Source organism: Acipenser ruthenus, chromosome 27 (assembly GCF_902713425.1).
Source record: "Acipenser ruthenus chromosome 27, fAciRut3.2 maternal haplotype, whole genome shotgun sequence".
NCBI lineage: Eukaryota > Metazoa > Chordata > Actinopteri > Acipenseriformes > Acipenseridae > Acipenser > Acipenser ruthenus.
The window spans coordinates 17,245,020-17,309,067 of NC_081215.1; the positions used below are offsets into that span (position 1 = coordinate 17,245,020).

Below are 64,048 nucleotides of genomic sequence, written 5' to 3' on the forward strand. Positions count from 1 at the left end.
AATGTGCAAAAAATGCTTTGAGTATAGATGCCTGGCTAAGAAGGTGGCGTCAGGCAGAGGCAGGAAGGTAAACACACTGACACCAGGCAAGTACTGCAGTTAAAGACGGCGCCGTTTATTTAAATAATACAAAAAATAAAACAAAAGGTTTGAACACAAAACACTTGCTCACAGAGCGAAATAAAAAAGTAAACAAAACAAATCTCAAACACAAAAATAACACAGGTCAGGCTGGGCAATAGCCTTCACTGTTCCTGTATGTTTTTCTTTTAGTTTCGTTTTCTTTTAGTTTCGTTTTCTTTTAGTTTCGTTTTCTTTTAGTTTCGTTTTCTTTTAGTTTCGTTTTCTCTCCTCACTCTCTCAGCTCCTCTCATACACCCACCCACAGTGCAGCGAGCTGCAGGCTTTTATGCAGGTGACCATCTCCCGATTAGCAACAAATTAATTCGGGAGATGGCCACCTTCTGCACGAGGTTTTTAAATTGCTGTGGATGGGGCTTCCCATCCACGCTACTAAATAAAATAATAATAAAAACACCCAATGCGTCTACGCGGCTATATTTACAAAACAATAAATAAATACAAAAATACCCACGGCGCTTCACCGTCACCTATACATAAATACATAACGATAATAATAATAATAATAATAATAATAATAATAATAATAATAATAATAATAATAATCAACAACAAATACAAAATAACACAGGAGCGGAGGTGGAAACCCGTTCTAAAAATAAACAAATACATTTAATCAGCAGGGCTTACTACCGCCCTGCTACAATGCCATTGTCACTAGTTCTTCAATATACCTCACTGTACCAATATACATCAGTGTTTTCTAAATTTCACATTAGCTACAGATCATTATTATTAGTTATTTCTTAGCAGATGCCCTTATCCAGGGCGACTTACAATTGTTACAAGATATCACATTATTTTTACATACAATAAAAACTTTTTTTTTTTTTTACACATTATTTTCATCAAATTTCAATGTAGATTATTAATTGTAGGTTATTAATCATGTTGTAATTTGCTCTTTGTATTTCAGTTACATATAACAGCAGTGAAAGGAGGAGTGTTGCCTGAGGTGAAACGGTGTACCCAATGCTGCAGATTGTACGACTGTCCATTTTGCCAGCCAAGCAAATATAAACCCAATAAACGCCACCATTTAAAAAAGCACTTGGATGTCCATCTAAAGGGTGCCGTGCAGTGTGATGGTTTGTTATTTAATGGTTTTTATATGTAACATTGTTGAAGGTTGTTTAATATATTTAGTGAACGATATGCATTTCAAGTAAAATATTGTGCAGAAAGTCATTAATACTTATTGTTTGCATATGTTTATTCAAATGTTTATAGAGAATACTCAGGAATACTCACTTGCAAATACAGTAGGCTCCATAATTATTCATACCCTTTATTCAGTGTAAATGAAATGGGGGAAGTAAATTAAAACCTGACCCACGAGCTAATCGCAAAGTCAGAATTTAATGGTGGTTGTATTTATTAGTAGAAGAAAGTGCCCACTTATGATAAATCAAACTGCTATTAAGTACATATTTCTAATTTGGTTTTAGTGGATGGGTCTAAATGTTGATTTAATCCCCTCAAAGTTGGTTTTAAAATATCAACCGGAGTACCCGGAGAAAACCCACGCGAACACAGGGAGAACATGCAAACTCCACACAGACTGCAAATTAACAGTTACAGAATATATATATATATATATATATATATATATATATATATATATATATATATATATATATAAATACATGGCACAGGGATATTTAGCTATGACATACAAAATCCATTGGCATATGTGCCACACAAATCCATGTTGGGCCAGGTTACATGCACTTGTATAAGGGATGATCCTTGTTGGATACTGACGGACAAAAAGCTGGTCTAAAAGATATGACCAAAGGGACTTAAACAAAGGGATAATCATACAACTTTGATAAATCAATTGGCATATGAGCTTAAAGGACAGAACAAAAACTGGGATGCAAATAATATGAGTGACAACCTGAACTTCAGCTTCCTAGATTTTATTGCGTATACCTAGGCTAACCTATACAGACATGTAAGCATGTCAATTTTACATTGTAAATAAGATGAGAATGACACACATAATTCTTACTTTAATACGATTAAGTAAATGTAGATTGTGTGAAGCTATACCCCTATAAAAATGTACCACGGTTCTATAGTGTAGCTATACTATTATTATTATGGTTGTACTGCAATATTGTAACACAGGGAATAGTACATTGATGGTGTAGGATACATATATTATACAATACAATTGTACTTTCACAGATACCATCGTACCTTGTTCCAAAATCCAGTGGTACATTTTTATAGTGTTCCGTTCTAACAGTATTGTTGCAATAGAAACAAACGGATAATTGAACAGTTTCTAAAGAAGCGGAGGGCATTAATCAAGCAATATTTTAAAAATACGCTGACATCAAGACCATTCCCAACAATGCTTGCAGATTGTCTTTTTTTACATACATTGCATAACGCAAATAGTTAACGATTACTGCTTTTGTATATATTATATGGAAACGTAAGCGCATTAATTAATACTGCCTTTATAAATGTAATGATAATTAAATTGTTTATTTAGAACGCAATGTTGATGTATTCATTATTTGAAAAACATAAATAAAATGGGCATATTACAAAATGGGCATATACGACATTGACAATACAGAGAAAAGTAGATTCCGTAAACAAAAACACAAAAAAAAACCGACTTCACATGGGTGGGATCAGTGCATCAATGTGAGGACTTGGAAATTGCGTCCCTGTAGAGGTGGAGTTAGAGGCAGAGTTATAAGGGTATAAATCCGCCTATGGCAACTGTTGCTCGCTTCACACAGCACTGAATTTGTCGTAGCAACAGGAGTAGACCACGAAGCTTCCAGGTACGTTGTTGCATCAGATTGAAGATTTTGGAATGGCAGGATCTGCGGAACAGGGTGAGTTTTCCTAACAATAAAATCTATTCATGGGATATATTCTACAAGTAAGCAAGCTATTATCTGACTGTGGTTACACTTATTTCTGTATTGTAGCCGAGTTATGAGGATCATGAAGATGTATCGCAGATTCAAGTCCTTTCAGATTCAAACAGCAGTATAGTAGCAACGCATTCTTAGTTCTAAATGCATGCAGACAGCTGATTTACGAGTTCTGCAATATCAACAATACCCAAACAGAATTCCTTTCTACGCGTAAAACAGCATACTTCGGGATTCTATTGAAAAACAATTGCAGTTAATGTCCCTTTATTCGTATTTTGTGACTGGGTAACGCAGCAACTGAAGCAGACTGCCACTCAGATGCGATGCACATTCAGGTTTGACTATTAAATAGGTCACTTCATTTGTATAAATGAGTCTTCTGTTTGTGTTTCATATTAATGCCCTGCTGGTGTACTATACATCTCCCTGTAGTGGTTCTTTTGCCATGATGGCGTCAACCCGAGAACTGTTTAGATTGAAAACAAAGTGAAACAGAAAGAGAGAGATGTTTGTTTTTCTCGTTATCTGTCATCACCTAGCCCTGAGCTTGCCTGGGGATCGTAATTACGAGCACTGAACCCACTTCCTCATTCCATTCAAGTCATGTAACATTTTTTTTTTACCACAAGTCTATAATTGTGTAAGTATATTCGGGGATCAGATAAAGGCTCTTATTGCATAGCAGTTTCATCCAGATTTTAATACGAGCTTGATTACCCCATTGTACAGGTGAGCTCAGGTGTGTCTTATTAAACCCACAGTAAAACCAGGAATGGATCAAACTGCTATGCAGTGGGAGTCGTATTTCCTACTCTGATAACATTATGGTACAAAAGAAGGTAGTTAAACTGAAAAATTAGACAGAGACAGTGACAGGAGATTAAAGGCAAAATAAATTAAAAAGTATACTGTACTGTTATCACAAGGACTGCTGCAGGGGCTAGCAAGCATTGTACACGAAAATACTACTGGAAATAATACCATTCTGTGGCTAGACCTCAGTTCACCCATTAAATAGTAAGTAGCTTCACATTTCATTGTTGGGTGTTTTTTCCACCCCCTTGCTGTCATGTTAGTAATCATTGTGGTTGATTCTCAGCTGCTGCCTTCAGGTCCAGAGCTGCACTTCCGTTCTAGTTGCCTGATGTCTACAGATCTGACACAGATTTATCAAAATGAAATCTTTCTTGTCAGGGGCATAAAAGGTAGGCTTCACAGTAATAAAAATACAATAAGCAATATAAACAAATTAGAAATACAATAAGCAATATAAACAAAAATAAATATAAATATAATAAGGCATTTTTAGCAGATTATTTGAGACTTTTATTTTGAAATACGCTTTTGATCCTCTCCGACTGATTTATCAGAAGTTTCATAATGTTGTCAGGAACTGTTGCTCGCTTCACACAGCACTGAATTCGTCGTAACAATGGGAGTAGACCAGGAAGCTTCCAGGTACGTTGTTGCATCAGATTGATTTTGGAATGGCAGGATCTGCGGAACAGGTTGAGTTTTCCTAACAATAAAATCTATTCATGGGATACATTCTACAAGCAAGCAAGCTATTATCTGACTGTGGTTACACTTATTTCCGTATTGTAGTCGAGTTATGAGGATCATGAAGATGTATCGCAGATTCAAGTCCTTTCAGATTCAAACAGCAGTATAGTAGCAACGCATTCTTAGTTCTAAATGCATGCAGACAGCTGATTTACGAGTTCTGCAATATCAACAATACCCAAACAGAATTCCTTTCTACCCGTAAAACAGCATACTTCGGGATTCTATTGAAAAACAACTGCAGTTAATGCCCCTTTATTCGTATTTTGTGACTGGGTAACGCAGCAACTGAAGCAGACTGCCACTCAGATGCGATGCACATTCAGGTTTGACTATTACATAGGTCACTTCATTTGTATAAATGAGTCTTCTGTTTGTGTTTCATATTAAGGCCCTGCTGGTGTACTATACATCTCCCTGTAGTGCATCTTTTGCCATGATGGCGCAGCCCGAGAACTGTTTAGATTGAAAACAAAGTGAAACAGAAAGAGAGAGATGTTTGTTTTTCTCGTTATCTGTCATCACCTAGCCCTGAGCTTGCCTGGGGATCGTAATTACGAGCACTGAACCCACTTCCTCATTCCATTCAAGTCATGTAACATTTTTTTTTTTTTTTTTTACCACAAGTCTATAATTGTGTAAGTATATTCGGGGATCAGATAAAGGCTCTTATTGCATAGCAGTTTCATCCAGATTTTAATACGAGCTTGATTACCCCATTGTACAGGTGAGCTCAGGTGTGTCTTATTAAACCCACAGTAAAACCAGGAGTGGATCAAACTGCTATGCAGTGGGAGTCGTATTTCCTACTCTGATAACATTATGGTACAAAAGAAGGTAGTTAAGCTGAAAAATTAGACAGAGACAGTGACAGGAGATTAAAAGCAAAATAAATCAAAAAGTATACTGTACTGTTATCACAAGGACTGCTGCAGGGGCTAGCAAGCATTGTACACGAAAACACTACTGGAAATAATACCATTCTGTGGCTAGACCTCAGTTCACCCATTAAATAGTAAGTAGCTTCACACTTCATTGTTGGGTGTTTTTTCCAGCCCCCTTTGCTGTCATGTTAGTAATCATTGTGATTGATTCTCAGTTACTGCCTTTAGGTCCAGTGCTGCACAGTACAGAATGAAACAGAAAGAGAGATGTTTGTTTTTCTCGTTATCTGTCATCACCTAGCCCTGAGCTTGCCTGGGGATCGTAATTACGAGCACTGAACCCGCTTCCTCATTCCATTCAAGTCATGTAACATTTTTTTTTTTTTTTTAACCAGAAGTCTAATTGTGTAAGTATATTCGGGGGTCAGAAAAAGGCTCTTATTGCATAGCAGTTTTTTCCAGCCCCCTTGTTGTCATGTTAGTAATCATAGTAATTGATTCTCAGTTACTGCCTTCAGGTCTAGTGCTGCACTCGTACAGATTTATCAAAATGTGGAAGGTAATTTAGTTATCTTGCTTGTATGGGAAATGACTGAGAGTGTCAATAAAATAATGTTAACTATGTTAAGATAGCAAAACAAATCTACTAATTTATGGAATTTCTGTTTTATTAATAATTAATTCCTCAAGATAAACTTACATTTGAACTTGCTTCAGACTCTGACCCTTTGACTTTTAACCACAGGAAGTGATTTGTTACCTGTAAGCAGTAGGTAATGATTTTGATCAGGAGCTTTTTAAGGGGAGCAGTGTAAAAATGTTGGCGCGAAAAAGAAATGTGACAATATATTTAAAGCCTTCTGTTGTTGCTCCATTCATTCACAACATGCCATTCACATATTTGTGTGGGCAGACACAGTGAGTTTCTTCATCTGCCCCTTTGCAGCATTCGACTATGGCTTGCTTCTCAGTATAAGAGAGGAGTCTGCCAGGCTCGCAGCCCTGAACGAGTAACTGAGCACTCGCAGTTACATTGGAGGGTTCACCTTCTCGCAGGCGGACGCGGAAGCATTCACATGTTTCCCTGAGCCACCCCGAGAGCAGTACTTCCACGTGCTGAGGTGGTACAGGCACATAGCAGCCATCAGAGACGCCAGCTCTGCTAATTCATGTGACAGTGAGTAGAACAGGACAGGGCGTTTGAGTGCATGAATCCAGCGCTTACATTCCCCAGTGATGCACAACCCCTAGAGGGTAACTAAGATGATGCCGAAGACTTTGTGACTGCCTGGTAATATTACAGTCCTGGTCTCATGGGCCAACTCATTAATAGAAGGTATATTTATTCAGAACTTAATCACAAAATGCAACTTAATGTGGCTATTCCAATTAAACACTTGAACTTTGGCTTTTTTAAGACAAGAATTATCCACTAATTCAAACTCTTCCATCCTAAAATCCGAGGTTTATCTATTACGGTGCATTCCCACATTGTCTTTTGGGCAGTCTGTTTTCATTTTATTTATTTATTTATTTATTTATTTATTAAGTTCTATAAAATACTCAAGGGACTTTAGTCCATTCAGTCATAAATGTTTCCCTGTCTTTCTTGTCAGGGGCATAAAAGGTAGGCTTCACAGTAATATTATTTGTAAAGTACCTGCCATATACTCCCTGCTGTGTATATTTGTAATAGAAGGTAACATATCTCCAGGTTTTCCTAATAAGAATAATATTTTCTTTTGAACCTGGATCTCTGCATCAGGTTGCATGTCGGTGAATGTGTCAGTCATGGGAAGGACAATCCATTTACACACAAGTGTTTGCTGAATAGTGCAAGTGTTTACATTTTTTTTTTTGTCCCAACTTTCTAGTATGTCAGATCACAATGTTCATGGAGTACTGTACTGTGTTTTTTCTGTTTACTTTTGATTAACTTTCTTCAGTAGCTGACTGAGTTGACAATATAAAAAAACGTCTGTCTCTACCTCTGTATTGTGTAAAGGTAGCTGAGACGCCTTCTCAGTCGTTGTCTTACAAACTAATGAGAGTGTGTCTTGTTTATAGCAAAGGGGAAGAGGGTTCAGCCCGCTTGGTCCCCTCCAGAAGGAACGGAGCAGCCGAGACTCCACCTGTACAACAGCCTGACTCGCAGCAAGGTGAGGGGGTGTTGTTCACGCCACTGCGTATCCCTGGCAACGGGAATAGGGTGGAGGCCCCTGTATGTCTGTGTGTATGGCCGTCCTTCTGTATGTCACACATTTCAGTTTCAGTCGACTGTAAGTCGCCCTGGATAAGGGCGTCTGCTAATAAATAAATAATAATAATAATCATGAGAAACGCTTGTCCATTTGGTAAGGGCTTTCTTTATTGAGAGTATTAGAATGTGGGTATATTTGCAGGGCCTGCCCATATTGTTCATGTGTATGTCTGTCACACCCGTATGTATTCATAGTATATTGGTGATTAACACTTTCACTGTACTAATAGCTTTGATTTTATATTGACGTGGAGGGTATGTATGTTACTTCTGCATTAATCAATTCACATACCTTCATTGACACTGTATTAAAAAATATATATATATATATATATATATATATGTGTGTGTGTGTGTGTGTTATGGTAAAAGTCTGAATATTGCCAAAATCTTAAGATTTACTGGTAAGTGTCAGAAAAAGACTTACTTTGGACATTTACCGGTATTATTATTATTATTATTATTATTATTATTATTATTATTATTATTTGTTTATTTAGCAGACGCCTTTATCCAAAGCGACTTACAGAGACTAGGGTGTGTGAACTATGCATCAGCTGCAGAGTCATTTACAACTACGTCTCACCCGAAAGACGGAGCACAAGGAGGTTAAGTGACTTGCTCAAGGTCACACAATGAGTCAGTAGCTGAGGTGGGATTTGAACCAGGGACCTCCTGGTTACAAGCCCTTTTCTTTTAACCACTGGACCACACAGCCTCCTCAGTAAATCTCAGTAAATCCCAAGAATACCCAAGTGCCTTTACCAATAAGCTTTGGTAAATATCCGAAAAAGTCATGTATTTCTTCATAATTCTGGACATTTACCTCCTTACTTGGTAAATGTTGACAGTAACCGGTAAAACTTAAGATTGACCAGATTCTGACTTTTACCATATCTATAGATTTATATATATATATATATATATATATATATATATATATATATATATATATATATATATATATACACACACATACACACACACACACACACACACACACACACAACTGTTGTTTACCACGCCTGCTCTCTCTAGTCTAGTATGACATTTTCTTTGGCCCTCGTCACAAAAGCCTATTTTGAATAAATAAATCAAGTTTGGTGTCCTTTTAACCCCCCTTTCAGCTGCTGTAGAGAGGGTTTATTCTCATTTTTCAAAGCACAGTTTAACATAAGAAATGTTTTTAAACACACTTTTAAAAAAAACAGTTCTTAAAGTTTTCAGAATAGGGCCCCTTATCTGGAATGAAGAAGGACACACCATGGCCAGACAAGCCAGCTCAGAGCCAGGCAGAGCCAGTATTAACTGCTGCTTCATGTTCCCATGTACAGGACGAGTTTGTGCCTCAGAATGGGAAGCAGGTGTTGTGGTACTGCTGCGGGCCCACTGTCTACGATGCCTCTCACATGGGCCACGCAAGGTACAGCAATTCACAGCCCCTCCTCAACTGTGTGCTAATAGGGTCTACAGCTGAACTGACACTACCAATGTCTTCAATAGCTCGAATGCAATAAATATAGTGCTCTTCTGTAGCTTTTAGTGGTGGAAAGTTAAAAACATTTAGCATAAAAACTCACTGTAAAGCATTACGTACTGAGGGCAAGCGACACAAAGTCCAGTCCAGTGGGGTCAAGATTGACATGTTGAACAGCCAGTGCATTCTGCCCGTAGTTTTACAAATTAATTAAATCAAGTGCTGCCAACTTATGTATCAAACTTTTTTTTCCCAAGAAACAAAGTATTAAAAAAACATGCACTATGAATCTATAGTCTGTATAGTTAGAGGGTTTCGTTGTTGGTTATATATGTGTAATAAGACAAAATGTTTAAAATGGATTTGTGTTACTTTGTTTGCATGCAGTATCTCCATTCCCAGGTGCTGCACAATATTAGTTAACTTGATTTTGACAAATGAAAAGAAAGACGGTTCCTGCAATTTCTACCATGTCCCTTTAATCTTAAATATGTAATTTAATAAATAAAAAATGCCATCACATTATTTAAATCACACACAGTACCAAGATCATCACAACCGCAAGGCTTCCAACTCTTATCAGGCGTACATGTGCAGATGCTGTATTTGACTCCCACCTTTCTCCCTTTTTCCAGATCTTATATATCGTTTGACATCCTGCGAAGAGTCTTAATGAATTACTTCAAATACGATGTATTCTACTGCATGAACATCACAGACATCGACGATAAGGTAGGACAGATTTAGAAAAGCCAGATGCCTTAATAAAGACAAATCCAGCTAGGGTTATTTCATTTCTTAATTGTGTTTATTTTTTTTTAATTGTTTAAATTGAGTTTTGTTTTTACTCAGTCCAGGTGTGGAATTTAAATTGAATAATATGTCCTTGTTATAAAAAAACTTGTAGTGTGGGCTTCCCAAATATCTCACCTGGTAAAGACACAACCACGTGGTGTGCAGGGTGATTCAGGGGAGCGCAGGTTTGTGTCCTCGCTGTGTGAAGTTGCTGATCTTCCACAGGGAGCATTCTCTCCAAGTTATTTAAGCAAAATTGTCAGGGGCTGTTTCTCATCTACGCACTACCAGCACACAAGCTCAGGCGGACACAGGCAGGGCTGGCCTTTGCCCTCCAAGGGCCGGTAACTCGTCTGCATCTACTGTACAGCTCTTGAGTGTAAACAGACAATTGGCTTGTTTGTGGGTCTGGAGGATGCCCACTCTTGGGCGAATTTCAGCTGGATTATTATAGAATCAAAGACTTCTAGAATAGACCCCAGTGTGTGAGACTTTATCTTCTAACCATGTCGATTTGTATTTACTCATCAGATCATAAAGAGAGCCCGGCAGAACCACCTGTTTGAGCAGTACAGAGAGAAGAAGCCAGCTCCTGCACAGATTCTTGGAGATGTCCAGACTGCATTAAAGGTAGTCTGTTACACTTTAATGCCCACCTATACAGATGCTGCAGCAAAAACAGTAACCAACAACAGTTCATTTCAAACTGTATTTATTCCTAAAAACAGACTCAACATTCTTTTACTAGCTCGCAGGTGAAAGCTTTGTGAATAGGGCCATGGTCTGTATCTTGTTTAACTGTATCTTGTGAACATCAGTTTGTGATGGCACTTGGTATGGACATTCCCTAGGCTTTATTTTTTACCAGGATAAGAATTTTCTGGAATTATCCAAGGTGTGCTCAGAGAGAGAGTCATTATACTACATTGTAGTTGCTTTATTAATGTCAGCGAGTCAAAATACAAAAGCATGGCACTGTATGTATACTATACTATAAATGATTGCAAAGCATTGTAATACAGTGCATTCCGAAACCAGTTCTTACTGTGTCTTTCTCAGTCTGTGCCAAAGTAATATGTTTTTATTTTAACCTGAGACAGAAACAACAAGCGTGCACATATAGTGGTTATAGCGGTGTCAGACTCAGTAACAGGGCATTTCATCTGTGTCTCCCTTATCGTAGCCCTTCCTGGTAAAGCTGGCAGAAACGACAGACCCTGACAAGAAGCAGATGCTGGAGCGCCTTCACGCAGCAGTGACCTCGGTGCTGGGTCCCCTGCAGGAGGCAGTGCAGAGGGGAGCAGCCGCCATCGAAGTAGCACCCAAGGCAGAGGTAGGAGATGAACCCACCACTGTAATCCTGCTGGGGTTTCACACAGGCAGGATTTATTGACCTTATTAAAATACAGTGGAACGAGGTCTGATGGAACAGCTGACAAGCTTATTGGCTTCACTATTTAGATTCTCAAATGAAACCACCACAGGGGTTTTGTGTTGACACGGCAGCCTTTCTCTGAATCAACCTTATAACTGCTAGCTTTAGTTCAGTCCATTTTACTGCTGATAATAGTTAATACTGTAAACTAATATACATAGTACATAGTACTACAGATATAATTATTTTTTTGTTTACCTAACTATTAAGAAAAACGACCTTGTTTAATCTAGAGGCTATTTATTGTTTTAATTAGAGACTGTATTTTAGTAATTCTGGGCTCTAATTAAGAATTAGAAGTTTAAATTTTTTTTTAGAGCACTGTTAACCAAAGAGAATCCTTTAAAACTACTTGAAACGTCCTTTAAAGTTTTGCAAATAAGCCTTCTATGTCCTGTATGTTAGTATTTATGAAAGCACGTGTTTTTAAATAGTCTTAATATATGTCCTCTGTGTTTTGTTTCCAAGCTGTTACTCGAAGAAGCCAAGGACCTGCTTTCTGATTGGTTGGATTCCCAGTTAGGCAGTCAGGTTACTGAAAACTCCATCTTTTCCATCCTTCCAAAGTACTGGGAAGGTGAATACCACCAGGATATGGAAGCACTTAATGTAAGCTTTTTCTATAAATCACATCCAGTATTTCTGTAGTGCCTTTCATGAAAAACCCAACACAACAGGCTATTTACAAGCTGTAGATTTAAAGTTGGGCAAAATTGTCCCCACCTTTAAACCCCTTATTTCCTGTCATTTGCCATCCAGCTGCTTCCCCTAATGACTGACATGCTTTGCAGCCATTGACATGCTTTGACCCCTAAGACACAGCTGAAATGAAACCATAACTATCTGAAAGCAAGATATGTCTACAGTGAGCTTTCTTATTATGGTACCAGATATATTTTATTTCAAAACAGAACTATATCGGGTTGTTTTTCACATATTAATTAATGGAAGTGCACAATAAGATGTATTTGTATGAGCTAGTACCACTATAGTGATTAAGAAGGGGGGGGGGGGGACATTATTTATTATTATTTTTTATGCTGTCACAAAGGATCCATATTCAGTAAGTGAAGGCATCGTACAATCTAGAAGCGAACAGACTGTGAATGGTTTATGAATGATACAAGGAGTTGGTTGAGGAAAGCAATGTGACAGTTCTGCAGTCCGGTTTGTGAAACAACTTCCTCTCTTTTTAGATCCTGCCCCCGGATGTGCTGACCAGAGTCAGTGAGTATGTACCAGAGATTGTGGCGTTTGTGAAAAAGGTGGTGGAGAATGGTTATGGGTGAGTACAGTAACACCGAACACTTCTATGTAAGACATTGTTTTTGCTAGTCACGGTACATCAGTGTGAATCTGGATTTTAGACTGATAGTCTGGATTAAAAGGATGTGATGCTTCAGTAACTTGGTGAGTATTTCATGTTGTTTGTACTCTGATGTCACAGCAGGTCCGCTATGCGATTTGCATTGTAACGGCTCTTTTTCTCCCTGCATTGCAGGTATGTCTCAAACGGTTCTGTGTATTTTGACACCGCGCAGTTTGGCGGCAGTGAAAAGCACTCTTACGGCAAGTTGGTTCCAGAGGCTGTAGGGGACCAGAAAGCACTGCAGGAAGGGGAAGGTAGGAGATACACCTGCACTGCTGAGTAGATCTAAAGAATCTAGGTGCCAATTCAGATTAAAACTGCCAGATTCTTTAGCAAAGGTTATTAAGAGTATCAGACAATCATATAAGCAGATGGCTATCATCTGTCTTTTACATACATTACATTTTACTTGTATCTTGAGATATCATCGAATTGATCAGATGTAAGGTTATTTAGATAATGTGGGGGAAATCTGTCTGTCTGCCACACATCCATTTTTACATGCATATACAGTGGATGTAGAGCAGGGTAATCTCCCTTCACATGAGACTGCTAGCTTTAATGTCATATTTACAGCCTAGGTGGGAATAATTAATATTGACAGAGAACTTTGACATGAAGTAAACCATTCAATAACATGGGGAAAGCAGTGTGGTAATTAAAAGACCAGTGTAATTTGTTGCAGGTGACCTGAGTATCTCAGCTGACAGGCTCAGTGAGAAGAGGTCTCAGAATGACTTTGCCCTGTGGAAGGCTTCAAAACCTGGGGAGCCATCATGGGACTCCCCCTGGGGAAAGGTTAGTATCTCATAAGCTTGTTCAGTTTAGCACTGAAGTATCATTCATTGGTTTCTTTTTACTGCATTCTGCCATAGTTAGATCTTCCGTACATTATCTAACTGACAGAGTTTGTGTAGTCTCCAAAGGCAGTTAGTTAACCTGTAGGGAAACGAAAGCCATCATAAAATAAGACAACTGCTAGTCTTGCTTGAGAGAGGCCAGAGACTGAATGGCTGGTAGGAGGTGTTCAGGATAGGATTGAGGTATGCTTGCTTGAGGAGCTGCGAGGGCAACTAAACCCACATTTCATGACTAATTGAATTCAGTTTTCAGTGTTTCAGCCCAGACTTTTCCTTTTTCTTTGATAGGGACGGCCAGGCTGGCACATCGAATGCTCTGCGATGGCCGGCTCCATCTTGGGAGAATCCATGGACATCCATGGAGGAGGGTTCGACCTCCGCTTCCCTCATCATGACAACGAGTTGGCACAGTCCGAGGTGAGGCTTTCAATGCATATCTGGCCACATTCGTTTGTTTCCTCTCTTTAGTATTGTTTGTCTCCCTCCTAACTCCTAATTTCTAAAAAAAAAAAAAAAAGAGCCCAGGACAGTATAAGACAAGGAGCAGCCCTTAAAAAAACTGTTTATATAAATTCATATTTTTAAAGCTATGCTTTATTGCATCAACAATAATTAATTTCAATGAAAATCTGTTTTTTAATAATTATTTTTTAAAAAGACTTAACCTATACCTGTTTGACCCCTGCAGGCATATTTTGAGAACGACCACTGGGTGCGCTATTTCCTGCACACAGGTCACCTGACCATTGCTGGCTGCAAGATGTCCAAGTCTCTGAAAAACTTCATTACCATCAAGGATGCTCTGGCAAAACACACAGGTACTGTGAACTCATACATAACTAGCAAACACAACAGTGTCAATTTAGTACTGAAAGAAACTTCATTCAGTGTCTTCAGTTGAAATAAATAAATAAATAATATTAAATAGAGCTATGTAATTCCGTAACTATATGGTGTTAATGCCTTCAAACCCAGATTTCTCCATAGAAGTAAGGACGTAGGTTCAGTATCCTTCCAGGTACAAAGAATAGCTTTTTTTTTTAGCAAGAATTAAAAGAATAAGAAGCAGTCTATGTTCTGGATAAGAAAGATATAGATCAGGGGCCAGTTGCAATTAACACGTAAGCCAGACTTGTCATTTCAAATCGCTTACAATTCTAAACTGAACAACGATGTCTTACATTTAAACTACATATGCACAGAGCCCTCTGAAGAAAACGAATATTTAGAGACCGAACCCATTTTTTTAGATATTTATAATGATCTTGAATTATATTCCCGTTTCCGTTTTCCCTGAGAAGATATTTTTTTATCACCAATTTAATTAAAGACGATCTCCATAGTACCTCCTGAAACCAGGCATTACCACCTGCCATACAAGTTTGTCTGGCTCTGCGTTTTTATGCTTGCGGCAGCTTTCAAGCACTAGTCGGGAATTTGACAGGAGTACATAAATCTGTAGCTTCAAGATCCATCCATTCAGTGTCATCAGCCCTAGCAAGGAAGATACCTCGTTTCGTCACCTTCCCAAGAAGACCAGCCGAACAGCAAGCTGCATATAGAGGCTGGTTTGAAATCGCCCGTTTCCCCAACGTACTGGGAGCAGTGGATGGGACACAAATCCCAACCCAAGCTCCTACTGTTCACGAGTACACCTTTGTGAACAGAAAGGGATTTCATTCATTAAACGTGCAGAATGTTTCGCAGGTATAGCAATTCTTACTTCAGTCCTGTAGGTGGCAGTAATAAACCAAATCGGTTTACAAAGAGCCATGAATATAAATAAGAAGTTCCACCTACTACATGGCGGTGTTTATGCTGAGAGACAGCAGGAACTGGCAGTTGAGAGAGTGAAGCAACAGTTCGACAGAGGAAGATGTTAGTATGCGGTAATCATCTATACAGTAATACTATTCGACAGGGTTGACAGAAATAAAAGTAGCCTAATAAATGTCCACTGCTGAAGTGTTTAATTTCTCTCACCTGATAGATTCCATAAACGATGAACTGTCCCATCCTTGGGGAATTCCTCCACATATTATTGACCTGTTTGGTGAAAACGAGTCAATAAGCCGAGATAAATAGCCACGTTTTTGGTCTCTTCGTTTTGGAGGACAAACATCACAACACATCTCCTAGCATCACAAACCATGTTTTTCCACTTCTTCTTTTTTTATTTCATCAACCGTCCTGTTTACCTCTGGATTAACAGAGTTCACAGCTTTGGTGATCTTTACCCAGGCTTGATTTTTCTCCTTAACAGTAACTAAATTGTTAAAATTATTGTTAAGTAATGTTATGTTTTTTGACACTTTGTCTATTATAGTAAGCTTCTCGGTTTCAGAGAAATTATTATTATTATTATTATTATTATTATTTATTTCTTAGCAAACGCCCTTATCCAGGGCGACTTACAGTCGTAAACAAATACATTTCAAGAATCACAGTACAAGTAATAATGCAATTAAGAGCAAGATAAATGCAATGACTTTGGTTCAAGCAAATACAAGTGTGACAAAATACGATTCAATAATACAGCAGATAATAGTGCTAATGATAGTTACATCAGAATGTGATTAAATACAAAGTACTACAGGTTAAACACTTGGCAGATTACAGTATTCTGAAGTACAGGATTAAATGCAGTAAAATAGGGGGCAGATAAGAGCAAAATAAAGCACATTTACATGAAGGGTGATAGTGTCCCAGGATACAAACAGGGGAGTTCTACAGGTGCTGTTTGAAGAGGTGAGTCTTAAGGAGGCGCCGGAATGTGGTCAGGGACTGGGCAGTCCTGACATCTGTAGGAAGGTCATTCCACCACTGCGGAGCAAGGGTGGAGAAGGAGCGGGCTCTGGAGGCAGGGGAGCGTAGCGGAGGTAGAGCTAGTCTTCTAGTGCGAGCGGAGAGGTCGAGTGGGGGTGTAGGGAGAGATGAGGGTCTGGAGGTAGCTGGGTGCAGTCTGGTCAAGGCATCTGTAGGCTAATCTTGAACTGGATGCGAGCTTTTAAAGAAAATTTAAATCATACTGGGAAAATGCATTTAAAATTAAATTAGAACATGATATTGGAAATTGATCAATAAAAATGTCTGTTTATCCTCACAAAATGCAAAACTGTGTTCGATCCAATATAAAATACTACATAATGTTTACATTACCCCTTATAAATGATATAAATGTGAATTAATAAATAATTCTTTATGCTGGAGACGTAGCAAAGAAAATTATGACTTACCACATTTAATTTGTTATTGCACTAAAGTAAAAGAAAATCTGCTTAGATGTTTTCTTTCATATACATCAAATATTTAATACTTATAAATATCTCTCCCAATCTGGCTATACTGGGAGATACTTCTGAGCTGGTTGCAATAAAGTCGTTCATGAAGTCTGACTTTTGTGTCAAGTCGGGATAGGGCAAGTCTGGCTTGAGAAACAGTCCTAGCCGGACTTAAAGCTGGACTTGTACAGGAAATCTAAAGTGATAATAAATGGCTACAAACACAATTAAACGTTTCTGTATTTTTTTTCCCAGTAGAAACAGCAATAAGTAATATAACCATAACACGTGCATTTGTTTGTCATTTTCTTTCTGATTTCAAAATAGGCTACTATTTGATACTGTTTACTATTCGATTGACTTTAATTTTAAACATAATTAATATTACTTTTAGATTGATTTTTAACATCATGGCTAACGGGGGAGTCCTGCGGGCGGAACACGGAACTGCACGTAAACATTATATTTCATAACTGATTTGTAATATTATTACAAAAGCAAAAGAGAAAAAAAAGCTGACTCAATATCAAAATCATTGTTTTCCTACCGTCAAACATCGAAGGAATTTTTCGAATCCGTCATTTCACCGCTGAGATATCCCATTCGCAATGTGTCTATTACCCCCATGCTACCAAAACAACTGCAATCGACTAGCTTGCGTTTTGCTGCTCTTGTCTTACAACCTTGATGACGGTGAAGTCTCCCTGATCACGTTGTAGGGGAGGACACAAGCTGTCCAATGATACCTTGACTTTGTTTGTAGCCCAATCCATTACAGAGTAATCGATGTGCAAAAAAACCGCACACCTCTTGAATGAGATAAGGGAAAAAAAAAAGTCTTTAGTCAGACAAAAACTGCTCTAATTTGGTATTATGTGGACGATAAGGTGGTCCATTATATAATTTTGAAAGAGTGCATTTAATATGATTATATACAGAGGAGTCACTTAAGTTATATTTTAGTTTGAGTGTCCTTAAAGGGGGGGAAAAGATTTATCAGTAAAAATATCTTTAATTGTATTTATACCAGCATTGATCCAGGAGTTACAGATTACAGTTTTCATGTTACGTTCCCATTATTTTAAACCTTTCAGGCATCGTAGTCTGCAAAATCCCATCTTTCAGTTTTGCTAATTTACATTATTTTTGGAAGATGAGAAGTTTCGAATTACATCCTGCAATGCTACCTTATATGTAAAATAAACACTGGCTGCCACCTCTGAGTTTGTTTTGTGCAGCACAGATTTGATCCCCACTTTGCATTTACTCCTCCTTAAATGCAAAAGTAGACCATTGAAACCCCTCCAAACAATCTGCATTTTGAATTTGTTTTTTAGAAAACCCCAGTAGTCCGTTGCTATACTTCAACCCTTTTCATAATGCCCATGCATGCACTCCATGTTTAATTGAGGCTGTTTTAAATTACGGATGCGTACGTTAATTACGATGGCTCATCTGAGGATTATTTTCCTATATATGATAACATATTTAGGATGTTGTGTATGTGTGTCTATAACAGTGCTATGCGCATGTTGTTGAATTCAGTTTTTGATTTCAGCTCGACAGCTCCGACTGGCATTCCTAATGCACTCATGGAAGGACACTCTAGACTATTCCAACAACACTATGGAGTCTGCCATCCAGTACGAGAAGTTCATTAATGTAAGCAGCACACACTTCCTCAGACCTCATGGTTTGCGCTGGAGCTGGCTGGATACGCACTGCTGCTGGAGAGAAGACTGTTGTACCCTATTATTACCACCAGGGGTCAGAGTTCTCACTCTCCAGAACACAATAACAGGGTTTTCTAACAACTCCAGACTTGCATATAGAAATGCCTTTAATGGCTGATACTTTGATGGAGAAGGGACCTGTTTTACTAGTTTAATTATGGTGATTATTTCTGTTAAGTCGTTGTAAGTGTGACTGGTCACTATTGTCAATGAGCACAACTTCAGTTACTTCCATCAGACACATTATAAAATAAAAAAAACGCAATTGCTTTTTCATCTTCCAACCAAGCGGTTGAGGTTACAATTAGACACTTCACTGTTTGCAAATTTGAAGCAATGTAGGTAGACAAAAAAACTATTACTTTCACCAGTAGGACAGTGATTTACTACATTCGCATGCCCAAGGAATCAATCCTTTTTAATAGATTTTTTAAATGTATTTTTTACTCTGAAAACAAATGTGTACATGCATAACTCAGTGGGGTTTGGAGGAATCTGTGCACTTCAATGCAATTTAACCTTCAACATGATTCCAGATTGAAATATGCTGAAAATATGGAGCATAAACTGTGACTGTAAGCAAGGTAAGGATGAGTGACTTTGCTTACACAACTGTACTGTGCTTTTCTGATCTAGGAGTTCTTTTTAAATGTGAAGGATGTCCTGAGAGCTCCAACTGACATCACCGGCCAGTATGAGAAGTGGGATTCTCAGGAAATTGAGCTCAACAAGAGGTATGGGTCTCTAGAATCGGAGGGAGGGGAGTTGTGTAAAACCAAAGCATTCATAATGTATGTACCCTAGCATGACAACATACTTACAAGTGCTTACAATCGGGATGTATTAAAACCCTACCTTGCACTGTTCATAACCTGTGATCAGCCCTTTTTCTGATTGTGGGTTCCATTCCAGTGCTGCATTAACTCAACTAGAACAAGTGGCTGGCTGCTGTTGCAGGCTGTCTCTTCTCTACTTTGATAAATACAATAAGAGTCCATGTGGAATCAGAACTTGCCTATAAGTATTAAACCATTTGTACAACTTTTATGGTGTTAGATATCTGCAATAGCGCAATCTTTTTCTTTAATTATTCCGTCTGCTTCAAAGCTAACAGCGTTGTGATCTTTCTACAATGTTTAAAAATAAAACAAGGTCATAAATACTGTGTTCTACAGTGTCAGGGGCTGGGACAGCGTGTCCTGTAATAACCTTGTTTGTGAACTCTGGGCATTGAGCGAATAAATACATTCCAGTAGACATGTGAGACCTAGTAAATGACAGAAATACAAATGAGGTGTGATTCATTGGAATCACAAAGTCATTAGAAATGAAAAGGAGTTTACCCATTCTAGCTCAATTTCTACCCATCCTAATAATTTAACCCAATTTGACCAGAAAAAGTAATGTATTGATCCAATTTATTCGAAAGCACTTTTGAGACAAGACCATGGCAACAACACCGTCGTTCTCCTAAAGCACGGATCTCCCGTTTTTGTTTTGAATGAGCAGCTTTTATGAGAAGAAGGCAGCTGTACACAGGGCTCTGTGTGACAACGTGGACACTCGCACTGCCATGGAGGAGATGAGGGCCCTGGTGAGCCTGGGAAACACCTACATCGCTGCCAAGAAGAGCAACAGACAGGCCCCCAACAGGATGCTGCTGCAGAGCGTGGCAGCCTACCTCACCGATATGCTGAGGGTGAGAGAGGGCCCGCCTGCATTCACCATGCACATTAACACAAACAGCCCTAAGGAGCAGTTCTTCACATCTCAACCCATAGAATGTTAACACCAGGGTGCCTTTGTCATGATCAGAAAGCTAACCTGCCTTATATCACCCAGTACTTCATTTGTAGGGTTAAAAAAACAATCTGAATTCCTACTCTTACTGCTGCTACATTGTATATTGTTAAGGTGCAGTTATTAAATAAGTTACATTAAGCATTTTTGCATCATACCTTGCACTGTTCGTAACCTATGATCAGCCCCTCCAGTGCTACATTAACTCATCTAGAACAAGAGGCTGGCTGCTGGTGCAGTCTGTCTGTTCTGTACTTTGATACATAAGGGTCCCTGTGGAATCAGCACAGTACTTGCCTTATTACCTCACAGTTGAATATCTACAGGACTGCTTATCAGTTATAGTGGAAGTTGGTAAGGGCATTCCTTGGCACAAGTTAATAATGTGTCCTAGTCTGCACTCTATTATTATTATTATTATTATTATTTATTTCTTAGCAGACGCCCTTATCCAGGGCGACTTACAATTATTACAAGATATCACATTATTTCACATTATTTTTACATACAATTACCCATTTATACAGTTGGGTTTTTACTGGAGCAATCTAGGTAAAGTACCTTGCTCAAGGGTACAACAGCAATGTCCCCCACTAGGGATTGAACCCACAACCCTCTGGTCAAGAGTCCAGAGCCCTAACCACTACTCCACACTGCTGCCACTCTACCATCCATTGGTAACAAGGATGGTTTTCTGTCCGCTTTCTGTTTGAATGGGTGTTTAATGATATTCGCACAGCTGAAGGACAGCTCTATAGGAATGCATTTGAAGCTTGTTTGTCGCAAATGGTGTCACAAATCTTGTACTGGTTCCAGCATTCATTTGTAAATTATCAGTAAAACTTATAGCAATCGATGTCTGTAAGTTTTACCTTTAATTTTTGAATGACTGTTTTTATTGATGCATTCTGAGGTCAAATATACATTTTCTTATGTACCTCCTTACCTTTTTTAAAACATTTGTATTATTCATTTCCACAGTTATTCAACCACACGTTTTATTACAATTCAGATACCTGAATTGCCCAAGTAATTTTCTCTTGTATTTTGTCTTATTTCCCATAGTTTTACTTCTCAGTCTTTTTCATTCATAACCCCTCTTCAGCTCATGTATCATCTTTTCCTGTCTTTCACACGTTGTTATGCACTGACCTTCAGAATGTTTCCCCTTTGTGCCAGGTCTTTGGGGCTATAGATGGAGTGCAGCCTATTGGATTTCCTGTGGTAGGAAGTGGCCAAAATATGGATGTAAGTAAGAAACTGAAACAACTTTTATTCCCATCAGTGTTGACACACCCACCATTTATTCCCCTGAGTAGCGTGCAATAAATGTTGATTTGTAATTAAATAAACTCTAAGGATTCCCCCTGGTAAAGGCACGGGCGTGTGCGTGGTGTGCAGGAAAGTCATACAGTGAGGGGAGTGCAGGTTTGTGTCCTGGCTACACAATGTAGTCAGTCTTCATTGGGGATTCTAGAGAGAGCTTTGCATTGGCTGTGGAGCTCCTGCTGGTTAGCCAGGCAAAATCAGAAGGGATTGTTTCTCATGCAATAGCAGCCTCTAATGGCCAGGCACCCACTGAGTCCAAAGCAGACACTTCCGGGGCTGGCCAGATAAAATAAGTTCAAATTTGCTGTAGGTATCTCCGTTTTTTTATTTCCGTATTAATTATGGACTTAAAAATCAGAGGTGTATAGTTGTCTACAGTGTTGTGACACCTTGACACATGCTCTCTTCCTATGCACTTGACAAGCGATGGCGACATTTTTATAATCTTGTTCCCAGCTTTTGTTAGCATGGTAGAGAGTTCCCCTTCTCATGTGTATTGAGAGCTCTGGCCTTGCCCTTCATTCAGCACTGTGTTTTACACACAGCTCGAAGCCATTGTGATGCCCTACCTGAGCGTCCTGTCAGACTTCAGGGAAACGGTGCGAAAGATCGCTCGGGAAAACAAAGGTAAATGCACAATGTATTCAGTCACAGTAATTGCAGGATTTATCAGGTATGGTATACTAAGGGCTTCTGTTCTTCAGTGTTTATTTTTAATTCTACCAGTGAAAAAGTGAATTGATCAGTTCTTACTGGTTTTCCCCAAACGTGCTCCTCTGGAGTTTGAATGTATTGAGACAACATTGTATTTAAAATGTTCACACGCCAGGAAATAAAGCTCATCTAGAATCCAAATATTTGTATGATACATGATGTACAACTGGAGTACTCGCCCTAAGCAACCACAATCTGCAGCCGTGCACTGGGTATGGTCAGACCTGCCCTTTTGTGTTAGTGTTCAGATTTGTGAACACCATTAAATAAGTAAAACTGCGTGACTGAGTGATTAAACGTGTGTCCCTGTGTCCTGTCAGTCACGGAGGTCCTGCAGCTGTGCGATGCTCTGCGCGATGACACCCTCCCGGAACTCGGCGTGCGCCTGGAGGACCACGAAGGTAAGGAGGCCCACGTAGGCATTCTTTGCGCATTTTTTTTTACGATAAGGATTTATACAATGCATTTGCAGTGAGCGCATGAGCAGTCTATCTCCCTCTTGTATTGCAGGCCTCCCGACGGTGGTAAAGCTAGTTGATCGTGAGACGTTGCTGAAGGAGAGGGAGGAGAAGAAACAGGTAAAGCCGCTCGTTTATCAAGAGAGATTAAGCACCTGCTAATTGTGTAGCAGTGTCTATTGTATTCCTAGTCACTGAGCTGGACTCTTTCCCTCTGAGCAGTAAGGTGATCTGCAGCTCCCTCATTGAAAACAAAGTGCAGCGAAAAACATGAGCTGGAGACAAAGCCATTCAAAATGAATGCATACCTCTTCATGGCTATAATAAACTACAATCGCCTGTGTACTTTGAGAAATGCACGGAAGGCATCCTGTTTCACGCATTGATTGTCCTGGGCTGTTTTGGGTTTAACATCAAAATTAGTTGGAGCCACTCTGGGCTGTAATATTGTTTTTGTAGATAGTTGCAGGTTTAGAGTGTACCTGCAGCACTTCAGTATGATATGAGAAATAAAATCATAGTGTGATGTTATTATTTATTTAAAGCAGGAAATTATTTTTTTAATAACTAACCCTTAATGTCTTTCGCAACTGCCTTTTTTAAAGGCAGAATATTTGACCATGATGACAGTTAGGTGTCAAAACAAACACAAACAAAGCGCTTTAGTCTACCTATCCAGACTCCAAATAGGGCAAAGGGTGATTTAATTGACCAATGAATGTTTAATTGAGGCACACAAAATAAAAGCCCTTGGCTTCAATTCAAGTCATTGAGGTAAAAGGACAAGTAATCCCCATTGGCCAGTTGGAGTGTGTTTGTTATTCTGATACGTGTTTACTGGAATCACCTGAAGAGCTAGTATCTTCAGTAGTTTATATTATTATTATTATTATTATTATTATTATTATTATTTCTTAGCGGCGCCCTTAGCCAGGATGACTTGCAATTGTATACAAAAAATACATATCAAGAATTACAGTACAATTAAGAGCAAGATACAAAATACAATGACTTCAGTCCTAATTTTTATTTATTTATTTATTTCTTAGCAGACGCCCTTATCCAGAGCGACTTACAATTGTTACAAGATATCACATTATTTTTACATACAATTACATTATTTTTTACACATTATTTTTACGTACAATTACCCATTTATACAGTTGGGTTTTTACTGGAGCAATCGAGGTAAAGTACCTTGCTTAAGGGTACAGCAGCAGTGTCCCCCACCAGGGATTGAACCCACGACCCTCCGGTCAAGAGTCCAGAGCCCTAACCACTACGCCACACTGCTTCCCCGATAAGACCAAAACGTAATGTAACAACCATTTCAATACGGAAAAGTCTTTTGACTTCTTTTGACTGCATGGAACACAACCAGTTTCCACAGGGTTGCCGTGGTTGTTGTTGTTGTTGTTGTTATCCAGTCCTGTCGTACTGCCCTTGGACAGCCCTGTGCTAAAACTCTTTGTGAGTCTGTATTTCTGAGACTCCTGCTTCTCTATCACAGGTGGAGGAAGAGAAGAAGAGGAAGAAAGAAGAGGCGGCCCAGGAGAAACAGGAACAGGAAGTAAGTAACCGGCTTTTGATAAGGATAGCTGTAGGAGTGACGTTAAAACAGGAAGTAATTGCACACACAAGGCAACTGCGGGGTAAATATGAGACGCTACGTCGCTCACTATTTATTAAACAATAATACACTTTAAATAAACACAACAAAAGGACACATTGGCCAAAGTAAACAAACAGTATAACAGAACACAAAACTAACGAAAACGAGTACCCTTCAGCAAGGTGAGTAAGCAGGTAGGGTTTGTAGGATAGCAATCGTATTTCCAGTCTATCTCTCCCCAGACAGACACATCTCTGTTCTCCAACCCCCTTGCAAAAGCCGTGGGTCTCCATTTATATCCGACCATCTCCAGACTACAACAATCAATCAAGCCGGAGATGGCCGCATTCCACACAGGTTTAAATTCGTCTGCGTGACAGTCAGCTAATTCAATAATTACTTAGCCGACAGTCACACATAAATAATAAATCATAACACCGGCTTTTCTGCCGTCATATTTACACAAAACAAATAATAATAATAAAACCTATATACACAAAGGGGCAGGGCACCCCACCACACAGCTACATTCTGTGCCATCAGAAATGAGAAGTCTGACCTCTGAACAGGGGAATAGGACTGCCTTGCTACTACGCTGTAGTAAACTATAAATGCAAATAATCCCAGTGCTTCCCTGGAAAGAGACGGGGAGGAATGGTATTAACTCTTCCCCACTTAGTCTTTGCAAAAGACAACACAATTATAACGAGTTCATTTATGGGAAAAAGTCATACAATAAAATTCTACAGGGGACTACGATATTCTACGTAATTCTCTAAATTCAGCTGTTTGATTTAGGTTTACAGAATACTCAATAAACAAAGGTTTTTGCAATAGAACTCGACCATCCTTCATTTCTGGAATAACCACAGTACTCCATGAATGTTCATACTTCTTATATTTATATGTATTTAATTGTGGTGAATGTTGCTGTGTCTATCTGTCTGTATCCAATTATGATGAAAATTGTAGCACATGTTAAAGTATCATAATCTGGTTTAATCAAAGGTAAAATAATGATGCTATAGTTTTGTAGTTTTACATGTATCATATTTTCCTTTTACTCTTCATTTATTTATTTATTGTCCCTTGTACTATTGAACCTAAATGAGGAGGCAACTTAATAAAGGACAGCGGAAAATCCAGCCCCGTGTGTTTCGGTCCTGTTTTTTTTCAACACGAGCACAATACTTTAAACAAACCCCTTAATCTTGGTTCTGTTTGTCGGTGCTTTGACCTGGCTCGGGTTTGTACAGTACATGTTGATGCATGTTCAGCACCTGTGTTTTTGCACATGTACTTGTGTTATAATAATGTTGTTTTTTTTCTATTAACAGGCGGCAAAACTAGCAAAGATGAAGATCCCACCAAGTGAAATGTTCCGCTCAGAAATGGACAAGTACTCGAAATTTGATGACAGTGTAAGCGTACCCTCCATGTCATTCCTGTGAGATGTGTAGTGTGAGTTAATCTGGTTTTGTGGAGACATTTGAATTAATAGACTAGATTGTATGCGGTAGCTCAGTGGACCTTAAGTACGACCAAGGGTGCTGGGTCTGTGTCCATCAGGTCTCATTTGTTCTTTATTTTTATTGCAGTCTGGTGACAAACATAGACTGTAGAGCAATCAATATAGTTAAAAGCAGATTTGAAAAAGATTTACTGCTAGATCCACTACAGTCGATCACATTGTAATGAGTACAGTACACCCTCGCTATAACAAACCTGTTGGGGTCCAAGCCTTTTGTTCGTTATATCGAGGGGTTTGTTATAGCGAAAGGACAACCATAATAAAGATAAACTGTTGGAGTAAGAGATGAGATTGTGAATAAAATAGAATTACATGTACCTGTTCATCTCATGTATGCAGTATTCTGCCTTTGCTTTATCCAATTAGTTAAAACGCAGTACAAAACGCAAGAATCCTATGTTTTTTTCTTCAACATAAAATGATTTTTGTTTTGGAGTCATAGTTACACAGTGCGTTTATTAAGACAAAGAATTGACTTCACTGCGGAGGTGGCATACAGACCAGGATGTTGACATTATGTGTTTATATTATCTTTTTATTTTTGTAATTTTTTGGGGGGGTCCAAGTTCCAGGTTCGTTATAGCCGAAGGTTCATTATAATGAAGGCCGTTATAGCGAGAGCTTACTGTATTATTTAATGACAGTTTAAATTGTTTCCAAATGTTTATACAGGTTAACTTATAAGAAGATTAATTTAGTCAAGCAGACAAATGTTTTGCTTGTGTCTTGATCCATTTACTTTTTTCCCAGCTGACAAAAAATGGGGTAAAATGGTCTCGTGCAGCCAACATGCAACATTTTTTTAAAATAAAAATGGCACCATGCTTTTTGACCCTCCATAGTTTTTATCCCACATGGATGTACATAAATGAAGGCATGTCTGATGGAGATAGGAGGCTGTTTGTCTTTCCATCCGTGTAATTTTATTTTTGCATATGTCTGTAAAAACCCTTTTCCAATTGTGATGAAACTGCCTAATATTCTATTGCACTAAATATTCTATTGCACTGAAATATCTCTTGAATGCACCTTCCATATGCATAATCTACAGGGATGAATGTAATTGGCAATGCTGGTCTTAACATTGATGTTTCTACATTGTAGGGTTTTCCCACACATGACGCGGAGGGCAAGGAGATCAGCAAAGGACAGACAAAGAAGCTGAAGAAACTGTATGACGCTCAGGAGAAGCTTCACAAGGACTACCTGGAGATGGTTCAGAGTGGAGGGAGCAGCTGAAAGTGTCCCCACCAGCAAAGCTAACGATCCCTGAGATCCAGCCAGGAGCACTGTCACCCCTGATTCCCCTGACTGCTCCAGCTGGGCTAGCAGGGACTCACATCAGCGTCTGATCAAAGCGAGAGCAACGCCAATCTCTACTGTGTAAAACAAATCGGTAAACAAATGGTTATGAAGTAAACGTCTGGTGCATATACAGTATGTGTCTATCTTTGAAAATAATTTTATGGAATTAAAATATGGTGTTAATCATTGTGGTTTTTCATTTGTTTTGTATTATTTTATATGTTTAAACTAAATCCTAAATAAAATATGCTTTAGTATTTGTGCAGTGTTGTTTTTCCCATTTTCATAAAAAGTGATCGCAAATTACATCTATGCAAGCCAAGTGATCAAACCACTTCACTTAAGCAAGAGATTTTAGTTATTTAAATTTCACGCCAGGATAAACTCTTGAATTCTAGCAACCTGCTTAAAGTGTCCCAGAGACATCTGGGACACTTTAAAGAAAAAAGATTTTCGGTTTAGTAAAATAGTAGGCCGTTTTGGGGATCTTCATTTTGGGTAAACGTTGGTTAAACTTTTCAGCATTCTTGTCGATATCCTGTCATTGTCTAAATGTAGATCCTTCAATCTATTTTTGTAACACAATCCTTTAAACCCTAAGATTGGTCTGGTTGCTCTTTGCTGGACTCTCTCCAGGGACAGTGTCCTTTTGGTATAATATTGGAGTGTTTTATTATTATTTTTTTTAACCCTAAAATGATCAGGGCCAGCAATCTCAGCCACCAGGCTCCTGTTAAACCTGCTGTCCAGCAATGACACTTATTACTGGGGAGCTATCAAACCAGCAACAAGCCGGACCTGTCTTTGCCCTCCCTATGAATTAGAGAGGAAAATCAGCCTCTTCACTCTCCCAAGTCCCCTACTTGTAAGGCACCCCACACACGAGGGTTCAGTAGTTTGCTGATATTAATTGCTTATGCTCTTAACTTGACAGTGGTAACATTCGCCCATCGGTCTTCATGCAGTGGCAGGATGCAATGATGCAGAGGTGACATTTAAATTAGGCACTGGAAATCAAAAGCATAGTCTGGGAAAAAAATAAATAGGGACTTTTGACAATGTTGCTAGCAAGCCTTGAATGGGATTTATAATACTTTTTTTGTTCTGAAAAACATCCCCAGGCACCGTGTGAAAATGAACCTACTGAATAGAAACAGAGCCAAACAAATAGCATGCCAGGCTTTCACTGAGAAAATTAAACAAGCCACAAATTGCTGAGGGGTTAGAACTCCATAATCGGGGGACAGACAGTGAAGCGCATTGATTTGAGCTCCTCTGATGCCTGCTTTATTATGAGACGCTGGGAGCCTCCCATACAGCTTGAAGTGGCATGTTGGCACTTTGTTTACCTCAAAGACCCCACATTAACTTTTTAGTTTGACTCAGATCAAGCCACTTTTTCTGCCACCTCACTACTATGGCTTCCTGAAACCCCCTCCTGAGCCTCAAGCATTAAAATACCTACATTGACCACTTACTTTCAGCTTTTCATATTTGTACTGTACTATTAATCACATGTTGTCAATGTGTTGGCCAATCATACATTGTTTAAAACAAACACGGATTATGAACTTTAATTCAGAAAACACATTTATGTGTATTCATATAAAATATATTCATAAAGTAGTAGTGTATTAGAAGTTGTCCCAAACCAGTTAGGTTAATATGATGTTCAAGAAGCCAGCAAATAAAATCGTATTGTCAGTAATTCTTAGTACCAGAAGTCTTAGGCAAATACATACTGTAAGTTTTTATTGAAGTTACAGTAACATTTAAATTAAATGTGAATCACAGAACAATGACAAGTATTATAAATGTAAATGTACTGTGCATTTTATTGAAAATAGAGTTGTAAGTGATCTTTTAAAAAGTATAGCCTACATTGGAAATGAACTGCACTTGAAGTCCCATTCTGACCACAAAAACAAAGTGTCCTTAACCTCAAGTAATGAGCAAATCGGAAACGCTGGTGACTTGCATCCACAGCTTGCTATATAGGCCTGGATTATTGTACCCCAGTTTTTTAGAATGGTTGACAAAGTGTTTGTGGAAATGTTGAAATCTGCAGCAACCGTTTCTTTTTCTTGTAAGGTTGGTGCATTATTCATCTCTTTCAACACTTCCACTTTTGTCTGCAAGGATAGTGCACATTTTTGTGCTGCTTCATGGAAATGGCATTGATGCGTGAGCTATTTGAACAAAGGTGATTGGTTTTATTCACATTTTTCTTCCCTGGGAGAGCCCCAAAATAAATTGAACCAACAGCAAATGTGTGTTAAGACGTAATTTACAAACAGCTACATTTGCACAGGACCATGTAGAAAATTCATAGTACTGTATTAAATATTAAATATGATCAAGATAATTTTAGAAAATAGTTATTTTACATTTGGAAATAGAAGTTACAAACAGAATGATGGCACATCAATAAACTCAAAATGAGCTATGCATTTTGCAAGCATGTAGTATAAGGCCAAATGATAGGAAATATAACTGAGTAAACTAGACAAGAAACCATTACAATACATAAGATATGTGGATGACATATTTGGCATATGGACACATGGAAAAAATCTCAAATTTCATAAATTAGCAAATTATAGCCACCCTAAAATTTAGGTGGATTTTAGGTGGACAAAATCTGAAATTGAATTCTTAAGACACCTTGGTTAAACTTGATCAAGGATCTATTAAAACAGATCTTTACACAGAGAAAGGAATTAAAAATAATTAAGAAAAGAGTATATAAAGAAAAAAATACCGAGAGAGAATTAAGAAAAGTTGACAAACTCAATAGGAATGAACTACTTGATTGAAAGAAAAGGGAAGAGAGGGTTAAGCGAGTATCATTAATAATTACATATTCTAAATTACTACCCAACATTTCAAAAATTGTTTGGAAGCATTAATGTATACTTCATAATTCAGAAAAAAAACACCAGTCGTAGCTTTTAGAAGGGATGCAAATTTAGCTGACATTTTAGTCCACATTAAACATAAAGGGATCATAGATACATTAAGGGACATTGAAATCGGTTAAAGCACATGTAAAGTGTGCAAATATATTTGTAAAGATAAAAGTGAAATCGCAAATAAAGAAAATAAATATTCAGTGTTAAAAGATTCATCATGCAAGGATAGCAACCTTGTATATGGTATATTTTGCATAAAAGGTAAATAAAATTAATTATGTAGGTGAGACAGGTACATCATTATATAAAAGAATACAGAACCAATGTAATTTGATAATGTACAGTATAGAAGAATAAAAGACAATAAATGGATAGACTAGATACCATGATGCCTGAAGGTTTAAATAGAAAGGAACAGTAGATCTTTACATTGTTAGCTATATGGTGAATGACATCACAAAGACATGAGATTTAAAAATAAATATGTAGTTACCATGGCATCAAAAGCCTATAAATACCTTCAATGTTTGTTTTTGAACACGCTTTCCCTTGACAAAGGAATGTTAAACATACCGCAACATTGGGAAGTTGGCTCTTTATATGTATATATATCATGCAATGTATTATTTGGTGTATTTTGTTGCTAAAGCCTGCTGTTGTATAATGTCTGAATGGGTAGGCTATAGACTGGGGGAGGAAGGGCTTGGCCAAAGTCAGCACCCTGTATCTGTTCCTGACAGGTCAGTGACAAAGGATATTTGACATCAGCTGTCCAAATATATCAGTGGCAATGCAAGTTATCCCTTCCCACCAGACGCACAAGCACACATGCCAAGGTTATTGGAGACTGACTATGTTTAGGAGTTTTCCTATCCAGGATATGAACTTGTGACCTGTTTTTATTATTATTATTTATTATTATTTATTTCTTAGCAGACGCCCTTATCCAGGGCGACTTACAATCGTAAGCAAATACATTTCAAGTGTTACAATACAAGTAATACAATAAGAGCAAGAAATACAATAACTTTTGTTCAAGCAAAGTACAAGTGTGACAAACCAAAATTCAATAATACAGCAGATAATAGTGATAGTTACATCAGGATATGATTAAATAGTGATAGTTACATCAGAATGTGATTAAATACAAAGTACTACAGGTTAAACACTTGGCAGATTACAGTATTCTGAAGTACAGGATTAAATGCAGTAAAATAGGGGGCAGATAAGAGCAAAATAAAGCACATTTACATGAAGGGTGATAGTGTCCCAGGATACAAACAGGGGAGTTCTACAGGTACTGTTTGAAGAGGTGAGTCTTAAGGAGGCGCCGGAATGTGGTCAGGGACTGGGCAGTCCTGACATCTGTAGGAAGGTCATTCCACCACTGCGGAGCAAGGGTGGAGAAGGAGCGGGCTCTGGAGGCAGGGGAGCGTAGCGGAGGTAGAGCTAGTCTTCTAGTGCAGGCGGAGCGGAGAGGTCGAGTGGGGGTGTAGGGAGAGATGAGGGTCTGGAGGTAGCTGGGTGCAGTCTGGTCAAGGCATCTGTAGGCTAGTACAAGAGTCTTGAACTGGATGCGAGCGGTGATCGGGAGCCAGTGGAGAGAGCGGAGTAGTGGAGTAGCGTGGGCGAAGCGAAGCAGAGAGAACACCAGGCAGGCAGCAGAGTTCTGGATGAGCTGGAGCGGATGGGTGGCGGATGCAGGGAGACCAGCCAGGAGGGAGTTGCAGTAGTCTAGGCGGGAGAGTACCAGGGCCTGGACCAGGAGCTGAGTAGCATAGTTGGTCAGGAAGGGTCGGATTCTTCGGATGTTGCTCAGGAAGAATCGGCAAGTGCGTGCCAGAGTGGAGATGTGCTGGGAATAAGAAAGGCAGGGGTCCAGGGTGACTCCAAGGTTCTTAGCTGAAGAAGAGGGAGAGAGTGTGGTAGATTCCAGAGGAACAGAGATAGAGAGATCAGAGCAGGGGGAGGAGGAGGGAAAGAAAAGGAGGTCAGATTTAGAGAGGTTGAGTTTGAGGTGATGCGAGTGCATCCAGGGTCGGTGTACTGCCTAGGACCAGCAGTTTTGCTCAGTCTAGCTTTTTGCCACGCTTGTATTAAGCTTGGTTTACTATGCCTAGTTATTGACGGAACTGAGGGACAGTGATACTTGTTGCAGACAAGGCCGAGAAGGAGGTAATATGAGCATGGATTTTTGTGGGTTCCATTTTGGATCTACAGGAAGCCTCTGAACTGAAATCACATGCCCACATTGAATTGCATACCACTGTACAGTTTGATCCACAATGGCACCCAACAAAGAGAAATAACCTAACACCTTATTTCTTCAAAGCTTTGGTGTATTCCTGAACTGGCAGAGCTAAAAGAAATACACAGAAGAGAGCAAGGTTATAGGTTTGTGCTGTGAGAACAGTGAGTTTGTAGCCAACACCCTGAGAACTGACCGACTGAATTGAAGATTGTGTCTCTTCTTAGCTTCTCTTCTAGGCTGGAGCAGAACTACCACACCCATTATAGTCTCCCTCTCACGCAGCTCTGTGTGATGGTTTGGGGGTGTTTTAGACACTTGTAGCTGCAGGATCATGTTTGCTTTCCTTCATTATACTTACTAGTCTATACTTCGTTAAACAATTTTAAGGACTGCCCACACATAAACACATTTATTTAATACAGTTGATGTATAACATATTGACATAAGACATTTTATACTGCACATTATTTCGGTGGAAAGCTCCTTTTATATATGCTAACGCATTATTTGAATTGAGCACAACGCAGCCTCCATAACACCCTTATAAAATCTACATAATTCTACTTTGAAAACTGACATAGCATGCCATATAATTTAAAATCCAATATTTCAAGCGTCCAAAGCACTGTAGTTATATAACACATAGGACACATTGGCAAACTTGTGATTAGTGCTGTAAAACAAACAATAAATATGTCATACTGCATTGCTAAATATATCATCACATATGAAAAGCATCACTTATCATCCCATGTACTGCAATATATATAAAAAAGCTATATACTGTAAAAAAAAAAAAAAAAAAAAAAAAAAAAAAAACAACATAAACAAAACAATTTTGGGCATTTTGTAAAGACTAAAGAAATAAAACAAATATACACCACTAAAATAAAATAAAAATAAGGGGTTGAAAATACATAGGGGTTAAATACTGTATAAAGCAGTTTTATAAAGAAAGAGATATAAATGCCTATGGCCTTGTGCCGAGCAAAACTGAATAACATCATCGTGCAACAATATTTCAACACCCTGCTGTCTGTAATTACTCTGTGCATACATCATTATTGTTGTGTCTCAGTTGTGTAATAGGCATATTTATTTTTCTTTCTCCTCTGGCTACTTCTAAATACTCTTGTGTTCAATAAAATGATGAACTTGTGTATCGTTTATGTTGATATTAATAATACAAAAACATTGCAACATTGTAAATGTCGTTGTCGGAACGCTCGCTTCTGACAGACCACCACGGCTGTCGTTCGACCGCCCCCATCCTCTGAGGAGCCAATGGCGTGCGGACTTACTGGGGATCTCTGTACTGCACTATAGCGGCCGTGTTTGTGCTCAGGCCAATGGGAGGCGGGGTTAGTTCGAGGTGCGGAACACTTTCGCTGCGGCTACAAGCCTGAGAGAGGAAGGAAAGGGGCCCTGAGGTAAAAAAGAAAAGAAAAGAAAACAGCAAAATAAATAAAAGGGAAAACGTAACTTAAAAATATACAGTTCATTTTTTTTCCATCTGAGAGTGTGAATTAAGAAGTGTATTTTGTTTTCGTGACGGGGAATGTCGTGGTGGTGTTGTTGGATAATATCCGATTCAGACACGTGTTGGGATTTTAACTGAGCTAGACTAGAGTGAAGAAGCAGGCGCGCCTGCCAGTGTCACACAGAGAGAAACTTTATGAACAGATACAAGTCATTTGATTTTCTTCGCATTTAGATACCATTTAATTGAGCTGTGAAGACGTACGGTATAGTCTTAACAAGGTGCTTAATTTGTTTACATTGGGGTAACGTGTTTAAAAACAGGCCGATTTGAGTTTCTATGTCATTTAAAAGTTAGCTATGCGGTTATTGAACGCGAACAGTTGTCAGTTTTTTATGTCAGTAATTCGCTACACTTACATATATGTAAGCCAAAATATGCAATGGATAAAATAACAGAATACTTCGTTTATATCAAAAATAAAAATGTAATGTTTGTAACATTGAACAATTGTTATTGGGACTGTGAAAATAATCGGGTATTGGTTACATTTGATCGAGGACAATGTACATAATGATACAGGAAAGTATTATAAAGTCTTGTACAGTGTACTTTTTATTTTGAAGTAAAAATTGAATATTAAATAATAGTTTTCATTTAAAAGGAGAACAAATTGTAATGATTGTTGGTTTTGAGACTTTTTTTTCCATACTGTGAAGCTATACAGTTAATTTTAAAAGCAAACTATTTGTTTTTCATTCTTTATTCCTAGCAGTCATTTTTCTGGGGTTTAGTTAAATGACAAAACTCTTACATTATAGCTATTCATCTATTCTAACTAGCAGTAACAATGTTGTGAAGATTGTATTGTGCAGTGGTAGACACCCATTTAACCTCACTGTTTAGATTAATGTAAATATGACTTGTTTGTACTAGAGCATTGTGTTTAATGTATGATAAAAAAAATGTAAGTGAAAACTTTAAAAAGGGGTTAATATTTTTACAGTAGCTTTAAGAAATGTTTATACATTTTTGTATTTCTTGCATGTCAACATTGTGTTGCATAAAGGGAGTCACTGAGTATTATTCTTTCCAGCACAGCATTTATGGTGTGGTTTGGTTACCTTGTATTTGGCATTCCAACCCGCCCATCCCAGAAATAACAAAAATAAAAAGGTTGTAAAGCTTGTAGATATTCAGACTAAATGTGACCAAAATGAAATTGGATAGCAGCATAAAAAAATCGAACATTTCCCATGCCTGTTTGCCTAATCTCACTAATGCAGTTCTAGCACATGTCATTCCAGCAAACGGGCCTCCCAAACATGATCATTTCACCAAGAGCTTCATAATTTAACACATTTATCTAAATGCATGTATGCAGAACAGTGTTATTTAGTATGACTACTGTAGGTTACTTGTATAAATAGGTTGTTATAAAAGTGAGTCGGAAGTTATTTTTTAAAATCTCCTGCCCTACACAGTATCAGTCAACTTTGAAAAAAATATTCACATATGTTTTAATCTACATGATTTTAAATAGTATGATTGTAAGAAGTTGAGTCAAAGTTATTTTGAAACCCACCCACTTCCAAGTTTTAATTTGTGAAACAACATGCAATTGCCATGTGAACATTTTCTACTGACACCTACTGGGCAGCAAAGTAAGTAATCATTTGTCAAAGCCTACAAAATATTTAAATGAAGAACAAAGCTCAAACTAGCATTCAAAGATTGCTAAAACAGTGCTCCCCACCTACATTATACTGTTGCTAACATGGCTAAGAGCATTTTCAAATATTATCAGTTGTGTGTCTCTCTCCTTGTTAAATAAAATAATGAATTATAAATTGGCTTTGATACCAGCTGTGATCAGTGCAAAGGTCTGGTTCTGATTAGTTGGAGTAATACTGATTGTGAAGTCAGTTTGTATTGTTCTGTATGGTGTCTGAAAGTTTCAGGTTAATACTGTTTGTGTAATGTTTTTGTGTATTTTTAGAGAACTAAGCCATAACAAGTCAAGGCTTGAGATTTAAAGAAGCACTCAGTTTCTGTGTTACTGTGTGTCTAATGTGAAGCCTGTGTTTGATTCCAGTGAAGTGGGCCAAAGCCTTTTACTATGGACGGTGACAAGATTGGCAAAGGTAAGGTCCATTTAAAGCCACTGATCTTAAGTATTTTGTTTCTTGTATGAGCTACTGTATAAACTTGTGTAATCTGGTTGACTGTGATATAGATGTGATAAAGCCCTCTGAAAAGTCTTAGTATCAAATGGTGTATATTAAATGGCTTGTATCTGTTGGCTATGATGTAACTTTTAGATTAGCTATATACTGTTTAATAATTGTTTTATATATATAAAGCTACCCTAAAGTGCCGGTATTATATTTTGTATTCAAAAACCCAAATATTAGTATTTAAAGGGCATGAAACTGGACTGGCTGTACTTGTTGGCCAATTTTACAGAAATCGTACTTCCATTGACCTGTATGGCTTGTTACTCCATGTCAGGAAAAAATAAACCTCCACTTTGTGTCTTAAAGTGATTGTAGCTAACACAATATTCCATGTATTTTCCCCACCATGCACATCCATTCACTTTATGGGTCTCAGATGTGCAATTTTGAAAGAAACACATGTTTTAAAAATCTCAGACTGCAGTAAAATATTCCCCATTTCCTGGAAGGCAAGCCAAGAAAAACGAGAACTTTCTTTAATCTAATGCAGTTACAGATGTCATGTTTTAAAATGAAAATAAACGATTGCTGTAACGTGTTTGTTTGAAACCTATATAAGCCTAGTGAATAAGAGTGCATGGCAGGTTGCATTTATGAAAATATTTTGTTATGCTGCAACCAGAATCGTAGTCCTCAGCTTTTAATAATATGCACAAGTGTTGGATTCTGTTTAATTTCTTAAACTTCAGATTTATTAACATTTTTCAAATGTTTGTAACCAATCATTACACCCATGATTTAAAAGCCCTTCAGTAGATGTTACTTTTATACATTGCTACAACATGTATTACCAGCTCTCCAGATAAGGTTTGGGTCATTGAGTAATTTACTCTACAATTTAAACCTTTAAGGACTAAGTGTTTTTCAGTGATATGCACCTCCTGGGCCAGGTTTTTTTGGCTGCATCATTTTTTTACAGTGGCAAATTGGAATTCGTGTCATTTTTTTCAGAACACTCGGGAGTGGGGACTAAGACGGTGCTGAGAAATCCTGAATATGTTTACCATTGCAATATAAATGGATATAAATTAACTTAAAAAAAGAAAGTATTGAAAACCTGTACTTATTGGTCACCTGTTTTTGGCAAATCCCAGGCAGGCTACAATTAGCTGTCCTGGCATTTGTGTGATCCATTCTCTAGCTACTGCTTGCAGTATATTCACAATTGAGATGCTGGGAACCAATGAAGTGCAAGAGGCTTGATAACATACAAACTCAAGCTGTGCAGCAAAATTGCTGTGCGTATTCCTTAAGCATAACATTTAAATATCATACGTAATTCATAATTTTTCACGACATAAAACAGCCAGAACGCAGCTCATCTGGAGCGCTGTGTATTACATAAAATGTGTTTAAGAGAAAAGTACCATTGTTTTAATATACAAAGGTTTCTCCCCCCCAAAACCCTTTCTGCAGCGGATCAGGTCATGCAGAATCCACAGGCCATGGCCGCTCTTCAGGAGCGACTTGAAAGTGCATCACATACTCCGTCCACCATCATGGATAGGTAAGAAATTAAGTTTGTTAACTCATTCTAGCTCGCCTAGAATCCAACATCCTCGCCATAGAATCCAGCATTTCCCCATTAAGCAAATACCATTACCGAGCCTTGGACTAAAGTTTGGCCGTGTTCGTTATTTATTTGATATTTTTAGTAATTGTTATACACGTTTTAATGTTAGATCACCAACTAGAAGAAATGTTTTAGGTGTACCTTTGTGATCCCAACATTAAGAATGTTACACAGTCTCTGGGATGGATATACTATTTGAAGTTGCTGAGATTTTTTTTAATGCGCTGTGTCCATCCCTTCTGCTTAAAAGCGAGTCGTTCCAACCCTATTCCAATTTAATTGAGCAAGTGCTGTATTATTTTCTATTATTACTATTATTTATTTCTTAGCAGATGCCCTTATCCAGGGCAACTTACAATTGTTACAAGATATCACATTATTTTTACATACAATTACCCATTTATACAGTTAGGTTTTTACTGGAGCAATCTAGGTAAAGTACCTTGCTCAAGGGTACAGCAGCAGTGTCCCCCACTGGGGGTTGAACCCACAACCCTCCGGTCAAAAGCCCTAACCACTACTCCACACTGCTGCCCTAGTTTCTAGTGTAGCTAATTTGATAATATATTCTAACAAACATTGTGCACTGTTCGTAACCTAACAGTCCATTTTCTGACTGGGTTCCATTCCAGTGCTACATTAATCCCACTAGAATGAATGGTCATCTGATTAGTTTGGCTATTTCCAAAGTTGGGAACATGTTGTGCAGGCAAATGATAAAACTTTAAAAGAACACCAAGTTTTAAAACAAGCTCTTAAAGCTTTTAAAACAAATTCTCCTGTGTTTGTGTTTGTACTTATTACTTACATTTGGAATATGCAGATATTTCAAAGATAACGCTATATATGTAATGTTGCTGCTGCTTCCTGGTACCTAAACACTTAATGTGTTGAAGTTCAATGGTCTTGGACCAATTGTGACCATGTGACCTACAGCAAATGTACCAGGATGTACCAGTTCATCTATAGCATTGCATTTGAATTAACCCTTTGCAGTCCATTTATTAAGTGCGTGCCAGGCGCGTCGGGTCCAATTTATTTTCACACGCGCAGTTAATTTGACACGCTGTTTAAAAGGATTTTTTATCCACAGTTAAACGGGTTTAAAAGGCCCTGCATATCAACAAAGCACTCACTAGGCATCTCCAGCCCCGCCCCACCCTTTTGTTCGCTATAGCTTTCACATATGCTAAAAAATAAATAATAATAATAATAGTCGTACATACCGATCCTTCATCTCCTGATCACTCGTTTTATCACCAAACGCCTCAATAATACGATCCAAGTCATTATTTTATTACTATAACATCTGAAAAAAAGCTTTGCAAATGTCTGTGATATTCTCTGAGCGCTGATGCAGTATCAGCCAGCTTGTTTCCTTATGGCCGCCCCTATCTGATGCCAGGGGCAAGAATGACTAATCATGAGATACGCCCTTTTTTCTTTTTTTCGGCTTGTCTCGGCTCCTGTCGCTCCCACTCGGCCATTGAATGGTTTTCTCTGCTTTTTCCGGAAAAAAAACCGACTAGAAACCCTTTTTTTTTATGTCGGACAGGGTCTGACATTGGACCGGATAGGAATAATTGCAATGTCGGACCAGGTCCGACATAGGACCGCAAAGGGTTAAGTGAAGAAGAAAAAAATATTTCCAGCAGAATAAAAGTGGGGCAGTAATGTCAATAAAAAGCTAATAAGAGGTTAAAAATATATATTTTAAAGCATTTGTTAGCACTCATTTTAGGGTTGCAGCGATATAAGATTTTTCACATCACGGTACAAGCTGAACAGAAAATGATGATATCCTGGTGTTATCGGGATAATTTTAAAGAAAGGAACAGTTGTATTAATGTTCCATTATCCTGTAATAGCTGTAATTGATTTGACAAATGATAACAATTTCTGTATTGCAATATAACGGTATAACTGGTGTTTCACTGCAACCCTAACTCATTTACTGTATGACCGTCAACACTGGCATAGGCATTTCTTTATAACCCATTGGCATTATTTATATATAATTTATTGTACATAATTGTCATGTGTTCTTATTTTACATAACCCTTATATGAAAATAGATTTATTTCATACTGTAATAGATTATTACAATGTGAAGAAAATGATTAAGTCCGGTATTGATTTCTTGTGCTGCTTACCAGGTTTTTACCATGAGCGTATCATTTCACGCTTGTGTAGCATTTAACATGTCCTTGTCTGTTTGTGTTCCTTACAGTTTACCAATACAGGTCAAGAGACGAGTTAACGCCTTAAAGCAGCTGCAGGTAAAATGTGCACACATAGAAGCCAAATTTTATGAGGAAGTCCATGAACTTGAAAGGAAATATGCAGCCATGTACCAGCCACTGTTTGACAAGGTAGGACTTAAAGCCTAGACCTCTTCTATGCTGTTTGTGTGTGTTTGCTTGCTTACATATTTACAGTGCCGCAGTGTCCCTCAAGGTGCATAAGCAGTGTTTTGTTTTGAGTTAAGTGTGATGTACACTCAGAGAGCAAGTCCTGACTTATGATAAAAACATTTAAAAAAGTGGCAATACCTTGTCGGTTATTACAATTCAAAATGTATCCTCACTAAAATACTAAGTATAGCTTAAATCAAAAGACAAGGTAAGTGGTAAATTGTGGGCAACCACTTTGTTAATGAAAGTTGTATATTTCAGCATAACGAAGCATGTTAAGTTTTAAGGACAGATAACTGGAGCAGGGAGAGAGGGGCGCAGGCGGCGGTAGTGGCAGCTGTTGCTGGTGCTCTTGACTGTCGCCTTCAAAAAAAAATATAGCTAGAAGAAAGTCTGAGTCCCAATCAAATCCTCAGGTGCCTATTGTGGGCAACTAAGCATGTGAACCACTATTCTGTTGCCCTGCTTGTATCCACATTCAGTGATATTGCTGATCGTCTTACCTAGTAAGAATGTATGGTGGAATTTATTTTCCACATATGTATAAATCCCCCTTTTTGTGAATCCAGACATGAGTAGGTGAGGGTAGATGTCTTGTGGAGCAAATTATTTAAAATGTGTTGTGTCCAACCCCTCTGATTATCAGCAAGCTAAAGGGGGATAAAATAGATGCTGTTCCAATGCTATTCTAGTTTAAATTATCAAGGGCTGTATTTGATCCAATATAGCTAATTTTAACAAACTGTGCACTGTTCGTAACCTTCTGACAGACACTTTTCTGACTTTGGGTTCCATTCCATTGCTACATTAATCCCACAAGAACTAATGGCCATCTGCTTTTTGGCTGCTTTCAACATTGGGAACATTTTGTGCATGCAAAAGATATTACTTTTTTTTAAAAACAAAGTGCTACTTATTGTTTGAAGATTTCTATTTTAACACCATGGAGAAAATGTTTCACTGCCAGAAAGCATGCAGGTAGCAAATATAAAGCAAAATCAGCACAGCCTTTTTGCTTATTTATTTGATGACCATTCTGTTTGTTTCACAGAGACGAGAAGTAGTTACCGGTAGTATTGAGCCTACAGATGAAGAGTGTGAGTGGCATAGTGAAGGAGAAGAGGAGGATGAATTAGCTGTAAGTATAACCCAAGTTTTAGTTTCTGCATTTCAACTTGTGCTTTCTTTTTCTTTTATTCTCTCTCTTCACACTTCTACACACCCTCTGTGTACAGCCATGTACTGCTTTTAAAAGACCCATAATTAATCACAGCAATTCTGAATCAAACAATTAATTATACACTTGAGGCCTTCATCAAGATGGCCTCCTCTCACAGCCCCCCGTCACCAAAATGAAGTGTACATTCCTCAGCCCTAATACTTGCAAATTCCGGTTAGGAATATATATATATATATATATATATTAGTGTGTGTAGTCATTTAGCCGATCTTTGATCAGCCATAGGGTCTAATCAACCGAACCGAGCGCACCTGTACTCGCGTGATGAATTACGTGTTGTGTATTTAGTGGTTGCATCCCAGGAACCCCATATGGTTCGTTATGTGTTCTACTCTGCTGCACTTAGTAACTAGGCAACCAACCCCTGCCGCTAAAATTAAAGCCACGAGATTTGAAATTCGCTTTAATAACAACCACTGTCTGCAGCTATTCGGCGTAACATGGCAGAGAGAAATGAAAAGAACGTCTTTTACTGATTGACCCAGAGGAGACATTCATTATATACCTTCAGTTCTACAATTAACTGGAATGTGTTTGTTTTATGAATACTGCATAGAAGAAAGCATTGTTTTCAGTTATTTTTTTGTTAATTTGCCTGTATTTGAACAAATGCAGTTTCTTGATTTAAATGTCATAAAAAAAGCTGTACTCAAGAGTATCTGTTTTTACTCTGCCTACTTAACAATCCTTTTGCTGTGTGATGGTGACAAACAGAAAAAAATATTTAAATTCAGATGTTGATAAGGTAAGGAAACAGCGCTGGCCTTTACAAAAATAGCGCTGTTTTAAACAGCGCTATTTTTGTACAGGCCAGAAGTTTTAACAGGATCTCATCTGTCCATGACTGCATTCTTATTTTATTTACACGTTGGCATACCGGGCTTTAAATTGTTGATTTTTCTTCTGTTTCGTCAGTAACAGAAGAAAAATCGGCTGGAGATCATGTCTGGTATTGAGCAGCTAAGAACTTAATTTATTAATTTCAATTGCATGTTATTACAGTGCCTGAACAGCAAGTATAAAAGTATAGAAACATTTAACTGAATTTAAGTTTAAAGTTGTGCTAAATTGTATTATTTTCAAAGTTTGGTATATGGGACATTTAATTACAGTATTTCATTACCTTAACTGTAGGTGTTAGTTTTACTGAATTGCATTAATTTAATGATTTATAAAGCTTTGTAATTTTTATGCTTAATGTAATAGAATAGATTACTAGTTAAATATCGTCATCAGTAGGTACTTGAATACCAAGTACTTGTGTGTGTTAACCTTATTCTATACATTATTAAAGGTACAGTAATTGTTATTAATATCTGTTTGATTATCAATACAAATTGATTATGCAAACTAGTATCGGTCCCAGTTAGTTTGGATAATTGACACTCTACTGTGTGTGTGTATATAAATAAAATAAAATCACTTCTTCAATTGCGATTAAATAATTTAGGACATCCTTTAGTTATTGAGTGTATTTTTACATGTTAGTCAGCCATGGTAGTTTTATGTTTTCATGATGGCAGGGATGTATGTTGCTTTCATTATAACATTCTGATTACACACTCACAGTGGCTAAATTACCCCCAAAACCCTCATGCGAACAAAAAGATCGTTTGTGCTGTTTGTAACCTGTGATCAGTCTACTTTCTGACATTGGCTTCCATTCCAGTGCTACATCAACCCACTGAAACATTGGGTTGTCTTTTTGTTTGCTTGCCTCTGTTTTGTCGCTGGGAACATTGTAACTTTTTGTATTGTTCAATACTATCCAAGATGCTAAGTGTCTTTAGTTAAATAGTTCATTTTAGACATGTTTGGTTTAGTACATATACATTTTCTGTGCACGGTTAGGGCCTCCTACCCACAATTATTAGTAGAACACACAGTTTATGACCAATACTGGAAGTGAGCAACTTTTGAATAAATACCTGCTTAAAAAAACAAAACCATTTATCCCAGCATTCTGCTCTTTCTATCCCAGGAAGATATGAAAAAGAAAGCAACAGTAGTGGAAAATAAAGAAGATGCAGTACCAGAGGAAGACCTTAAAGGAATCCCAGGGTTCTGGATCACAATATTCCGGAACGTAGACATTCTAAGCGACTTGGTACATGTAAGAACCAACACTTGATAACTTGTTTTCTTTTTTCTGTTTGCAACAAATTGAAGGATGCTTCTTTTAACCCTTACAACTGTATCCAGGCAAAATATCACCTACAATACTTAAGCACAGCATATCCTAGCCTTAATTTTGAATTTGGTCCGGATTTGAATTGATTTTATAAGAGAGGTATTGCCTTTGCAGAGAAATACAAGAGAGAATCGGTTGTCTTTGTACCTATTTGGCAAACTGGCAGCCCTTTTAAAGCTGTACTATTACATTCAAGTGTTATATAGATATCTTTGGAACTAAATGCATTGAATTTATGACAGTAAATGTGAAGAATAAGCTATTGTTTTGGTCTTTAAATGAATAAAGAAAATATATTGCTTATAATTCTTTTTTCTTTTTTTTTTTTTGATAAATGAACACATTCTATCCCGGTTCTGTGAAATATATTTTAGCTGATGCATTTTAATGTAGCATGTCTTATATCAATCTTAAATACTGTAAACCACACCTTACTAATGTTACTACTATAATGCACAGGACATCAGTTGTAAATAATATGGTATTATTAGCAAAAATAAAACATCGCACAAAAATACATTTGTTTATTCCATGGCCTTGGTTGCAGAAATTCTTATAAGGTCTCATTGATTAAACACTGCTCCATAATAAGCAGCTATCACACGCTGTTTAGGAAACCTGTATATTTCAATATTAAAGTTTTAGTGGCGTCTTCTCCTGCTGTCATCTCGGTGGTGTTGTGCAACATACACCCCGGCACGAAACTATGCTCCCGACGTGTGCTCCCATGTCTGTAACGCATTCAAATTTGAAAAACAAGTCCTAGAGAACAAGTCATGTTTCGATGCATTCCACACACCCCTCGATGAGCCTCAGTAAAATGTAAATGAGTGTGTTATACTACGGAAACTGCAGCAACTAATGTTCTTGAGATTCAGGCAAACCAGAGGTTGATTTTATTAACCTTGGCTTGACTAATCAAACAAAAGTTTAATTTAATGGTTAAAAAAATGAACCTCCTTGTTTTCATTTTAATCATTTCTTGAACTACTAGCAACCTAAATTGACATACACAACAATCTTGCACTGTTCGTAACCTGTGATCAGCCTCTTTTCTGATTGTGGGTTCCATTCCAGTGCTACATTAACTCATCTAGAACAAGTGGCTGGCTGCTGGTGCAGTTTGTCTGTTCTGTACTTTGATACATAAGCTGTTTAGGTTATTTTACAAGGATATAATTAAAGCAAAGCATTTTCAATTTCCAAGAAATTGATTGTTGCTACTACATTATAGCAATGTGAACATTGTAAAAATTGACCCATTCAGAATGCAGAAGATTTCTGAAATAAGATTCTTGCATGCTGGTAAAAAATTTGTTTTGGGACCATACTCTGGCTTAATTTACTTTTCATCTCCCCTTAATCAAGGAGCATGACGAGCCAATCCTGAATCACTTACAGGACATCAAAGTTAAGTTTTCTGATCCTGGACAACCACTGGTTAGTATTTTCTCTCCCAGTTTAAATTGTTTGAGGAACTTTATTTAAATTGGCTTTTGGTGCCGTTTGCACTGGTTGTAACAATCTTGTCTACTTGTTTTAGTTTAAGATGTTTACTTTGCACTGTTCGTAACCTGTGATCAGTCTGCTTTCTGGCATTGGGTTCCATTCCAGTGCTAAATTAACCCCACTGAAACAGGAAACTGCTTTTGTTTGGAGTATTTCTGTTCTATCTTTGGGAACACAATAACATATTCATTACAAGTTAACCAGAACAGACACTGTTCTTTTTAAGCTTTGTAATATTAATGAAGATAAACAAAAGACCTTGTTCTTGCTTGTTGTCTAACAGAGTTTCACGTTAGAGTTCCTCTTTGAGCCCAATGATTTCTTCAACAATGCTGTCCTAACAAAAGTCTACAAGATGAAGTCAGAACCAGATCAGGCAGACCCTTTCTCTTTTGAAGGGCCTGAAATTGTTGACTGTGAAGGGTGAGTGGACATTTGGCTTCTTTTAGGATTCCTTATGAATTTTCTCTTTTGCAGCATGGAAAGAGTTGCCCCTCCTATCAGCGCTTTCCATTGCAGTGCAAAATTAAATCAAATTATTGAGTATTGAGTACTAAAGATGTGTTTAGAAAGAAGCTGACATAGTATCCATCAGGTGATATTAAATATTACTGTTGTCAAAGACCTTTCTCTTTTCAAATATGCACATGACACAGTCTAGATCTGCAGTAGGTTGTGGGGGAAATGTAAACATAACCTTCACTAATGGCTGCCATATTGTGTTCATGTGACTTTTGATTTCAGGATGTTGTAGACCAAAACACTATGCACTTATAACTGCCTCGGTTTGTGATTTAATGTTACTTTTAAAGAAGTTCATTATTTTATCCTTTTTTAAACCAGGTGTTTAATTGACTGGAAGAAAGGCAAAAACGTGACCGTAAAAACAATCAAAAAGAAGCAGAAGCACAAGGGCCGTGGCACAATGAGGACAATCACGAAACAAGTACCCAGTGACTCTTTCTTCAACTTCTTCAACCCTATCAAAGGTAAGTAGCATATGCATATGTAACCAGAGGGGGCGGGGGCGTAAGTGACATTTTTGTCAAAATGGCATATTATATATCAAATTACAGCTCTTGATGAGATCTAGTGTCACAAGGACCTAACTGAAATCACAAACTGCATTGAATAAAGTGAGAAAGTAATAGACACAACTGCAAAATCTAGGTAAACTTAGTGCCAGGAGGGTGTAACTAGCACACTTACAACCTCCTGGCACTGAGTGTTGCATTGTGGGATGGCTGAGTGACAGCAGGTGAGTCAAAATGGCTGAAAAACTGTAAAATAGTTTTGTGTAAAACAATATCTAACTTTTGTGGATATTTTACTCAGTTAAATTGAGGATTCAAGCAATGAATTTACTACAGAATAAGAACCAGACCATGTCAATTGTAGAAGATCTTATAAATTATATTTTACAGTAGTATGTAAGTGTAATTTATTAAATGACTGTATATGTGAACTTTTGTATTTGAAATATACATATTGATTTATTAATTGTTATTAAATTGATGAAAAACAAGTCTGGGATAGAACTAGTGAAGAAAACCACACTTATCTGCAATAGGTATTCATTTCAGTGTGTTATTATGGAAAATCTAACTTTTACGCAAAATTTCTGATGATTATTCTTACTTTTTGAAGCTTCAAATTCAAAAATATTCTAAACTTTAATTCTTCAAAATGATATTGATACTGTGCATGTACTGATAAATGGCAATTTAACACAAATAAGTAAGGCTGTAATATGGTGGCAAACCCTGATGCTGACAACTGAACTATCAACCACAAGAAGACACCTTTTCACAAACATGCATATCAACTATGACTACTCTCCCAAGTAATAAAAAAAAGAATGCCCTAATAATGGAGAAAGTACTGTTTCAAGAATATCTGACTGAAACTGACATTTTTCCACAAGGTGGAGCTATACAGTCAATTTACTCACAAAACTGAGTAGTTTCCATCTGAAAACAATAACTCGTGGCAAGACATATTTTAACCACCCAGAAGTGCAATACGATACGTCTTACTGCACACCCTGTCGTGAGTTATTGCTTACATATGAAAACTACTCAAACAGTTTTGTGAGTAATTAAAGTTGATGCTTGAAATCAGTTTCCCTAGTACAATGATCGACCCCTGCACCTATATTTTTTATTCCTACAAACACGCTGCCTGTGTCTCTTCTCAGCGTTAGTTTAGCTTCTCCATATTCTCCCAGATGATCAGGGAGGCTGTCATATCGGTCAACCTGAACAAAACTGCTCACTGTATTATAATACACTGTTGTCTGCAATTACTGCAATGTAATTAAGATCCAACTCTGCCGATCTCCACTGCAATTTCAAATATTGCAATCTTGCTGAATTTGGTACTTCAGCCCAGTGCTTTGATCGAAGAGACTGAGATTTTAAAAAATAAATAAATAATATCTAAGGAAGCTGATTATCAGTTACATTTTTTATGATTATTTAATTTCTTATTGTTTGACTATAATACACTCATTGCAAAGCAGTGATTTTTCTATGAGTTTAATTAGACTCCCCTAAGCTAGTTTACCTGTACATTGTGGTTAATCAAGCTCGTAGTGCAGCCTGGAATGGGTGAACCTGCAATAGATTACGAGTTTTGCTTCCATCCCTGGTCTGTCAAATTGGCTGTCTTGCCAATTGAGGCTGACTCTTGCAAAAAGGGACATGTAACTTTTTACAGAATACTTGTTGGTGAGGCCATTTACAAAACAAATTATTTAATGTGAGTGAGAGAGACCCGTGAATGAAAGTGTGTACTGTACATACTCCAGGTGCGTTTCTTTTGTGACTATTGTCACAAGAGCAGTAGGTGGCAGCACCGGTACACTTTCATTCATATTTCACTTTTTATGCAACTCAAAATTACTACATGAGGTTTAAATTCTGAATTTTTTTATTGTCTTGTATTTTCTTTACCTGCATTGTTCGTAACCTGTTGCAAGTTACCGTTCCTAGCAGCGGGTTCCATTCCAATGCAAAATAATTTCCAAATGGGCAATGGGTTGATGGCATGTCTGTAGCCCAGTTTGGTCCAATGTTGGTACATTAGGCCAGTCTTAATGTCTGTTGCAGATAAGTAAATAATCATAAGGTAGGTAGGGATTTTATAACAATACTAGGTTACATGTGCATACATTCAAAATCAGTTCTACTTTGTGTTTAGACTGAACTAAATTATACTAATTTCACAGAATGTTCTTTTGTAATACTCTGGACATGCATAATCTATAGTTACATTAAAGTGTTTTGTACAGGTGCAAAAGTACTTCACTAATACTCAAATAGTAACCCTTTATTGCCGAACGGGGCTGCAGCATGCCCTATAAGTTGGTTTCTGAAGACTGGTAAGTTTACAGTAGCTGTAGCTGAGTCAGTTTATGGCATATACAGTAGAAAAAAAAGAAAACGGGAAAACAGCATTTATCCATATAGGGTTTATAGATATTGGCACCAGTGTTGTGCCATTCACATGTTGAGCAATGCCCCCCCAGTGTCCATGTCTGCTCTTGAGTTCCTGGGTGTAAAAGAGGAAGCTGGCTTGGTCATGGGGTCGGAGGACGCTCGTTGAACCATCAGTTCTCCTGAGATGTGTGGGGAATCACTGCGGTGAGGGTAAAAAATGGATTGGACATTCAAAATTGGGGAGAAAATCGGGGGTAAAAGATTGGCCCATCTAAATATAATTTTTTTTAAAAACGGAATAATTTGTTATCTCAGGAAATCACAGTGTCTTTGTCTCCTGTGTATCGGGAGGTTGCCCTGGAGATCTGCCGTCCTAAGGTCACACACTTTAGGTCAGCGGCTATGCGTGCGCACAGACTCAGAACCAGCTTAGAGCGCTGCTCAAGGGTAAACAGGTGACTCGAATGATAAGAATGTTTTTTCTAATCAACACTAAGCCAGCTCTGAGTTAAGTGTCTAAACACACTAACTTTATTCTGTATGTATTATCATTTTTGCTTCAGTTAACAGGTGTCTTATGTGAGAGTCCTCGCATTAGCATCTGTCAATATTTAATCATATCCTCTATTTGAATTTTCTTGACTTGAGCACAATCAATATTTAAACATATAATTCTATGTTTTTGACCTTGGTTAATGTTTTAGTGATGTGTCTATGCTACAGTCATTCACGTACCAGATGTCCTTAGATTGGTATTTAAAAGCTGTGTGATATGCTTCTCTGTTGTTGGGTGTTGATTTGTTATGTGTACATCATCAGGCTATAATACAATAAAAATGTATTGGGGGTAGATGGAAACAAAAGCCTGAACTTGTTACCAAACCTTTAGTTTTGCATTACATTGTGTGAGATCCAGAGTAGTGTGATTAACAGCTTGATAGGACTGGTCTGGAAGTCAGGATATTTGAATTTTGATAGAGGGCAGGAGTATTATTATTATTATTATTATTATTATTATTTGTTTATTTAGCAGACACCTTTATCCAAGGTGACTCGCATAGACTAGGGTGCGTGAACTATGTATCAGCTGCAGAGTCACTTACAATTACATCTCACCCGAAAGACAGAGCACAGTGGCTGAGGTGGGATTTGAACCGGGGACCTCCTGGTTACAAGCCCTTTTCTTTAACCACTGGACCACACAGCCTCCTACATTCATAGTTGTTTTGTTATTTAAGGCAACTGGTAATAACCATGCTCAAGATTAAAAGATTCTTGTAACACCACCAGGAATGTAATGTTTTATTTAATGGAAGGGATTTGGTAAATTGCCGGGGAGGGAAGCAGGGTTAGGCAAATGAATGTGCACAGTTAAATTAACAATTAATTATTTTTGTTGTGCTTATTACTGACATTAAATGAATACTACCACAATTAAGATAACAATTAAGACATTTCTTTTTTTATTAACTTTGCTTATCTTCCATTTTTGCAAAGCTTGCATTTGCCTTTTAAGTGTCTATGGCAGCACAATCAACGTTGTAGAACTGCTTTATGATCGCAGGTATCGACTTCTTGCAATTGAGTTTTTCTGTACAGCATTTGAATCAGTGACGTGACTTTGCAAACTGCCTTTTTGGAGAGTGCAGCTGCTGTGATAACGTGTTGTATTCAGTGAGCCGCTGATACGTTTTGCAATGACAACAATTGAATACTGGAGATCATGTTAATGCAGTAAATCATCAAGAAGTTAAATGAACTCATTGGTAATTAATTTACAATTATCTAGGTAATTAACCTAAAAATTGGCCAACCCTGGAGAGAAGCACACCTTAACTAATAATATACATGTCATCCCACATCTTACTAATTATGATGGTACAGAAATACTTTAGGACGCAAACTGAAAAAGGTAGCTTTAAATTCCTTGAGTAATTAAACAGATAATCTCTATAGTACTTGAAGTTAGGCGTGTCCTTATTGTCTGGGCTGGTGCCAACATTCCTGTACGGCCTGATAATCACTTCCTTATGTAACAAGAAGTCTGAGTTTGCAGTCTTGGGAACAAAGAATCTTCCTGGTTTGGCCCTTCCATTTTTTCTTTTTTTTCTACTTTAAATAGTAAGTCACTTCTGTGGGAATCTTCTACAAAAGTGTACTTTCTTTTTATGAAGGACTATTATAATTAGCAGTTGGAAGTGTGTTGACACTGTGTTTTTTTGCATAACAGCTAGTTGGTTTAATCTAGCTGTAGTAGTTTACTATAGTTCAGAAAATGAAATGTATAGCTTCACATTCATCTTGCATTTTATCATCTTACCTGTACAAGAAAAACACTTACACGCAAATGACCATGCTGTGATTGTCTTAAAATATAAATGTGCAAACGTATTTATTTTCTCTCAACTTTTTAAAGAATCTCAGTCGAATAACTAATATTTTCATACATCTGAAGCCACAAATTCACATAACAGAAATATAGATCTTATTTGACTTGTTTTAAAAATGAACGTAGTATATAATTTCAGAAGTTTAAATATCTACACTCTAGGTGCACATTAAGGAGGAGGTGGGAGACCTTGCACTTACTACTTGTAATGTGGAACAGTTTGTGTTAGTGTTGGTCTTTTTGATGTCTTTCAAACTCCTTCTTCAATGTAATTGCTGCATTTAAGACTGTCAAATGTATTAATTTTTTAATAGACAAAAAGAATGCAGTAGAGCCTGATCTTATCTCTGGGAAATCGTATGTGAATTAGATTGTTTAAGTGACATTTATATAAACTATGCAGTTTTGCATTGGAGCCCAGAGGATGTTGGATTGATATTTCTATAATGGTTGTTATGGCACACAATAGAATTGTTTTAACTGTGTATCAGTACTATTGTTTTCAGCAAATGAGCAATAAACCTAAACAAGTTTATAGAACTGCTGTATGCTGAGTTTTAATGAAAGCATAAATAATCTTTTCCTATTAATATCAATTTCCCCCACACAGTATTTACCATGCAATAGAATATTAACAATTTAATTTAATCTATTTTTTATATTTTTAGTTTCTGGAGATGGAGAGGCATTGGTGAGTAACAGATCTATATTATTCTCGTTTTAACAAATTAATAGCAAAAACCGTTAAAATACTCCAAAAAAGGCATTTAAACTAATTTAATGTACTGGTCTAGTGTTTACTTTATTGTGCTGTATAATATGAGAACACAAATTGTCTCAGGATCATAATGTGTTTTCCAGGATGAAGATTCTGAATTCAGTTTAGCAGAAGATTTTGAAGTTGGACACTTTTTCCGTGAACGGATAATTCCTCGGGCAGTGTTATATTTCACTGGAGAAGCCATAGAAGATGATGACGATAATGTAGGTGTTCCTGTGTTTAACAGTAATACATTACTTTAATAAATTAGTATGGGGTCTTTTATATGTGTAATGTATGAGTGTGTGTGTGTGTGTTTTTTTAATGTGTTTTTTTTTTTTTTTAGTTTGAAGAGGAGGAGGGCGAAGAAGGCGAGGAGGAGGTAGGTTGTTTTACCAGGCCTCAATTTATGTTGCATCTTATTTACAAAAGACAGGTCTGCATGTGCAATTTTAAATATGTAAAAACAGAAAATCTGGTAATTAGCAAGGATTTAAACCTGCAAGAGTGCTTCTTTGTTGGTAACATTTTTCATGAAACCATATAAAGATGTTGCAGTAAAAAATACATGAAACTACATTGGACTCATAGATTAGCTTGTACTGCATTAGCATCACAATCTCAGTATTCTGTTTATGCATTGAGCCTTACTACCTATACAACCATGTTTTGTGAAAAGAAACTAAAGTGAATACAGACTTTATATTTAAGACTTTAAGACCGCACAATTAAATCAATATTACAGCCAGTATTCTGTAAAGATAACAAGTCCAATCTGCCACCCAGTCCCACATGACAGATGCTTTTAATAACCTAAATGTTATTAAAGGAGGTTTACTCATGGCATGCCTCTTGATGTCTTGTTAATGCTCAGTTATTCAGATATGGCCCAAATCACTATATATCCTTGACAACTTAAATTTTGACTCTTTTAGCATAGTGATCGATGGGCTTGAAGTTAAATCTAGTTCTGTAGTTAGGAATCTTGGTGTGGTCTTTGACCCTTGCCTTACTTTCAAGTCACATATCCGCAATGTCACCAAGGTGTCCTTTTTTCACCTTCGTAACATTGCTCATCTGCGCCCTGTGTTGTCTGTGCATGATGCAGAGAGGCTAGTTTATGCCTTTGTTTCTTCCTGGCTCTATTATTGCAATGCGTTGTTTGCAGGTGTCTCCAAGGCTGCTATTCGCAGGCTACAATATATTCAGAACTCTGCTGCTCGCATTTTAACTGGCACTAAACTGGGTGCCCATATTACACTGGTTCTTGCTTCTTTGCATTGTGAATTAGTATCTACCATTTACTGTTTTTGCACATGCAGTTTAGTACCTGCTCATTTGTCTGATTTTTCTTTTTTTCTTTTAAATAGGAAGATGTGGATGAAGATGAAGAGTATGATCCTAAGGTCAGCTTTCAGTTGGATTAAATGTTGAATGCAACACCAGGCTTTCCCTAATGCATGTCATTCTAGCTTCCATTTGGATTAGCACCCTGCCTTATTTAATAGTGGGGTTTGTGCCTTAAATGTAATAATGCAATTGCCGCTTTTCTAGTTAGTTAATTTATAGGCTGGTAGATTGAGGGTTGTTAAAGAAACTCATGTATTTATTACATTTTTATTTGAGTTAATACTTTGGAAGAATGGCTTAATATAAACACTGGTGAACCTCATGGAAGTATATAACCATGATGCCAATTCTTATAATTATGACATGGTTAACTTTGATATGTGGGTTCAAGTTATGGTAGCATATCTATTGGTTATTTAGATATGTTAAACAACACTCTGTTTTTATATACAGGGTGATTAGAAAGCAAGTTTACCACATCAATGATATGGTGCGTTTATCTGGTAAACTTACTTTCTAATCACCCTATAAATGACTAATATATATTAAAACAGGTCTTTTACTTGAAACCTACTGATATGCATCAGTACCTACATGTCATCTGTACATCCTTACTAAAAGAGCAATTCCTAAAGGATGGTATATGGATAAAAATCTGTTCTGATGAAAAAACAGAAAGGAATTAAAAATAAATCAAGAGGATATAAAGAACAAATTGAGAGTACCATTAATAATTACATATTCTCAATTAAACCAACATTTCAAAAATTGTTTGGACGCATTTAAGTAGAAATATTTCCGAAAGCACCAATCGTCACTTTTAGAAGGGATGCAGATTTGACTGGCATTTTAGTAAGCATAAAGGGACCATAGATACATTAATGGACATTGAAACCTGTAATTCACATATAAAGTGTGCAAATATATTGGTAAAGATAAAACTGAAATCTCAAATGAAGAAAATAAATATTCAGTCTTTTAAAAAAAAAAAAAAAAAAATCAGTCATGCAAGCATAGCAACCTTGTATAGGGTGTATTTTGCATAACTTAATGAAATATGTGGGAGAGACAGGTACATCATTATATAAAAGAATACAGAATCACCTATCAAATAAGAAATACAAAAGTAAATGAACCAATGGTTTACTTTACAAGGAACAGACACACCATGGATGACCTAAAGTTTGTGGTTTTAGAAAAAAATCAAATTAGATAATGTACAGTATAGATGAAATAAAAGAAAATAAATGGATAAATAGACTAGATACCATGATGTCGGAAGGTTTAAATAGAAAGGAACAGTAGATCGTTACATAGTTGGCTATATAGCGAATGACATCACAAAGACATGAGATTTAAAGAAGTAAATGTACCATGGCATCAAAAGCCTATGCATACCTCCAATGTTTTTCAAACACATTTTCCCTTTACAAAGGTATGTTAAATGTTGGCTCTTTGAGCATATATATATATATATATATATATATATATATATATATATATATACACGTTACACACTATTGTTATGCTTATGTGTTTATAATGTGGACCTGCTTTGGCCACACAACTCATCTGTCTACAGGTTAAAAAGCGACCAATTTGTTTTTAATTGAAAGCACTTTGGAGATTATACACACAGCACCTAATTGTGTGATTTAAAAATTTAACCGGCTTTCAATTGAAATGTGTCGGTTCAGTGAGACCTTAAAGGAAAATTATTCGGAACCGCTGTATTCGTCCCATCCTTAATGAGTGTGTATATATGTAGATAGATAGATAGATAAATATAATAGAGATTGATATGTTACACTTTTTTTCTTTCTTGAACTAGTTTACATAGATTTTTTTTTTTTTGTATTGTGGAATTATGGTTGGTAGCTTCATTTTTATTGAGGTTTTTGGTTGAATGTCCAGTGATGTCCAAAAAAAAATATATACGTATATATATATTTTTTTCTTCCTCTGTTTTAGGCATAATTCATGTGTCAATTCATACATTTCTAGGTAAGGGAGAATACACTTTCCTTTTTTGTTTAGTATTTTAGCTCCAGCCCTTTACCTCTTAGACTGTACCTCTTTTTTCCTAATATACTGATTGACTAGGAATTTAAAGGTCGATTTTTTCAAAGATTTTGCTTTGTTCCATTTTTTTAATACGCCAATATGCCCCTCACTTGCTCTCGTGCAAACTGACTATTTTCAGTTTATTCCTGCTGGTTTTGTTCTGGAGCCCACAATTAAATATTCATGTATTCATTCCTATGGTAATGAGGACATGCCCCTTTAAATTATCTTTGCTCTGCCACACAGAGTATGTTAAGGTAACATGTATAGTTAGCCAAATGCAGTCTTTTTTGTATTATTTTAAAAAAGTACCCGTATAAATATTGTAAGCTACATACAGGCTATTTTTGGGGGGGGGGGGTTTAACCTCCTAGGTCCAGAGACCAGGTTTATGAGAATGTGTTTCACATTGAAATTTCGTTATTTGCTTTACATGAGACCACAAAAATATGCAAAATATGATACCAATATTTGGGATCCTGAAATATTGAACATTCAGTATTTTGAACGTCCGTACCTGAGGGCTGTCTGGCTGACGGTAGCGTGGGCAAATGAAAAATGTTCGGTATACTGAACAAAAGCTTGTTCAATAATTTGCAGATCTCTTATGAATCATTTTTAAGTTTCCATGTTTTAACAAAATATCTGAGCTTCCCTCTAACATCCTGTAGTAGCTAATTTTGGAAATGGTGAAATTAAATTCATGCATTTAAAAAGTGCAGTTTGTGATTTGACAATTGAATAGAAAGGCATTGTGGACAGTCCAAACTGATTTACAATGATAATCCTGTTTTATAGCTTGCTCCTCATTTTACACCACCATAAAGTAGTTGTAAAATAGTGGTTACATGGACTCTCTTGCTCTTCTTTTCAGTTTTCAAATTGTACCTCTGCAACAGGTGCATTGCGATGCAGTGCAAAGGCACCAGTGGAGGCGTGATTGCTCAGATAAAGGCTTTTGAAAATTGTATTTTGGAGAAAACTAGAAAAAGTGGAACAGTGCAAAATTAGCTCACAAGCAAAATAATTGAAAATCAGCCTGCTAATGCACAGAGCATATCAAAACATTCATATAGATATCCTTGAAAAAAACATGTGCTGCAATATGCAATGTTAGCTAAACCTATGAATCGGTAATGTTAGGACATGCATTTTATTTGTATTTCTGCGTTACTCCTTTCTCCTAATTATCCTATATTTTTCCACAGAAAGAAGCAACCCAGCCTACTGAATGCAAACAGCAGTAAACGGAGATAGCGAACAACACCATGTTAACTAAATGTATCAAAATACTCCAGCCTGCACATGTGGTTACCTTCTCGGTGCAGCACAATCTTGACTAATTCAAAAATGTAAAATAATAATTCTAATAATAATAATAAAAAAGGTTTTAAAGCGCATGAATTGTTTGTTCCTCTAACATTTAACTTTTTTTTTTTTTTGGCTTACCTTTGTACATTGTAAAATGCAATTTGAAGCAAAAATAAAGCGACATCTTGGGTTCCTCCATTATGAACTTTTGAAATGTACACCCACAGATATGTAGAGTACAATTTATGTATCAGCACACTTTAGCCATTCAATAAAGGAATAATATTTAAACCTACCCATCCATTGGCTTCATCATAGGTTACTCAGGGATTTTCATGCCAAGAAACAATTGCATAAAATTTTCAGCCAAATTTAACATTGTTGAGAGTTAATTACATTTTAAGTAAAAAATAAAATATAAAAAGCCAAATTGTCTCAGTACTTTAGATCCCACAAAGCCCATTGTGACCCTTAACTCCTTTGGTGCCCAGACACTTATCTAAAACAGCAATGCTGTGCCTGTTGATTCTTTAATAACCTCTACGGGATGTAGAACAGGAAGAGGGCTCCAGCAGGTGCTTTAGGAATCTTTAAAGGAGACAGTGCAAATATTGCCAAATGTGCATTCCACCCAGCTTATTTAATTAAAAAAAGATTATTGTTGACCCATATGAAAAGTACCAACAAAGTGCACCTTGAATTCATTTTGAAACAGGTTTTTCCTGTGATTAAATCGTAACATGCCCTGGCACGTAGCGTGCGTTATGGCCTTTCATTGTTCTAAACAATTTGTTATTTTTAAAGTGGTGTTTTTCTGTAGAATAGCCAGAATATTCTATTAAAGTTGTGGAACATGGAAGCTATGACTCTTTGGTTTATGTTTGAGTATTTGGTTTGCAAATATTTGTGTTGCAAATACAAAAAAAAAATCCCATTCATTGCATGGAGAAGTGTGGCGCGGTAGCGTCCCACCCCAGATGCTATGGCAGGGAGAGACACAAAGCTGCAAGGTTATATGCGCTATTGTACAGTTTTAATTAATAAAACTTTTAAAATCTTTACAAAAAAACACTTGTCAAAAGGTTTGACAAAAACTCACGAATGGAAACAAACTGACAGCACAGCAAGGAATATGAAACACATAACACAGACCTCTACTATCGCCAACATCAATTCTAACCCTCCCTGTAACACCCGTGAACGCCTGTTTTATAATAATGTCAGTTCCAGTCACATTCCCTCGTGTTGACGGAGAAACTGAACTCCCTCTCTGCCAACCTAATATTCTCCACACAACACACCCATGCACCGGCAGGGCTTTCACACTGCCACAAAAAGTTCCACTGTAATTTTTCTTTTCTGTTAAGTTCTGTTTCCCTATTTAGAATAATTTACAAGCAAATTTTATTCATACATTTTTATTTCAATAAAACAATCTACTTTATATATGTAAATAATAGAAGGAACTGAATAATTAATTAAAACATGAATTGGTTCTAAAAATACATTACATGTAAAAGGTAAAACATTGCAAGTGCAGAAAGGGGTAACCTGGAATTAATTTGAGCACATTCACACAAACATATTTCTGAGCACTGGATGCAAAGTTTAAGTTAAGACTTTATTGGTATCTTAAGACTTATTTCTAAAGTTTTAACATTCCTTTTTAAAAGAAATATTACAAATCTTTCATTATACACTATACATCATCCAGAAACGCAAGCCTTCTGAATAAGGTATGTTTAGCAATAATACCTCAGGTGCAAATCCAAGCCTGTTGAGAGAAAGAATGGATGATATGAATAAACTGACCAAAAGTTTTGCACATCTCTTGTTAAGCTTTTGTTAAAAGAAGCTATAAGACTTCTGTAGTGAGCTCTACCTTCTTTCTTTTCTGGACCCGACTCTTCTTTCTACACAACCATGAAAAACAGGAGCAGCCACCAGTCGAAATCCTTAAAAAGGAAAAACGATTGGAAAAAGAAGATAATCATAATAGATCCATCCTCATTTGTGAAATAACTGTGGTACTCCATGAATGTTCATAGAGTACCATATCTGAATTTCTGTGTTTCCTTGTTACATGCAGATTACTTACTTATCTTCCTTTGTGTTCGTCCCTTTGGGTGCTTGCTTCCTTTTCACCTCTCTCCTTGGGTTCTTGGCTTCCATTCTTTCTTCCTTCTGTTCTGCTTCCTCTTGATCCTCTTGGTTGTTTCCTTTTCTTTTCTCCTCGCTCTCCTCTGGCTCCCCGTACTCTTCCTCATACTGTTGTATAAAAGCCTCTCCATCCACTTTATCCAGGTTGCTCAGTTTTGTCTGCAGTTTTTTTATCTCTTCTTTCAGGCTCTGAAATACAACAAGGAGCAACTGGCTGTGTAAAAACTTCACTGTGGCTAAACCCACAATTGAAACCATTAATGAAGTGCTAGACCTTGTCTGAAACTGAGACCTACCAGTATTTTATTGTAAGCTGTTTGTCCTCTTGAGTCAATTTGTTCGATTTCTTCGTTCATCTGTAAATCATCACAAAATGGATTACTGTAGTTTAAATGCAATATTTCAACTGAAGGTTTGCAATGGCACCATTACTGTATGTCTGAACTATAATACATACCTTTAAAATGTGTTTCACACGGTCGTCATACTCCCTTTCATGGTCCTGTATCTTACGCTGTGTAATATATAGCAGAAGAAAAAAAAAACATTACTTTTATGTTAATTATTTTGTGATATGAGCATGTTCTGGTAATTTAGAATTCCCTAGGCTTCATGTCATATTGTCTGAAAAATCACTTGAGATTGCTGCCCTAAACTCCATAAAATCAAGTATACAGTGAAAATATTTTCTAAATAAATGTTTTAAATGGTGTTTTTTTTTTTTTTTTTATAATTCAAAACTGAACTTTGCTGCACAGAATAAATACCACGTGACCTGAACAAAAGAGTGGTTTTCAGAAACAAGATAAAGCAACATTACAGATTTTCTATTTAATTATCGGATCTGTCGACTACTGTTCTGCATGATCAATAAATCTGGGTTTTTATTGGCTGTAAGGGTGACGCAAACCAGCTGTAACACATGTGTTGGCAGAGGTCATGATAGTTTACCTCCAGTTTGGGAATTTCGTTTTCATTCAGTGCGATCCAGCGCTCCACAGCTCTATTCTCACGTCCTTCTGTAAGAAGCTGTAATAAGTGTTGAAAGTTATTTTGCCTGTTCACTCCTTATCATTGGTTGTAGGGATAACATTCCATTAGCAACATCAGAGTAGTGGTTATGTAAGTTATATTAATACTTCAGAAGCTCGACATCAAGGTCAGTAGGAACCTTGTTATTGCCAAATGGAAGTTCTTCAGTCTGCCTCGCTGTTGCTATGAAAACCATAATAGAGTTACCTCTTTGTCGAGCATAATGCGCAGTTTCCTCATCTCTTCGCTTGTGTCTTCCTGTGGTCAGATCAATACAACATTTAATTTAGAAACACAATGGAAAATTGTGTAGGGGGGGATTCACAACAATGGCTTGAACACGAAAAACTAGGCAGTACCCGAATTAAAATGATCTTCTTCCCTAAATAATAATAGAAGTATAGCTGGAACCTAACACAGGGGTGCAGACATATCCAAGTTTTCACACTAGACTTTAACATGTACTGTATTCCCCAGTGCTTGACATTTTTTTTACTGGAAAAACAATCTCACCAGCGATCCGATGTTCCTGTGCAGATGGAAGGCCAGTATAGGCAGTGCTTTGGCTCTCTCAGCAACATGTCTCTGTCTTATGAGAGACCTCACTTTGCTAAAGAAAATAACATAGTATTCATTAGTACACTCAAATTATAACCACCCATCTAAGGGTCTATCTAGTAGCCCGTAGAAACAGGAGGTCCCTTCATAGTAAAACCTCCAATGCAATGCTAAAGATAGGGCGCTAACCTGGTTACAATCACTGGATGAACTGTACAGTACATTACATATTTAGGGTGTATTCCCTTTTGCTTCTTCTAGAGCTCTCCCACTTCTAGCATAGGTCTAACTGAGGCTGGCTAAAGGAATGCTCAGTAGAGAGGGGTCACAGGTCTGAGTGAAGTTTGTAGCCAGCTTCATGGCAACTGACAGCCCATTGAACTGGAGACCTCTTCAGCCTAAAGCTGGTAGAGAAGGGGAGCTCTTCTAGAAGAGACAGTGGACAATGACGTGATAAAGTAAACACTACACAATGAGTTCACATGCTGTGCAGAGGCATTCATGTTTTATGCTATGTTAGAGGAGTGCTAGTGCAGAATTAAACCATTAATTGCATAAGAGTACTGTAATTGTTTCTGGAGGTTTCTTGATTGGATGTCATATTAACAATAAAGTAAAGTATTTGATTTTCCAAACAAAATGATTTTCCAAACGCCCTTTGGTCCCCATTACCCTGAATAATTGAGGTACAGTATGGTGCTGTTTTTTTTTTTTTTTAAAGAGATTTGACTTTGAAATGTTACTTACTGACACTGGGCATCTTCAGTGGATTTTAGGCCAACACCAGAGTCATCCTCTGGAGAACACTGTGGTGGAGTCACTACGGGAGGACCCAGAGAAATGGAAATCAATGCAAAGGAGATATAAAACAAAGACAATATAAATAACACCAGTGTGCATCACATTAAAAACGAGACCATAACCTACATCTGTAGTAATACCCTGTGCACAAAAGGGTTCCTGAATAAAAGAGTTATGTGTAACAGCTTAAATGACTGGACAAAAATCTCCACTTGATTTTGAGGGGTGACTTCTGTAATTCATCCATGGCTCCTCTTAACAAGGCATTGTGGGCTACCAAAAATATCTATAGCAAGACATTGCAAACATTGCTTTGTGATGGTGTCCTTTCATTCCACTCAGCATTGTTTTGGTCTCCACGGAGAATGGTGTGACATCTTCATTTTCATTATAGTTGGAGAAGCTGTTATAAGCAACAGCGTTTAAAATGAAGCTTTCTTATTGCAATCAAGACATTCTATAACACACCTCTTGTGTTACAAGACTTTCGTTTTATACTATGTCGCTGAAGCGCTAGTGTAGAATCAAACTGACTGGAGTATAGGGGTTCCTTACCTTTCAACACATTCCCCGGGGGATCCCCAATGAGTATGGGCTCCTGAGGCTCTGTGGAGACCATCTGGATGTTTTCTTTGGCTCTGGTGGAGGAGGCCAGCCTAGGTTTGTGGGGGCTCCTGGATCCGGGGGCATGGTCCAGGCTCCAGCTTCTCCTGGGGACCCCCACATTGCTGCCTACCCTGCAAAGCAGGGGGAGGGACTGAGAGCGCCTCATCAATACGGGGGAGGGGTGTCTGTGAAACAGAAAGTCCTCTGTTATTATTATTAATATTATTGTTATCGACAAGTAAACATAACTTGTTCACATAACCATAACTTGGGCTAAAATGTGATTTTAACAAATAAAAGCACATTTGATATGTTTTTTCAACAACTTGGAACAATACAGATATTACAAAATTATGTCTACTTTTTAATTTTTTTTAATTTTTACCAGAAGACCCACTGTCATAATTAGAATGGACTGGCCTATCAAGATCATGTATTTGTTTGAGTCATGTTTAGCTACACACACAGTCCCAAGCAACAGTTGGCATTTTTTTTAGTTTGTTTAGTAATTTACTTTTTTTTTCAACATTTTCAGTAATTTATCATTATTATTTTTGTAGTTTATTAACTATATCATGTAGTGTGTGTTTACAAATATACTGTAATAAGAATTTTTTTTTTTTTTACTTTCTGAAAAATGAACCACTTTAGTTCTGTCTTATAATTTTAACTTAAGGTCGGTTAGACAGTGAAAGAGTAAAACTTTTCATTAAAAAGGTTACATAGTTAATAAAAAAAAAAAGTTGAATATATTTACCTGTGATTGTATCCAAATTCAAATGACACCTGGAAAATAACTTTTTTTTTACTTAGGAAAAAAGTTAGTTAAAAATCAGTTTTTACCAAATACTTAATATATAATATAACTACAATAAACTAACCAAACAGAAATTAATCTCAAAAGTAAACAATTACTATTCTAGGCCTAGAAGAAAATAAAACTTAACAATCTACTGTTTATACGTAACAATGTAAAATAACTGGAATTATTAACGATTATCAATACATCTAAATAATAAAAAACAAAACTTAATACTCGTTGAATATGTATAATCTTAATAATCCGATTCAGCACAGGAGAAAAGCTCAAAAGGTCTGGTTTGTTTGTAAAGTTGAAACAACTTTATAATAGTTGTTTATAATTGAATTTATAAGCCCCCAGAACATTCTATTGTCAGGCACTGTTGCTTGGTGGCCTCTATGACATCACAAGACACCTCACTGATTTATGAAGTCTTGTTGCTATGGTAACAATGGCATTATCATACCAGAACAGGGGTCTCCTGGTTTTTGTTCCAACTGTACCCTAAATTACTTAATTGGACCAATTAAGTGCTTATTATAAAACTAGAGATAGTTAACCTTAGGAAAGGAGTTGACATTGAAATGACCCAGAACTGTGTGCTAGGTTATTTATTTATTGCATTTATATAGTGCTTTTTATGCAAAAGTATCACAAAGCACTGTACAGTACATAGCAGAAAAAAGAACAAACCACAATACATTTGTATAGCATGTCACACATACAACTGCCACAATCAGACCATTTAAATAAATAACTGTATAATAATACAAAAGCAGCAATTTTAAAGTTACATTAAAACCCACCAAGATAAGAAAGCCATTTTATAAAAGTGCATTTTTAGTGACTGTGACATGTCCTAAAAGCCCAGTTATTATTGCACAGTTGTATTAAAAAAGGGCCGGTGTTTAACTGCTAATGAACTGAGTGGGACTCTGGCACTCCACTCCCATAGCCCACGCCATTAGTCCAGTGCAGTGCAGCTATGCAGTCCCTTTGACCAGAATTAGCAGGGAACATTCATATATATATATATATATGAATGTGGAGGATTAGAATTAAACCATGTGGACAAGGAAGCTGATTGTATCTGCCTGCTGTGAATGAATCACATTTATCTGCAGGACAGGAAAGTAAACAAATCCACACAAAACAATTCACTTAAAAGAAAAGCGTTTGAAAATATCAACTGAGTGGCTTCACAATTTGTCTGAAAAAGCTGCCTGCAAGGCCCTGTCCACACTACCTAACCGATCTTGAGAACCGTACTCAAAAACATTGAATTAATCCAGCTCAAAGCGTCCTCTCTAAAGTACTGCTTCATGTTTAGTCGGGCTTAATGGGTCCAAACACTATTAAAATAGTTTGGTTACAGTTCACAATGTACTGTGCGACTTACTAAATTATTATGACAGTATCCCACCATGCACTGTATTTTATGTTTACAACCCGGCAAATATGGAGCCCAAGCCCATGGAAGACAAGCGCTTCTTAGAATGAACGTAATGGCTTTGT

General features: G+C 37.2%; 2 protein-coding genes, 4 non-coding genes and 1 pseudogene across 12 annotated transcripts; all 7 read left to right on the forward strand.

The window, feature by feature from the left end:
- Positions 1–2,876: 2,876 nt before the first annotated feature.
- LOC117432442 (cysteine--tRNA ligase, cytoplasmic-like) lies at positions 2,877–27,712 on the forward strand. 5 transcript variants are annotated; one of them, XM_034054372.3, is made up of 22 exons: positions 2,877–3,002; positions 7,562–7,653; positions 9,089–9,177; positions 9,867–9,963; positions 10,558–10,656; positions 11,210–11,359; positions 11,930–12,070; positions 12,658–12,746; positions 12,963–13,084; positions 13,516–13,628; positions 13,979–14,107; positions 14,379–14,508; positions 18,530–18,633; positions 19,341–19,438; positions 20,214–20,403; positions 21,684–21,752; positions 22,379–22,460; positions 22,868–22,948; positions 23,058–23,125; positions 24,516–24,575; positions 25,955–26,038; positions 27,253–27,712. In XM_034054372.3, the coding sequence occupies exons 1-22, from the start codon at positions 2,981–2,983 to the stop codon at positions 27,385–27,387; spliced, it is 2,244 nt and encodes a 747-aa protein (XP_033910263.2). In that variant the 5' UTR covers positions 2,877–2,980; the 3' UTR covers positions 27,388–27,712. The 5 variants fall into 5 exon arrangements, with proteins under 5 accessions (XP_033910263.2, XP_033910262.2, XP_033910266.2 ...); XM_034054371.3 differs by lacking the exon at positions 2,877–3,002 and adding an exon at positions 4,177–4,252; XM_034054375.3 differs by lacking the exon at positions 2,877–3,002 and adding an exon at positions 4,440–4,505.
- Positions 19,561–19,689, forward strand: LOC117432478 (small nucleolar RNA SNORA54). The gene has a single exon (XR_004548793.1). It is a non-coding gene; the product is annotated as a small nucleolar RNA SNORA54 (small nucleolar RNA).
- A 6,197-nt stretch (positions 27,713–33,909) lies between the features above and the next one.
- LOC117432298 (nucleosome assembly protein 1-like 4) lies at positions 33,910–56,663 on the forward strand. Of its 3 annotated transcripts, none has more exons than XM_034054001.2 (14): positions 33,910–34,046; positions 36,192–36,240; positions 37,750–37,840; positions 40,137–40,278; positions 41,372–41,458; positions 43,542–43,673; positions 45,120–45,191; positions 45,544–45,683; positions 46,104–46,249; positions 51,758–51,780; positions 51,951–52,073; positions 52,196–52,231; positions 53,220–53,255; positions 56,472–56,663. In XM_034054001.2, the coding sequence occupies exons 2-14, from the start codon at positions 36,216–36,218 to the stop codon at positions 56,508–56,510; spliced, it is 1,092 nt and encodes a 363-aa protein (XP_033909892.1). In that variant the 5' UTR covers positions 33,910–34,046; positions 36,192–36,215; the 3' UTR covers positions 56,511–56,663. The 3 variants fall into 3 exon arrangements, with proteins under 3 accessions (XP_033909892.1, XP_058858671.1, XP_058858670.1); XM_059002688.1 differs by lacking the exon at positions 56,472–56,663 and adding an exon at positions 55,171–55,203; XM_059002687.1 differs by lacking the exon at positions 33,910–34,046 and adding an exon at positions 34,126–34,377.
- Positions 38,488–38,608, forward strand: LOC117432475 (small nucleolar RNA SNORA54; annotated as a pseudogene).
- On the forward strand, positions 44,773–44,901 carry LOC117432474 (small nucleolar RNA SNORA54). The gene has a single exon (XR_004548790.1). It is a non-coding gene; the product is annotated as a small nucleolar RNA SNORA54 (small nucleolar RNA).
- Positions 45,310–45,438, forward strand: LOC117432473 (small nucleolar RNA SNORA54). Its single transcript, XR_004548789.1, has one exon. It is a non-coding gene; the product is annotated as a small nucleolar RNA SNORA54 (small nucleolar RNA).
- On the forward strand, positions 48,215–48,346 carry LOC117432476 (small nucleolar RNA SNORA54). The gene has a single exon (XR_004548791.1). It is a non-coding gene; the product is annotated as a small nucleolar RNA SNORA54 (small nucleolar RNA).
- Positions 56,664–64,048: the final 7,385 nt, after the last annotated feature.

What these genes read in the sequence shown, in the direction of transcription:
- LOC117432298 (XM_034054001.2), top strand. Translation starts at nt 36,216, where the DNA reads ATGGACGGTGACAAGATTGGCAAAG. An exon ending in CCGTCCACCATCATGGATAG is followed by an intron (nt 37,841 to 40,136) that starts GTAAGAAATTAA and finishes TGTTCCTTACAG; the next exon opens with TTTACCAATACAGGTCAAGA. An exon ending in TTCTAAGCGACTTGGTACAT is followed by an intron (nt 43,674 to 45,119) that starts GTAAGAACCAAC and finishes CCCTTAATCAAG; the next exon opens with GAGCATGACGAGCCAATCCT.
- LOC117432442 (XM_034054371.3), top strand. Translation starts at nt 4,192, where the DNA reads ATGTCTACAGATCTGACACAGATTTATCAAAATGAAATCTTTCTTGTC. An exon ending in TCACAGACATCGACGATAAG is followed by an intron (nt 9,964 to 10,557) that starts GTAGGACAGATT and finishes TTTACTCATCAG; the next exon opens with ATCATAAAGAGAGCCCGGCA. An exon ending in GAAGTGGCCAAAATATGGAT is followed by an intron (nt 21,753 to 22,378) that starts GTAAGTAAGAAA and finishes TTTTACACACAG; the next exon opens with CTCGAAGCCATTGTGATGCC.